This window comes from Nicotiana tabacum, chromosome 4, assembly GCF_000715075.1.
Source record: "Nicotiana tabacum cultivar K326 chromosome 4, ASM71507v2, whole genome shotgun sequence".
NCBI lineage: Eukaryota > Viridiplantae > Streptophyta > Magnoliopsida > Solanales > Solanaceae > Nicotiana > Nicotiana tabacum.
Genome location: NC_134083.1, coordinates 87,637,013 through 87,709,101, shown reverse-complemented (window position 1 = coordinate 87,709,101; position 72,089 = coordinate 87,637,013). Strand labels below are relative to the sequence as shown.

Below are 72,089 nucleotides of genomic sequence, written 5' to 3'. Positions count from 1 at the left end.
ATGCCCATAATCAAAACCAGCACCGGCAATTAGCCTCATATCCGTTAGAACTCTGTTTCAAACCTCTATAACACTGAAAACGATGCAAGAAACATGACGACCTCTTAACTATACACTTGAATCAACGAGTCACAACTAACACCACCGGGCATACACCCCGTAAGCTAAAACTCAAGAAGCATAGAACAAAATATTACTGAATATGTAAAGAGAAACACATAAGAGAAATATCAAATAAGCCCGACAGGCACAACTCTCTAGGATTACCATCCTAAAAATCAGTTTAAAAGGAAAAATTAAAGTATATGAACAAATCACAAGGATCTCATCCTGATATGACTTCCACCACGGCACGCAGCCCTGCTCAAACATATCAAATCACATGGAATCGTGAGGGTCTCATCCTCAACTCTGAATCACAAGTCGATTACACATCATACCAATGGAAATCTTCCACTAACTCAATTCTGCCAATAAAATCACAACACTTACTAAACTCTCACCCCGGTAGAGTATCAAATCCCAAATCGTAACCAAATTACTCAAGAATCACATCAAACCTACCATAATGGACAACCAGAATTCAATTCTAGCCTCGTACTCTCAATAATGAATAAAAACAAATGATAGACGCGGGCTACCACTTATAGAATCTCCCAACATGGGTAAACACATAAGCAGAGTACTAATAATGAAACTCACCCATAAATGAAGCAACAAATAAGGGAGCTCGCCCCGATAAGAAGAGCCAAAACAAAATACGAATGGTGCTCCTCTGTAATAAATCAAAAACATACATGTATGACATCATCTGGCGCAGCGGCCTCAAGCCTACTATATGAAACACATCAACGGGACGGGTCTCCCCCCTAGGGCACCCTCTACTCGCCTGAATATCCCGATGTGACACATCTGTCCGGAGTTTGGGACAATCTCTCACCATGTGGCTGGTATCGCCACACTCAAAGTAACCCCTATACTGACATGGTTGTGGGAACTGTGTGGTACACGTACTTTGAGACACATGAGTACCTGAAACACCGTGCGAAGCTTGAAGTGCAAACTGAATTAGTTGACCTACAAAACCTCTACTATGCCGTACTCTACCTCCAAAATAAGGACCAGTAGATCTCTCCGGTCTACGAGGCCTCCTAGATTCCCTGTCCTCTCTATCCTGACCTCGCCTGTCCTCTCTCTCATGGCCCCACCTGACCTCTTTCTCCTGATCCCACATGCCCTCCACTCGGCGAGTGATCCCTACCACCTGCTAAAACGAAATATCCGACTTTAACTCCCGAGCCATGCTGAATCGAATATCATGCACGAGCCCCTCAATGAATCTACGGACACGCTCTCTAACTGTAGCGACCAAAGCAGGTGCATGTCTGGCCAAATCACTGAATCTAACGGCATACTCTAACACTGACATAGTGCCCTGGCACAGCTCCTCAAACTCCGCGCGCTATGCATCTCGAAGGGACTGAGGTACAAACTCTCTCAGGAACATCTCTGAAAAATGAACCCATGTAAGTAAAGCTGACTCAGCCGGGCTATCCAACTCATACACCCGGCACTACTGATAAGCCGCTCCCCTGAGCTGGAACGTAACAAAAGCAACCCCACTCGTCTCCACAATACCCATAGTACGAAGAATGCGGTAACACTCTTCCAAGAAACCCTGGGCATCGCCTGTCGTCAATCCACTGAAGGTAGGAGGGTGGTACTTCTTGTACCTCTCAAGTCTAAGTTGTTCTTCCTCAGATACTGCTGCCTTAACCACGTGCTGAACTCTGACCATAGGTTGTGTCGCCATGACACCTGAAACCCGACCAACATGAACTCGCTGCTCTGGAGTGTGGGCGGTGGGAGTCTGAGCTCCTTCCACGGTCTGTGAAGTAGCTGATGCAACCGGAATCAACCCCGCTTGGGCCAATGTACCAAATTTTCTCAGGACCTGTGCTAAGGTCTCCTTAAATCTGGGGGTAACAGCAGGCACCTCCGGTGCCTGTCCCCCAATCGGAGCTACTGACGGCTACTCAACTGCTACTCTGGTAGATGCTCTAGCTGCAGCGCGTGCTCTTCTTCGGCCTCTGCCTCTGCCCCTAGCGACATCTACTCCGGTGGCAGCGTCATCAGTAACTATAGCTCGTGTCCTAACCATCTGTGAGAGAATGGAATAATAATAGATTCAAACTTCGAGATTAATAAACTCGCATGATAGGAGTGAAGGAAGTGAAATTGTCCTAATAGTTCTGTAGCCTCTCAAAGATAAGTACAGACGTCTCCGTACCGATCCACAAGACTCTACTAAACTCGCTTATGATTCGTAGTACCTATGAACCTAGAGCTCTGATACCAACTTGTCATGACTCAAATTTCCCTCTGTTGGGTATCGTGATGGCACCTAGTCTTAGGGACTAGGTAAGTCTAACATTTACTTAATAACAACAATGATTAAATAGCATCTAACCATTTTTGAAATACAAATCTCTACAAAATTTACAATTTCCAAAACCGGTAGTACAAGTTATAAACTCTATAGAGTTTGTTACAATTTTCTAAATACGACTGTTTCAAATAAAGTAAACAGTGTGAATATAAATCAGAAGGTGACTCTGAAGCCTACGAGCACAGCAGCAGGTTTACCTTGAGTCTCCATAGTAATAATCTGCACATCTAGATAATGATCAACTGACTTCAAAAAATACCTAGATCTGCACAAAAATGTGCAGAAGTGTAGTATGAGTACACCACGGCAGTACCCAGCAAGTATCAAGACTAGCCTCAGTGGAGTAGTGATGAGGTATAGTCAAGACACCTACCGGACTAAACAACCTGAACAAGTATAAGTATAGGAACAACAGAGTATAATATCTACATAAGGACCACGCGAAATGGCAAATAATACGGTAATTTCAGTAAGAAAGGAACACAACAACTATCACGGGAATACCATAATAATGACACAGTAGATGTAAGGAAACACGCACTAACTCCGGTGATCACAAATAAACGAAAGGCAAATAACAACTCAACAAAACGACCGCTTTCACACCGTGTTTTATCCAATAACCTCCACGAGGTACCGAACCTCAGAATATTCATAACTCACGGGTCCCAATTCCTGAACCCTAACACTTAACATCTTGTGCTCTCATTACAATTTAAAACCGCACTAACCACTCACGTGCCAAATAGAGCCATTCTCACATAGAAGGCAATTAAACAAGGATGTACATCTATACTCAAAAATATCAAGAATCCTCTTTAACCGATAAGAGTGCTTAACTACGTGTATGCTTGTGCAAGTGTTCTAACATAGTTTATGCCAGCTAGTAAGTATAGAAAAAAGGAATGGACAGCACGTAGAATATTTTTCCAAAATTTTCCAGAAGATAGAACTCACACAGATAAGTGCACCACTACACAAATATCAACAACAAGAATGCCCCCAGGCTATCACAAGTCATCACAATTCAATCCCTAACACAACCCACATTATCTCGCCACGTGTGCAATAGTAAAGCGAATGCCTGCTTTGTCTCGACACACGTGCATAATAATATTCTCACCTTGTCTCGCCACACGTGCAACCCACATATATATAGCCCACCTTGTCACGTCGCATGTGCAAATATCAATATTAATAATAGCACGGCAGAAACTTCCTGCAACCCAATAACACTTGCACGGCAGAAATGTCATGCATCATAATAACAATAACTGCACGGCAAAAACCTCGTGCATCACAACAACTAGTACAACAGCAACAATGACAATAATACAAAGGTACGACAAATAAGTCAACTCAGTGATTCCAGAACTCAAAGAAACGGAGGAACTAATTCACTAGGAGTAGCCACAATCGGGAATGCTAGTCATAATAATAACAACTCAACAAGAAAGAAAATACTATGTAACAACGGTCCACAATATACAGTTCGACAACGAGGGAGCTAACACAAGTCGAATAATTCTAAATAAGGACAAGTCAACTAAATTATAGGATATCTAACTTCTTTTAAGGTTGGGCAATTAGGAAAGAGATACAACAAATTCAGCTAGGAAGAAGCAGTGGAAAGATAACCATAACCTTAATTAAGCGTGGACAATTACAGAAGAGATAATTATACTTCAAATAAAGATAAGCAGTTAGGAAAGGAAAACATGGCAATAGAAGAGATAACAATTTCAGTTAAGGCACTGATAGATCAAATAAGCAACAAGAGTGGATCATGAAAAGATTAATTCTAATTAAAGCAGGTAGAAGTGGACTAGTAATTAAGATACGTGATCATAATGAGAACAACTACATATTCAGAGAATACAAGGACCTAAGAACCCTAAAAGGCCAATTTTCCACAAATAAGTCTAAGCACGTAATCGTCACCTCGCGTACACGAACTACAATTAGCATAGAAAACTCAAATCCTAAGGGGTAGTTCCCCCACACGAAGTTAGGCAAGATACTTACCTCAAAGAAGACAGACCGATACTCAAAAATGAACTTCTTGGGTTAAATAGCCTCCAGACGGCTCAAATCTAACCAAAATAACTTCAAGCACAAATAAAACTCATAAGAAACTATTTTGGATCATAAACCCTCAATCTTTATCAAAATCTAAAAATCGACCCAAAAGTCGACCCTCGAGCCCGCACGTCGGAATCCAGCAAATTTCATAAAACCCGAACACCCATTCCGATACGAGTTCAACCATACTAAAATTATCAAATTCCGATACCAATTCATCCCTCAAATCATGATTTTTCATTTTGAAAATTTTCTTCAAAAACCTCCATTTTCCTTAACTCAAAACACAAATTAAATGATAAAAATAAAGATAAAATCATGGAATATTATAAATTCTAGGTGAAGAACACTTACCCAATCGATTTGCTTGAAAAACCCACAAAGAATCGCTCAAAACTGAGCTCTAGAACTCCAAAAAATGTTTAAAATGGCTAACCCTCGGAATAGAGAACTTTATATTTTGCCCAGGTATTTTGTACATCGCGATCGCGGAAGAGGAGGTGCGATCGCGAAGTGGGAATGGCTACTTCCCGGAATTGGTGTTGTGCGATAGCGAACAAGCTTGTGCGATCGCGAAGAAGGAAAGTAATGGCACATGAACTGGGCTACGTGAACGCGTGAAGCGGCACGCGAACGCGAAGGAGGGGAAAGCACACTTATGTGTTCGCGGATAGAACAGTGTGAACGCGTAGAGGAAATGGTCACCATCTCCCAGCTCCTAGTTTCTACTACGCGAACGCGATGGAGCGGATGCGAACGCAAAGAAGGGGAAGGCAGGCTTCCGCAATCGCGGAAGGAGTTATGCGAATGCAGAGAACAAATAATTCATCCTCCAAAATTACACTACGTGAACGCGGAGGAAGTGACGCGGACGCGATTAAGGAAACCAGATGACAGAAAACAACAGTCCAAAAATAGGACGAAATGGCCCGTAGCCCATCCGAAATTCACCTTAGGCCCCCGAGACCCCATCTAAACATACCAACAGGTTACATAACCTAACACGAACTCACTCGAGGTATAAAATCACATCAAACAATGCCGAAACTACAAATCGCGCCAATAATCGAACTTATGAACTTTCAAATCTTCCAACTTCAAAAACTCGTGCTGAAAACCTATCAAATCAACCCGTAATGACGTCGAATTTTGCAGGCAAGTCCCAAATGACATAACGGGGTTGTTCCAACTCTCGGAATCGCATTCCGACCCAGATATCACCAAAGTCAACTATTAGTCAAACCTCTCCACCTTCCAAACTTTAATTTTTCCAACTTTTGCCGAAATGCTTCAAATCACCCTACGAACCTCCAAATCCAAATCCGGATGCACGCCTAAGTCCAAACTCACCATACGAAGCTGTTGAAATCATCCAAAACCCATTCCGGAGTCGTTTGCACAAAAGTCAAATTCCGGTCAACTCTTGCCGCTTAAGCTTCCAAAACTAGAATCCTTCTTCTGATTTGACTCTGAATCATCCGGTAACTGAACTTGACCATGCACTCAAGTAAATACACATAATACGAAGCTGGTCAAGACCTTATGCCGCCGAACGGGACTTAAATTCTCAAAATGACCGGTCGGGTCGTTACAAACAATAATAATACAAAATCTGTCTAAGATGTAAATGATATAAGAAAATAAATAATATGATGGAGACTCTGTGGACTGCGATGCGTAGCCTGTAATGCAGCTCACCAAAAGTCTCCTCAATAGCTGCGCCTACGCACCAAGATGATCTCCAAATGAACCTGTCAGATCCTGTATATTTAGTGCATAAATGCAGCATGAGTACGTAAATCAATGCGTACACACTAAGTATCTAGCCTAACCCCGGAGAAGTAGTGACGAGGGGTCGACATTGACACTTACTAGATGGGTAAATCTGTAAGTTACCTAATCTTCCAAATATTTCTTTTAAAGTATGAATTTCTTAGTCTTGTATCCTACCTCATCAACTCAGGTGTATCAAGTACTAGTAACAAATGGATAAGAAATACCATATAAAATGCCGGGCATCAGTGGAAAGATAACCTCGTGAATGTTCGGACTACCAGCGATATAATGTACGATTATGCTTTGGTCGTTTGGCCAGATCCAGAATAATGTGTACACTGTCGAGGGTCGAGCGGCACAAACCATAGATGCATCTATTATACTGTTAAGGCGTTCGGCCCGCTCCACAAGAAAGGAATGAAGTTATCGAATTACGAGACACGTGCTTATAATACAGTACATGGGCACAATAATAAATATATCCCTTTACATTTATCAAATATCTTGGCAACAACTCAAGGTGATAAAGCTCGGCCTAATATATTTATATGTTTCTAAATCAATTTCAGTTAAAATTTCAATTAATTAAGCTAGCAAAATGAGTCCAAACAATTCAAATATTACATGATAAAGTCCTAAGTCTCCCTGGACATAAACATACTTTAGCTACGTATGGACTCTCGTCACCTCGTGCGTACGTAGTACCCACAACTAATAGAACATAACAATTACATCACCTAGGGAGTAGCTTCCCCCTCACAAGGTTAGACAGGAGACTTACCTCGCTCCAAAGTTCCATAACCGGCTCAAACGCCTCTCTAACTCTTCAATTCAAAGCCAAACAATCCGAAACTAGTCAAACAATGCGCAATTCAATCGAAATATACTCCAATGCTTATAATTAATCAATTTATAACAATTCCCAACTCCGCTCGAAAAGTCAATAAAGTCAACCCTCGGGCCCACGTGCCCGAATTCTAAATATTTTTTAAGATAAACTTTACCCATAGCATTACGAACTCAAATATATGATTTATTCCAAATTCCATGTCCCATTTCGTGGTAAAAATTCAAAAATACCAAATTCTAGGTTTTCTTTAAAATCTCAAAGTTTTCCAAAATTTTCCACAAATTTCCATGTTAAATCCTTATATAATCCGTGTAATTAACTTACAATATGTGGGAATTACTTACCTTGCAATAGGTGATGAAAATCTTCCCTCATAGAGCTCCAAGAATCGCCCAACCAAATGAAAAATTGAGATAAATGGGCCAAGTCCCGAAATAAAAAGTCACTGCCCAAGTCCTTCCTCTTCTTCGCGGACGTGACGCCCAGAACGCGATCGCGTTGCCCGGCCACTTCCTCTTTTGCAATTGCGAGCCCCACTACGTGATCGCATAGAACAACTCTTCCCAAACAGGCCAGCCTCGTTAACTCAACGCGTTAGCGGTAGCTCCCATGCGAACGCGAAGAACCTCCAGCTCGACCTCCCCGAATGCGACACCTTTTACGGAATCGCGTAGAACAAAATTTCCACCAGTCCACTTAACCCTTCGTGATCGCGGACCTATTCTCACGATTGTGGAAGAGTAAACCAGATGTCCGGAAACCAGCAATTCCATAATGTCCAATATTAGTCTGAACTCAATCCGAGACACACCCGAGGCCCTCGGGGCCCCGTCCAATCACACCAACAAGTCCCAAAACATAACACGAACTTAGTCAAAACCTCCAATCATGCCAAACAACATCAAAACTACTAACTGACGATAGAAACCTTTCTTTAAACTTTCAAACATTCAAACTTCGACGAACGTGTCCGGATCATACCAAAACATTCCAAAACGACGCCAAACTTTATGCACAAGTCACAAATCATGATACGAACCTATTCTAAGACTCGAAACTCCAAACGGACATCGATAACACCAAAGTCCACCTCAAACCAAACTTAGAAAATCCTAAAACCTTCAAAATGCCAATTTGTTACAATATGCTCCGAAATGCTCCCGGGCGACCCGATACTCAACCCGAACATACGTCCAAGTCCAGAATCATCATACGAACCTATTGGAACCTTCGAATCCCGATTCTGAGGCCGTCTTCTCTAAAGTCAAATCCTAGTCAACTCTTCCAACTTAAAGCTTTCGGATTTAGAATTTTCCATCCGAATCAACTCCGAACTTCCGAAAATTCAATTCCGACCACACGTATAAGTCATAAAACATAAAGTGAAGCTACCCAAGGCCTCAAACCTCCGAACGACATGCCAGATCTCAAAACGACCAGTCGGGTTGTTACATTCTCCCCCACTTAAACATACGTTCATCCTCGAACATGCCAAGAACTGTTCAGGAGTTGTCCAAAATCACTATTTAACACCTTGTGCACCTACCCGTGCCACCACAACCCATATGAACACACTTGCTTGAGCCAAACTGAAAATCCTTCTTTTTATTTAGTTAATAATCCTTAAAACCAAATTCCAACCTCCGAATTTCTCTACAAGACCTGATTCTAACATACGAACACCGCATCAATCACCAAACACTGCACCCAACATCACCATGCTCCTCCACTGAAATCACACCATGCACCACATAAGTTGCTTGACCATAATAACATCCTCCGACCAAAATAATTGAAATTTCACAAGCCCGGTGCCCGCAATACACCTCATAACACATATAAGTCCTGTTCCAACTCTCGCAATACTGTCACGATAGAAGAGATATGTAGAAACTCATAACCTCTTGACGAATCGACAAATCATGGAGTCTCTCCTCCTGACAAGGACCGTCACCTCATTCTGAACTGAATAGCGATATTTGCTCCTTAATACACCTTATATAGATCTGATTACACTGATTTCAGGTCCAATAATCTCGTCTCACCCAGTACAAGCTGCTCAGGACATAAGCCATCTCAAACACTGACCAAGATCTCATATGACTCCATCAGTGCGCCGGCAAGCCACAACTTGAATAGGCCACATAAAAAGGAACAAACTCTGGAAAAGAACTACCCAGCCCGCGTAATGAATAAAACGGTCGAACAGATGCTTTGAACCCTTCTCAGAGAATGAGAAACAAAATACACATGAATAGATATAGGAAACCATACTCAATATCTCACTATTGTGGCATGCAACCTGATCCACATGTGGTACTGTTACGGCGTGCAACCCGATCCAAACATGATTCTGTTGCGGCGTGCAACCCAATCCAAACAACATACCCGTGGCGGCGTGCCACCCGATCCACACATAGAATAAATAAAAAAATACCCATCAAGCAGATTATGATCATACCATACTAGGATTAATTTTTTTCAAGGATCCACAATAACCCTATCCATGACACAGAAGAATAGATTTCAAATCCGGAACAAACTCACACAATCCACAACCTAAGGAATAGAACGCTTATCAGGCATAAACTCTCACATTACCGCTAGTACCAAAATCTCCATACTTGGTTCCAATTATAACCATAGAGTGACTAACATGCCATGCTTATACAATTCCCCCGTGAGGTACGCTCCCACGACCTTCTGCACCAGGTAGCAAAGTCTGTACCTCCATACCACCAACCGTACTAATTCTGTAAGGCAAACCACAATATGTAAATAAATACACAATGCCTCTTTCATAGAACACCACTCTCATGCGACACTATGATAGTGTCAGCTTCCTCTAAACATCTGAAATGTTCCCTGCTCATCTGATCTAGTGACACTCTCATCAACACCGAGCCACAACCTTAATCCTTAACTCCTAACTCTTATGTCGCTCACTGCACCTATCATGCCGCTATGCGAGAGTACAATAATTTCATCATAACTCCTGCACCACCAATAAAATAAATACTTCATCGTCTAGAACCCCTTTCACTCAACACATTTCAGAGGAACGATGGCAACACGCAACCGAATTCCCATAACCGCAGAACATACAAACCTCAAGTTGTGGTCTAACCTACCACAACCCTTTCGGGATCCATCTACACATAACAGACCATTATAATTAAATACCTCCAAATCAATCAAATTACGGCGGCTGTCAAGCCCATACATACAACCACAAACCACCTGTATAACTTAACACACCGAAATAAATGATCATTGCTACAATCATGTTGATTCAAACCATTACTAACCGACCCCACTTCCTTTAATTTACTCTTAACATGCTTTAGAAATAATAACAGCTCCATTCAAGAATATAACGAAGCTCAACAACACTCCTCCCGAGTGACCCAATGCACGAGACAACATCGTCTCAATACCCATGAACCATCTCCTACCCTCCTCATACGCACAATAGCATCTCCAATTGGTACACCCATTCTGAAATACCTTCCGCGAATCCAAAACTGTTTCTCTTATTTTTCCAATACTGCCCACAGACCTAATGATAACATAGAAAATTCCCCGAGTATTCTTCACACTCTACTACAAAATCCCAGTCTTCAGTCATATAACGAACCCAAAAGTCCTTAGACACCATTCTTACATTCTCGAACCCATTAGAACCACTGTTGAGAGTCACCCACTCTGACTTGGTCCGAATATATAACTAAATCCTAGTGCGCTGATAGCACATGAACACTCCCAAAGAAGCAGCCGGATGAATTCCTTTCCTCGCACATCACATCCATAATAAGCACAAACTTTGAGTCTTCCCAAAAACCTGCACATGAATCAATAAGGCAAAATATAGCACACACTCTTCAAGTTCTTTGCTCGAATTACCCCCGATGTTTTCTTTTCTTAGTCATAAACAATCCACCAATGCACCGATAACAAGAAACTGCACAAACCGATAACCACGTGATCCAATCGCAGACGGTGGACTTCCTCACTTAGCTTTAAGCTACTATCTCATAATTCTAGAACGATTCCTCCTTCTCAATCACCATGATCTCGTATCGTCAACTCGCCAAATTTCTTGTAGTCTCTTGTTAAACTTTTCTTGAAAATTCCGAAGCATCGTCCACAATTGCAAATTTGACCTTCTGTTGGGTAGTAAGTAGAACTATTCATATAAACTTCATCAAAATCACGCAACTGCAAACCTGCTCACAGGAGATAACCCACCTGTGGAATTCCATTTTGAAACTTCACTGGGTACAACTACCACGAAATCAGTAAACCCTACTGAGCCCATGCTCGTCCACCAACTGTACAAGTCTGTTCATTCCCCATTGACCTCAACTGAAAGTCCAACAATACATTCCAAACTCGGAGTCACGTCGTATTCCAATACAATAATCAAGCTCTTACACCCCTAAACACTCCAAGCCAACTTCCTTCCGTCATATTCAATCTACCCCAGCACAGTGGACACCATTCCAAATAAAATCCATAGACCTAGTCACTGTCCACCATGATCCCAAAATCGCCCTAAACGTTTCTCAAGGCATGTGACTATCCTACCACAGAATCCATATGCTACTCTTCCACTCCCACTTCGGTTAAACCCTCTCTTTTAAGCAACTTCTCGGCATCTGCTTTTCATATTTGACATGCTAGAAATTCAACCACCGCAAGACACCTCCCACCGTGTCCTTCCTCATCCTTTGCTGCCTCAAATCAAAACCCATCTCTGTAGCACCTGAACTAATAAATTGCTACCAACTCTAAGCCTCCTCGAAGATCATCTTTCTCGAGCCATCAGCATTAGAAACACCGATTCGATTCTGAAACCGCTACATACCGCCATCTCTGATAACCGCTTCTTGGGCACCATTTCACAACACCCTGCCCTGAAGGCAAATCAAAGAAAACCATAACATCGGCGAACCTTAATGCGTTCAAACAAGGACGACGACACCCCATCACAAATGAGAATTCCACCATGCTCGAAAATATCAAGTCTCGTTACTTAATTAACCAAAGCTTGAACATTTATAGTCTGATTGCCTATCCTCTGCTAGAATTAAATGTTTTACCTCTAAACTATGCACTGAGAAATCCTCCTTTCGAGTCATTCACTGCCTCGACATATAAACAAGCACCCTACCATTACATCAATACTGAGGGATAACAACGCATGAACATTATGATAGTTTGTGCATAGCCTCGAAACCATAGGAAATATAGATAATGGGCTGAAACGATAGAACACCCTTTCTCAAGGCGATGATAATAGCCTGCTCGAATACGCAGGGAGAAACATCCTACACCACGCCTGCAGTACCACTACGAATCCTCGATGCCCAATTGATAACAAGCACTCCACGTCGCATAAGATTGACTAGGAAGGAAATAAAGGCATAAGCTCCAATGGAATCAAGCCGCGTGAAAAGGAATCAAGAAGAAAAGTGCTCCTAACAGCCATGTAGCCTCTCGAAGATAAGTACAGATGTCTCTGTACCGATCCGCAAGACTCTACTAGACTTTTCCATGACTCGTGAGACCCAAGTGAACCTAGAGCTTTGATACGAAGTTGTCACGACCCAAAATCCACTATGGGTCGCGATGGCGCCTAACGCCGCCGTCAGGCAAGCCAATGATGAGTGATCTATTTAGTTACTCATTTTACTACTTTCAAAATCATAATTTTAATAAGAAGGAAATTTACACTTTTAAATCCACGGGAATGTAAAAAATTGGTAGTTTGTAAGAGAAATGAAAGGCGATGATAATATACGGAACAGTAAGCATCAACTAGTATACCCCAAAATCCAGTGTCACAAGTGCATGAGCATTTTTCTAGGGAGAAAAATAATAATACAATATATGTCTAGGATGTAAATGAGACAAAATAAAATAAATAGTACGATGGAGACTCCGTGGACTGCGATGCGGAACCTGGAATGCAGCTCACCTAAATTCTCCTTAACAGGTGCACCTATGCGCCAAGATGATCACCAAATAAACCTGTCAGATCCTGCACATTTAGTACATAAGTGCAGCATGAGTTCGTAAATCAACACGTACCCAGTAAGTATCTAGCCTAACCCCGGAAAAGTAGTGACGAGGAGTCGACATTGACACTTACTAGAGGTCCAAGAAAGCAATATAAAAAAATAATAAGCAGATGTGAAACCCATAGCCATAATGGGGTAAATCTATAAGTTACCAAATCTTCCAAATATTTCTTTTAAAGTAAGAATTTCTCAGTCATGTGTTCTACCTCATCAGCTCAGGTGTATCAAGTACCAGTAACAAACGGATAGGAAGTACCATATAAAATTTCAGGAATCAGTGGAAAGATAACCTCGTGAATGTTTGGACTACCAGCGATATAACGCACGATTATGCCGAGATCGTTCGGCCCGATCCAGAATAATGTCTACACTGTTGAGGGTCGAGCGACACGAACCATAGATGCATCTATTATACTGCCGAGGCATTCGGCCCGCTCCACAAAAAAAGGAAGAAAGTTATCGAATTACGAGACACATGCTTACAATACAGTACATGGGCACAATAATAAATATACCCCTTTACATTTATCAAATATCTTGGCAACAACTCAAGGTGATAAAGCTCGGACTAATATATCTATATGTTTCTACATCAATCTCACTTAAAATTTCAATTAATTAAGCTACCAAAATGAGTCCAAACAATTCAAATATTACATTATAAAGTCCTAAGTCTACCTGGACATAAACATGCTTTAGCTACGTATGGACTTTCGTCACCTCGTGCGTACGTAGCACCCACAACTAATAGCACATAATAATTACATCACCTAGGGGGTAGCTTCCCCCTCACAAGATTAGATAGGAGACTTACCTTGCTCCGAAGTTCCACAACCGGCTCCAACACCTCTCTAACTCTTCAATTCAAAGCCAAACGATCCGAAACTAGTCAAACAATGTGGAATTCAATCAAAATATACTCCAATGCTTATAATTAATCAATTTATAACAATTCTCAACTCCGCCCGAAAAGTTAATAAAGTCAACCCTCGGGCCCACGTGCCCGGATTTCGAACATTTTTAAAGATAAACTTTTCCCATAGCATTACGGACTCAAATATATGATTTATTCCAAATGTCCAATTTCGTGGTAAAAATTTAAAAATACCAAATTTTAGGTTTTCTTCAAAATCCCACAATTTTCCACAAATTTCCATGTTAAATCCTTAGCGAATCCGTGTAATTAACTTACAATAAGTGAGAATTACTTACTATGCAATAGGTGAAGAAATTCTTCCCTCCTAGAGCTTCAGGAATTGCCAACCAAATGAAAAAGTGAGAGAAATGGGCTATGTCCCGAAATAAAAACTCATTGCCTAGGTCCTTCCTCTTCGCGATCGCGGAATAATCCTCGCGATCGCGAAGGCCAAACAGCCTTGCCCCCAAAATTTCGTCTTCGCAGACGCGACGCCCAGAACGCGATCGCATTGCCCAGCCACTTCCTATTTCGCGATCGCGAGCACCACTATGCGATCTCATAGAACAACTCTTCCCAAACATGCCAGCCCCGTTAACTCAGCGCGTTCGCGATAGCTCCCATGCGAACGCAAAGGACCTCCAGCCCGACCTCCGCGAACGCGACACCATTTACGCGATCGCGTAGAATAAACATTCCACCAGTCCACTTAACCCTTCGCGATTGCAGCCCTCTTCTCGCGATCGCAGAAGAGGAAACCAGATGCCCAGAAGCCAGCAATTCCACAAAGTCCAATATTAGTCTGAACTCGATCCGAGATACACCCGAGGCCCTCGGGGCCCCGTCCAATCACACCAACAAGTCCCAAAACATAACACGAACTTAGTCGAAGTCTCCAATCATGCCAAATAACATCAAAACTACGAATCGACGATCAGAACCTTTCTTTAAACTTTCAAACATTCAAACTTCGACGAACTTGTCCGAATCATATCTAAACATTCTGGAACGAGACCAAACTTTACGCACAAGTCACAAATCACGATACGAACCTATTCTATGACTCAGAACTCCAAACGGACATCGATAACACCAAAGTCCAACTCAAAACAAACTTAGGAAATTCTAAAACCTTTAAAATTCCAGCTTACTACAATATGCGCTGAAATGCTCCCGGGCGACCCTATAACATACGCCCAATTTGAGAATCATCATACGAACCTATTGGAATCTTCGAATCCTGATTCTGAGGTTGTCTGCTCAAAAGTCATACCTTAGTCATCTCTTCCAACTTAAAGCTTCCGAATTTAGAATTTTCCGTCAGAATCAACTTCGAACTTCCCGAAATTCAATTCCGACCACACGTACAACTCATAAAACATGAAGTGAAGCTACTCAAAGCCTCAAACCGCCGAACGACGTGCTAGAGATCAAAATGATCGGTCGGGTCGTTACACTCGTCACCTTGCATATACATCGCTACACGTGTAACTCACACAGCACATAGCTAAAGGGTTTCTAATTCCCTCAAATCAAGGTTAGACCCAACATTTACCTCGCTCCGAAAGCAAATCAAAGCTAAATTGGGGCCTTTCCTCTAAAATACGCCTCCAAACCAATCGAATCTAACCAAAATCGACTCAATAACATAAAATAATGCTAGGAAAATCAATTACAATACATAAAGTTAAGATATTTACACTTTTTCCAAAAAGTCAACAAAAGTCAATTCCGGACCCGCTTGGTCAAAACCTGAGGTTCGGACCAAAACCCGATTACCCATTCACCCTCGAGCATGGTTATGTAATTTTTTTAGAAATCCAACATTAATTCGAGGTCTAAATCCCAAATTTACAAAAATTCCTAATTATACCCAAATCTCTAATTTCTACCATGAAAATCCTAGATTTGATGTTGAAAACACTTGAAAAGTAATGGGTAACTAAAAAGAAATAGATTAAAGTTTCTTACTCGATCCCATTAGAGTAAGAAGCTTCAATGGGTCTTTGACCCCACTCATGAATATACGCATGAGTTATGAAATTTAAGGAAAACTTTGCAATGAATACGCATAATGCGGGATAAATTCGTAAGGGAAGAACAAATTATGTAGCTAGTCACATCTCTACAATAATGAGTCTATCACCCTATTCAATTCTAGTCTCAAGTCGTAACGCAAAATAAAGCAATAAGGCGAGCAAGGACAACTCAAATTGTACAATTATAGAATGGCGTAAACCTAAGTCTACCGAGACATAATCACGAATTCTATCATACGCACGGACACCCATCACCCCATGCTCATCCACCAGCTGTACAAGTCTGCTCATTCCCCATTGACATCAACTAAAAGTCTGATAATATATTCCAAGATCGAAGTCATGTCGCATCCCATAACGATAATCAAGCTTTTATACCCCTCTTCATTCCAAGAAAACTTCTTTCTGTCATATTCAACCTTTCTTAGCACATTAGCCACCATTGTAAATAAAATCTGTAGACCTAGTCACTGTCCACCATGATCCCTAAATCGCTCTAAACTTTTCTCAAGGCATGTGGCCATCCTACCATATAATCCATATGCTACTCCGCCACTCCTACTTCAGTTAAACCATCTTCTTTAAGCAACTTCTCGACTTCTGCTTTTCATACTTGACCTGCTAGCAATTCAATCACCGCGAGACACCTCCCACCATGTCCTTCCTCATCCTTCGCTGCCCAACTACTGCCTCAAAGCAAAATCCATCTCTGTAGCACCTGATCTAAAACTTTCTGTCAACTCTAAGCCTCCTCGAAGATCATCTTTCTCGATCCATCAACATCAGAAACATCGATTCGATTATGAAACCACTACACACCGCCATCTCTGACAATCGCTTCTCAGGCTCCATTCCACAACATCCTACCCCGAAGGCAAATCAAAGGGGACTCTAACACCCATATGCCTTAATGCGTTCCAACAAGGACGACGACACCACACCACAAATGAAAATTCCACCATGCTTGAAAATATCAATTCTCGTTACTCCATCAACCAAAGCCTGAACATACATAGTCCAATTGCATTTTCTCTGCTGGAATTAAATGTCGAACCTCTAAACCATGAACTGGAAAATCCTCCTTTCAAGTCATTCACTGCCTCGACACATAAACAAGCGCCCTACTATTACACTATCACTATGCGATACAATGCATGAATGTCATAATAATCTGTGCATAGCCTCGAAACCATAGGAAATACTGACACAGGGCCGAAACGACAAAACCCCTTCCACAAGATGACGATAATAACTCGCTCGAATACACGGGGAGAAACATCCTGCACCACATCTGCAGTACCACTACGACTCCTGATACCCAATTGATAACAAGCGTTCCACTCGCATAAGATTGAGTAGGAAGGAAATGAAGGCATAAGCTTTAATGGAACCAAATCGCACGATGAGGAATCAAGAAGGGAAGTGTCTTAAAAGCCCTGTAGCCTCTCGAAGATAAGTACAGACGTCTCTGTACCGATCTACAAGACTCTACTAGACTTGCTCATGACTCGTGAGGCCCAAGTGAACTTGGCTCTGATACCAAAATATCACGACCCAAAATCCCCTATAGGACGTGATGGTGCCTAACGTCGCCATCAGGCAAGCCAACGGTGGATTTTCAACTTAATTGCTCATTTTAATATTTTTGAATTCATAAATACCATTAAATTAATGAAGTAAAAATCTAGTCCTCGGTCAAACCCATGAACCTCTTTACCAATTTCTGTATAAGGTATAAATTACAAGATAAAGTGATAATAATTCCGTGAGTAGGATACTGAACATCCACTAGGAACCCCCATAATCTGGTGGCTCAAGTGAATGAACATCTACAAAGAAATATAAATAAATACAATATCTGTTTGGAATACAAATTAGACTGGAGAATGTAAGTAACTATGATTGACATTGTGTATGCTGCGGATTGTAACATGGAATGCAGCTCACCATAAAGTCCCCTCAATAGTCGTGCCTCTGTGCCCAAAAGACCACTAGAAATATATATATATATATATATACATACAAAAAGTGCAGCAAGTATAGCATGAGTACGTAAATCAACTCGTACCTAGTAAGTATCTAGCCTAACCCCGGAGAAGTAGTGACGAGGGGGTCGACATCGACACTTACTAGTAGTCCAATAAATCAAGTACCACAGAAAGTAAGCAACTATGAGGCATGGTAAAAATAGTGTAAACAAATTTAAGCAGGTGATACGATCCTCCTCTGAACAGTAAATGCAAGCCCTCAATTATCGGTCACCTCCTCAACCAGAGTATATATGGAAAATGGTCCCCACCGGATAGAGCGTCACAACCCAAATCAGGAAAACTCATGAATACGATGGCTTCTTGCCAAATATTACGCACGATGCGGCCGGGGCAAACGACTCTATCCCATAAGAGTATTTATAGAAAAGCCGAGGCGTATGACCCGATCACATAATAATGTGTGCACTGCCAAGGGTCGAACGGCACGAACCATAGATGCATCTATTATACTGATGAGACGAATAACCCGCTCCCATAAGAGTGAGGTACATAATCCTGCCGAGGCGAACGGCCCGATCCCATTAGAGTAAGAATATTCAACGGGTCCTTGACCCCACTCACAAATAAACGTGTGAGTTATGAAATTTAAGGAAAACTTTGTAATGAATACGCATAACGAGGGAGAAATTCATAAGGGAAGCACAAATTATTCCCCGGATTATTAAGTAGCTCATCACATCTCTGCAATAGTGAGTCTATCACCCTATTTAAGTCTAGTCTCAAGTCGTAACGCGAAATAAAGGAATTAGGCGAGCAAGGATAACTCAAATTGTACAATTATAGCATGGCGTAAACCTAAGTCTACCCGGACATAATCAGGAATTCGAGCATAAGCATAGACACCCGTCACCTCATACGTGCGTAGCTCCCACAACATGTAGCACATAAGAATATAACACCTACGTGGTAAATTCTCCCTCACAAGGTTAGACAGGAGACTTACCTCGCTCTGAAGTTCCATAACCAGCTCCAACGCCTCTCTAATACCTCAAACCAAATGCCCATCGATTCGATCTAGTCAAACAATCATGAAAACCAATAAATATATACTCCAACATCATAATTAATTAATTTATAACAATTTCCAACTCCGCTCGAAAAGTCAATAAAGTCAACCCTCGGACCCACGAGCCCGGATTCTGAAAGTTTTTGAAGATAAACTTTACCCATAATATTACGAACTCAAATACATATTTTATTCCTAGTTTTACTTCCAAAATCATGGTCAAATCCGAAATACCAATTTCTAGGTTTTCTCTTAAAATCCCAAATTTCCCATAATTTTCCATGTATTTACAAGCCCAAATTCGTATATTTAACTCACAACTTATAGAAATTACTTACCTCATGATAGATGATGAAAATGACGCTCCAAAATTGCTCCAAGGTCGGCTCCCATGGAAGAAATGAAATGAAAATGAGCCAAACCCACATACTTATCAAGGCCCCCTGCCCAGCGGACCGCAGGTGCTGCCAAAATTCTGCTTTTGCGGTTCCCTTAAGGCCTCCCCTCCTTCGCATATGCGGGAAAGATTTCGCACCTGCGAAGGCGCACCTACGAAGGCGCACATGCGCCTGTTCCTCTGCTTCTGCGAAAATACCTCCCCTTTCCCTATTTCGCTTCTGCGACCAACAGCCCGTACCTGCGAGCTCGCAGGTACGGTGGATTCCTCGCACCTGCGGCCCTTTCTACACATGTGCGATTGCACCAGATCTCAGTTGCCTCAGCAAGTCTTCCAAGTCCATACTCGATTCATTTCCAATCTGATTCGCACCCGAGGTCCCCGGGACCTCATCCAAACATTCAAACACATCCCAAAACACGATGCAGACTTAGTCAAAGCCTCAAACAACTTCAAACAACATCAAAATTACGAAATGATGATCAAAACCTTTCTTTAAACTTTCAAACATTCAAACTTCGCCAAACACATCCGAATTATAATTAAACATTCCTGAATGAGGCCAAACTTTATGTGCAAGTCACAAATCATGATACGAGCCTATTCCAAGGCTCGGAACCCCAAATGGACATCGATAACACCAAAATTCACTTCAAATCAAACTTAAGAAATTCTAAAACCTTCAAAATTCTAATTTTCTACAATAAGCGACGAAATGCTTCTGTACCACCCGATAGTCAACCCGAACATACGCCCAAGTCCGAAATCATCATACGAACCTATTGGAACCTTCAAATCGCAATTCTAAGGTCGTTTACTCATAAGTCAAATCTTAGTCAACTCTTCCAACTTAAAGCTTCCGGATAGAGAACTTTCCTTCTGAGATAACTCTGAACTTCCCAAAATTCAATTCCGACCACACGTACAAGTCATAATACATAAAGTGAAGCTACTCAAGGCCTCAAACCGCCAAACGACGCGCTAGAACCCAAAATAACCGGTCGGGTCGTTACATTCTCCCCTACTTAAACATACGTTCGTCCTCGAACGTGCTAAGAACTGCTCCGTAGTTGCCCCAAAATCACTGCTCAACACCTTGTGCACCTACCCGTGACACCACCCAAGTGAATACATTAGCTCGAGCTAGATTGAAGATCCTCCCTTTTTTATTTAGCAAATAAGCCTTAGGACCAAATTCCAACCTCCGAATTTCTTGACAAGACCTGATTCTAACATACGAACATCGTATCAATCTCCACACGCTGAACTCGCATATGATCATGCACCCATGCTGACATCACACAATGCACCTCATAACTCATTTGCCCAAGGAAACCTCCACCAAGCACAACATCTGCAAATTCACTGACCCGACGCCCGTAGTATACCTCATAACACATATAAGCCTAGTTTCAATCCTCACAATACTGCAACGATGAAAAAGATGCGCAGTAACTCATAACCACCCATTAAATCAATAACTCATAGAGTTTCTCCACTCGACAACAACCATTACCTTATTCTGAACTGAATATTGACATTTTCCCTTTAATAGACCTTACATAAATCTGATCACATCGATTTCAGGTGCAATAACCTCATCTCATCCAGTACAAGTTGCTCAGGCAATAAGCCACCTCAAACACTGACCAAGATCTCATATGACGCCATCAGTGCGCCAACAAGACACAACTTGAATATGACATATAAGGAAGAACGAACTCTGGAAAAGAACTACTCAGCCGCGTAATGAATAAAACAGCCGAAACGATGCTATGAACCCTTCCCAGCAAATGAGAAACAAGATACACATAAATAAGTATAGGGAACCTTACTCAACGTCTCACTGTTGTGGCGTGCAACCCGATCCACACATGATACCGTTGCGGCATGCAACCAGATCCAAACAACATACCCGTGGCGGCGTGCCACCTGACCCACTCATAACAATCAATAAGGAAATACTCATAGAGCCATAGTGCTCATACCTATGGAATGACTGAATATCGACCACAAGCACGTCAAATGCATAAATACGACTGTTGGGGAGACGGATAGCGCCATGCGCCACAAAACTCGAGCTCTACTAAGGTGCAATAACGGCAAGCTACACAGGACCACAACACCCGTGCCAATGATCAAGCCATCTCACAACAACGTTGTATAATATAGTATTACATAGGATAGCTGACGACATGAATAAAATCCAACACCTGAAGACTCCTCCATAAACAATGTTATGCTAAATGAACACATTCGACCTGACGTAGAACATAAATTTACATTAAATCTACTAGCGGACCTCAAACCGATTCCAATCATCCTGTACTGGTCCAATAACCTTCCGAGAATCCACAATGACCCTATTCATGACATATAAGAACAACCGTCAAATCGGGAACAACTCACACAGTTCACAACCAAAGGAATAGAGTGCCTTTCAGGCATAAACTCTCACATTAGCGATAGTGCCAAAATCTTCATACTTGGTTTCAATCCCTAACATTTAAGTGACTAACATGTTACAATTTTCTCATGGGATATGCTCCCATGACCTTCCGTACCAGGTAGCAAACTCTCCACCTCCATACCAATAAACCACGCTAATTCTGTAAAGCAAGTCACAAATCCGCAAATCAATACCCGATGCCATTTTCGCATAACACCATTCTCAGGCGACACTAAGATAATGTTAGCTTACTCTAAGCATCTGAATTCTTCCTTGCCCATCCGATCTCGTGACATTCTTATCAATACTGATCTGCAATCTTGAACCTCAACTTCCAAATTCCCATGCCGCTCACCATACCTATCATGCCGCTACCCGAGAGTACAAGAATTCATCATAACCCCTAAACTACTAGTAGAATAAACACTTGATTGGCTAGAAACCTTTCACTTAACTCATTTTAGAAAGACCATTATAACACATAACTAAATTCCCACGACCGCAGAAAATACAAACCTTAAGTCGTGGCCTAAACTGCCATAACTCTTCTGGGATCCATTTACACAACAAGGCCATAGGAATCGAAAACCTCCCAAATCAAGCAAATTATGGTGGTTGTCAAGCCCGTATGTACAACCACAAACCACATGTATAACTTAACACGCCGAAGGAACTGATCATTGCCACAATCATGTTGATTCAAACAATTACTAACTGACCCCACTTCTTTCAATTTACTCTTGATTTGCCTTAGAAATAATAATAGCTCCATTTAAAACATAACAAAACCCAACAACACTCATCCCAGGTGACCCAATTCACGAGACCACATCGTCTTAATACCCATGAACCATCCCATACCCTCCTTATGTGCACAATAGCACCTCCAACTGCTACACCCATTTTGAAAGACCTTCCGCAAATCCGAAATTATTTCTCCAATACTGCCCCGCAGACCCGATGATAACATAGAAAATTATCCAAGTATTCTTCACACTCTGCTGCAAAATCCCGATCTTTAGCCACATAATGAACCCAAAATCCTTAGACACTGCACTTTAATTCTTAAACCTACTAGAACCATTGTTGAGAGTCACCCACTCCGACCTGGTCCCGAATGTAATCAAACTCCAACACTCCGCTAGCACATGAACACTCTCAAAGAAGCAACCAGATGAATTCCTTTCCTTGTACAACACATCCTCAAGAAGCATAAACTCTGAGTCTTTCTAAAACCTATACCTGAATCGATAAGGCAAAATATAACACACATTCATCAAGTTCTTTGCTCGAATTATTTTTTTCCTTAGTCATAAATAATCCATCAATGCACCGATAACAAAAATTCGCACAAGGAGATAACCACGTGATCCGGTGGTAGACGGTGGGCTCCCCCACTTAGATTTAAGCTGCAATCACATAAATTTAGAACCCACAAAGTTTCCTCCTTCTCAATTATCATGATCTCGCACCGTCAACCCTCCAAATTTCTCGTAGTCCCTTGTTAAACGTTTCATGAACAGTCGGAATTGTCAGTCCCAATCGCTCATTCGACCTCCTGCTGGGCAGTAAGTAGAACTCTTTATAGAAACTTCATCAAAATCGTGCAACCACTAACTTGCTCACAGGAGATAGCCCACCTGTGGAATTCCATACCGACATCTTCCAACGACGTTGCACTGGGTACAACTACCACGAAATCAGTAAACCCTCCTGAGCCCATGCTCGTCCACCAGCTGTACAAGTCTGCTCATTCCCCATTGACATCAACTGAAAGTCTGATAATATATTCCAAGCTCGAAGTCACGTCGCATCCCATAACGATAATCAAGCTTTTATACCCATCTTCATTCCAAGCAAAAATTTTTCCGTCATATTCAACCTCCCTTATCACAGTAGCCACCATTGCAAATAAAATCTGTAGACCTAGTCACTGTCCGCCATGATCCCCAAATCGCTCTAAACGTTTCTCAAGGCATGTAGCTATCCTACCGTAGAATCCATATGCTACTCCGCCACTCCCACTTTGGTTAAACCATCTCCTTTAAGCAACTTCTCGACCTTTGCTTTTCATACTTGACCTGCTAGCAGTTCAATCACCGCGAGACACCTCCTACCATGTCCTTCCTCATCCTTCGCTACCCAAATACTACCTCAAAGCAAAATCCATCTCTGTAGCACCTGATCTAATAAATTTTTATCAACTCTAAGCCTCCTCGAAGATCATCTTTCTCGAGCCATCAACATCAGAAACATCGATTCGATTATGAAACCGCTACACACTGCCATCTCTGACAACCGCTTCTCAGGCTCCATTTCACAACATCCTGCCTCGAAGGCAAATCAAAGGGGACTCTAACACCCATATGCCTTAATGCATTCCAACAAGGACGACGACACCTCGCCACAAATGAAAATTCCACCATGCTTGAAAATATCAATTCTCGTTACTCCATCAACCAAAGCCTGAACATACATAGTCCAATTGCATTTTCTCCGCTGGAATTAAATGTCGAACCTCTAAACCATGAACTGGGAAATCCTCCTTTCAAGTCATTCACTGCCTCGACACATAAACAAATGCCCTACTATTACACTATCACTGTGCGATACAACCATGAATGTCATAATAATCTGTGCATAGCCTCGAAACCATAGGAAATACTGACACAGGGCCGAAATGATAAAACCCCTTCCACAAGATAACGATAATAACTCGCTCGAATACACGGGGAGAAACATCATGCACCACATCTGCAGTACCACTACGACTACTGATACCCAATTGATAACAAGCGTTCCACTCGCTTAAGATTTAGTAGGAAGGAAATGAAGGCATAAGCTTTAATGGAACCAAATCGCACGATGAGGAATCAAGAAGGGAAGTGCTCTTAAAAGCCCTGTAGCCTCTCGAAGATAAGTACAGACGTCTTTGTACCGATCCACAAGACTCTACTAGACTTGCTCATGACTCGTGAGACCCAAGTAAACTTGTCGCTAATACCAAACTGTCACGACCCAAAATTCCATATAGGCTGTGATGGCGCCTAACGTCGCCATCAGGTAAGCCAACGATGGATTTTCAACTTAATTGCTCATTTTAATATTTTTGAAATCATAAATCCCATTAAATTAATAAAGTAAAAATCTGGTACTCGGTCAAACCCGTGAACCTCTTTACCGATTTCTGTATAAGGAATAAATTACAAGATAAAGTGATAATAATTACGTGAGTACAATAATGAACATCCACTAGGAACCCCCAAAACCCGGTGTCACAAGTGCATGAGCATCAACTAGGAAATATGATAAAATACAATATCTGTCTGGAATACAAATTAGACAGGAGAATGTAAATAACTCTGATGGAGACTCTGTATATTGCGGACTCATAACATGGGATGCAGCTCACCTAATGTCCCCGCAATAGCCGCGCCTCTGTGACCAAATATAGAAATATATATATATATATATATATATATATATATATATATATATATATATATATATATATATATATATATATATATATATTCCCCGCAATAGTCATGCCTCTGTGCCCAAAAGACAACTAGAAATATATATATATATACACACACACACACACACACACATACAAAAAGTGCAGCAAGTATAGCATGAGTACGTAAATCAACACGTACCCAGTAAGTTTCTAGCCTAACCCCGGAGAAGTAGTGACGGGGGATCAACATCGATACTTACTAGTGGTCCAATAAATCAAGTACAACAGAAAGTAAACAAGTACGAGGCATGGTAAAAACAATGTAAACAAATTTAAGCACGTAGTACGATCTTCCTCTGAACAGTAAACGCAAGCCCTCAATTATCGGTCACCTCCTCAACCGGAGTATATATGGAAAATGGTCCCTACTGGATAGATCGTCATAACTCAAATCAAGAAAACTCATGGATACGATGGCTTTTTACCAAATATTATGCATGATACTGCCGGAGCGAACGACTCGATCCCATAAGAGTGTTTATAGAAATGCCGAGGCATACGACCCGATCCCATAATAATGTGAGAACTGCCGAGGGTCGAATGACACAAACCATAGATGCATCTATTATACTGCTGAGGAGAACAACCCGCTCCCGTAAGAGTGAGGTACATAATCCTGCTGAGGCAAATGACTCGATCCCATTAGAGTAAGAAGCTTCAACGGGTCCTTGACCCCACTCACGAATATACGTGTGAGTTATGAAATTTAAGGAAAACTTTGTAATGAATATGCATAACGAGGGAGAAATTCATAAGGGAAGCACAAATTATTCCTCGGATTATCAAGTAGCTCGTCACATCTATGCAATAGTGAGTCTATCACCCTATTCAAGTCTAGTATCAAGTCATAATGTGAAATAAAGGAATTAGGCGAGCAAGGATAACTCAAATTGTACAATTATAGCATGGCGTGAACCTAAGTCTACCCGGACATAATCAAGAATTCTAGCATATGCACGGACACCCATCACCTCATATGTGCGTAGCTCCCACAACATGTGGCACATAAGAATATAACACTTACGGGATAAATTTTCCCTCATGGGGTTAGACAGGAGACTTACCTCGCTCCGAAGTTCTATAACCGACTACAACGCCTCTCTAATACCTCAAACCAAATGCCCATCGATCCGAACTAGTCAAACAATCATGAAAACCAATAAATATATACTCTAACATCATAATTAATTAATTTATAACAATTCCCTACTCCGCTCGAAAAGTCAATAAAGTCAACCCACGTGCCCGGATTCCAAAAATGTCTGAAGATAAACTTTACCCATAACATTACGAACTACAACAACAACAACAACAACAACAACAACAACAACAACAACAACAAGATCAACCCAGTATAATCCCACTAGTGGGGTCTGGGGAGGGTAGTGTGTACGCAGACCTTACCCCTACTCTGGGGTAGAGAGGTGGTTTCTGATAGACCCTCGCCTCCCTCTCTCAAAGAACTCCCCACCTTGCTCTTGGGGTGATTCGAACTCACAACCTCTTGGTTGGAAGTGGAGGGTGCTTACCACTAGAGAAACCTCTTGGTTACGAACTCAAATACATATTTTATTCCTAACATTACTTCCAAAATCATGGTCAAATTCGAAATACCAATTTCTAGGTTTTCTCTTAAAATCCCAAAATTCCAACAATTTTCCATGTATTTACAAGACCAAATTCATATATTTAACTCACAACTTGTTGAAATTACTTACCTCATGATAGACGATGAAAATGACGCTCCAAAATATCTCCAAGGCCGGCTCCTATGGAAGAAATGAAATGAAAATGAGCCAAACCCGCGTACTTATCAAGGCCCTCTGCCCAGCGATCATTGCACTTGCGGTCACTTGACCGCATCTGCGGTCCCGCAGGAGCGGCCAAAATTCCGCTTCTGCGGTTCCCTTAAGGCCTCCCCTCCTCTGCATCTGCGGGCAAGCTTTCTCACCTGCGAAGGTGCACCTGCGCCCGTTCCTCTGCTTCTGCGGAAATACCTCCCCTTCCCCTATTTCGCTTTTGCGACCAACAGCCCGCACCTCCAGGCTCGCAGGTGTGGTGGATTCATCGCACCTGCGAATCCAGCCAACCTCACTCCTCTCCGCTTCTATGACCCCTTTGGCCGCTTCTGCGACCCCTTCAGCTGCTTCTGCGAGCTCGCACATGCGGCCCTTTCCACGCATGTGCGATTGCACCAGATCTCAGTTGCCTCAGCAATTCTTCCAAGTCCAAACTCGATCCATTTCCAATCTGATTCGCACCTGAAGCCCCTGGGACCCCATCCAAACATACCAACACATCCCAAAATATGATGCGGACTTAGTCGAAGCCTTAAACCACGTCAAATAATATCAAAATTATGAATTGACGATCAAAACCTTTCTTTAAACTTTCAAACATTCAAACTTCGCCGAACGCATTCGAATTATACTTAAACATTCCGGAATGATGCCAAACTTTATATGCAAGTCACAAATCATGATACAAGCCTATTCCAAGGCTCGGAACCCCAAACGGACATCGATAACACCAAAATTCACTTCAAATTAAACTTAAGAAATTCTAAAACCTTCAAAAAGCCAATTTACTACAATAAGCGCCTAAATGCTTCCGGACCACCCGATACTCAATCCGAACATACGCCCAAGTTGAAATCATCATACGAACCTATTGGAACCTTCGAATACCGATTCCGAGGTCATTTACTCAAACCACCGAACAAATCGCTAGAGCTCAAAACCACTAATTGGGTCGTTATACCCGCATAGCTACCTGGATCGGATGACCTCTTCACTACACTCGAACCGAAGGATAACTCTTAGATCTCAACTGCCAGACCTGCCGGGCTAGAATAGCCATTGGCTCCTCCTCATAAGGCAAATCCTTGTCCAATTGGACTGAATTGAAATCTAACACATGGGACGGATCACCGTGATACTTCCGGAGCATGGACACATGGAACACCGAATGGACTGTTGATAAACTAGGTGGCAATGTGAGCTTGTAGGCCACCTCACCCATTCTCTTAAGAATCTCAAAGGGTCTGATATACTTAGGGCTCAACTTGCCCTTCTTTCCGAACCTCATCACACCCTTCATGAGTGAAACCTGGAGCAATACCCTCTCTCCAACCATGAATATAACATCACGAACTCTACGGTCGGCATAACTCTTCTATCTAGACTGAGTTATGCGAAGTCGATCATGAATGATCTTAACTTTATCCAAGGCATCCTATACCAAATTTGTACCCAACAACCAAGCCTCCCTAGGCTCGAACCATCTAACTAGCGAACGACACTGCCTCCCGTATAATGCCTCATAGGTAGCCATCTAAATGCTCGACTGGTAGTTGTTGTTGTAGGCAAACTCCGCAAGTAGCAAGAACTGGTCCCGAAATCCATAACGCAAGCGCGAAACATATCATTCAGTATCTGAATAGTGCGCTCGGACTGCCCGCCCATCTAGGGATGAAATGTTATACTCAACTCCACCCGCGTGCCTAACTCACGTTGTATGGCCCTCCAGAAGTGCGAGGTGAACTACGTACCTCGATCAGAAATGATAGACATGGGCATAATGTGAAGACGGACGATCTCGTGGATGTAGATCTCAGCTAACCGCTCTGAAGAATAGTTAACTGCCACTGGAATGACATGTGCCGACTTGGTCAACCTGTCCACAATGACCCATACCGTGTCGAACTTCTTCTGAGTCTGTGGGAGTACAACAACAAAATCCATAGTGATGCGCTCCCACTTCAACTCAGGAATCTCTAACCTCTGAAGCAAACCACCAGGCCTCTGATACTCGTACTTTACTTGCTGACAATTTAGACACCGAGATACATATGCAACTATATCCTTCTTCATCATCCTCCACCAATAATGCTGCCGCAAATCCTGATACATCTTGGCGGTACCCAGATTAATAGAATATTAGGAACTATGGGCCTCCTCAAGAATCAACTCACGAAGCTCATCCACATTGGGCTCATAAATATGGCCCTACATCCGCTAAACCCCCATCATCTCCAATAGTACACTACTTGGCACCACCGTGCCATACCGTGTCCTTAAGGAGAAGCAAATGGGGATCATCATAGTGACGCTATCTGATGTGCTTATACAAGGAAGACCGAGCGACTGTGCAAGCTAACACACGACTAGGCTCTAAAACATCTAACCTCACGAACTGATTGGCCAACACTTGAACATCTGTTGTAAGCAGTCTCTCACCAACTGGGATATATACAAGGATACCCATACTCACTGCCTTTCTACTCAATGCATCAGCCACCACATTGGCCTTCCTGGGATGATACAAAATGGTGATATCATAGTCTTTCAACATCTCCAACCACCTCCTCTGCCTCAAGTTGAGATCCTTTTGCTTGAAAAAATACTGTAAACTCCGATGATCCATGAATACCTCACACCACACGGCATAAAGATAGTGCCTCCAAATCTTCAGCGCATGGACAATGGCTGCCAAATCTAGGTCATGAATATAGTAATTCTTCTAGTGAACTGTCAATTGCCGCGACGCGTATGCAATCACCCTGCCATACTGCATCAATACTACACCAACCCCGATACGAGATGTATCACAATACACTGTGTAGGATCATGAACCTGTGAACAATACAAACATTGGCGCTGTAGTCAAAGCAGTCTTGAGCTTCTAAAAGATCAACTCACACTTATCCGACCATCTGAACGGGGCACCCTTCTGGGTCAATCTAGTCAATAGGGCTGCTATGGATCAAAACCCCTCCATGAACCGGCAATAATAAACCGTCAAACCCAGGAAAATCCGGATCTCTGTAGCTGAAGTAGGTCCAGGCCAGTTCTGAACTGCCTCAATCTTCTTAGGATCCACCTTTATGCCCTCTACCGATACAACATGCCCCAAAAAGGGGACTAAGTCTAACCAAAACTCGCACTTTGAAATCTTGGCATATAACTGGCTATCTATCAGAGTCTAAAGTATAATTTGAAGATGCTGCTCATGCTCCTCTCGACTACAAGAGTAGATCAAGATATCACCAATGAATACAATCACAAAAGAATCCAAGTAGGGCTTCAACATATGGTTCATCAAATCCATAAATTCTGCTGGGGCATTTGTCAGTCCAAATGACATCACTAGGAACTCATAATGCCTATACCGAGTTCGAAAAGCCGTCTTAGAGACATCGGATGCCCTAATCTTCAACTGATGGTAGCCAGACCTCAAATCAATCTTCGAAAACACCTTGGCACCCTGAAGCTGATCAAATAAGTCATTAATCCTCGGCAACGGATACTTATTCTTGATAGTGACTTTGTTCAACTGCCGATAGTCTATGTACTTCCTCATCGACCCATCTTTCTTCTTCACAAACAATATGGGCGCACCCCAGGGCGAGACACTAGGTCTAATGAATCCTTTATCTAGAAAACATTGCAACTGCTCCTTCAATTCCTTTAACTCTGGAGGGTCCATACGGTATGGCAGATTAGAAATGGGTTGAGTGACCGGAGCCAAATCATTACAGAAGTCAATATCTCTGTCGGGTGGCATCCCCGGTAGATCTGCAGGAAACACCTCTGGAAACTCATGCACAACAAGTAGTGAAACCATGGAAGGAACCTCTGCAGTCGAATCACGAACATAGGCCAAATATGCTAGACATCCCTTCTCAATCATATGTCGAGCCTTCGCATAGGAAATAACCCTGCTAGTAGAATGGCCATGAGGCCCTCTCCACTTTAATCGAGGCAACCCCGGCATGGCTAAGGTCACCGACTTGGCGTGACATTCCAATATAGCATGATAAGGTGACAACCAATCAATACCCAAGATAACATCAAAATCTACCATATCAAGAAGTAGAAGATCTATGCTAGTCTCAAGGCTCCCAATAGTAATCACACACCAGCGATAGACGCGATCTACAATAACAGAATCTCTCACAGGTGTGGACACACACACAGGAGCACTCAAAGAATCATGAGGCACAATCAGATATGAAGCAAAATAGGATGACACGTAGGAATAAGTAGATCCCGGATCAAATAGAACTGAAGCATCTCTATGGCAAACTGGAACAATACTTGTGATAACAGTGTCAGATGACTCGGCCTCAGGCCTAGCTAGGAAATCATAACATCGGGGATGGGCCCCACTACTCTAAACTATGTCTCTGGTTCCTCCAGGTAAGTGCAGGCAAACCAGCATTTTAGATGACTAGACCAGCTGGTTTGCCTGCACTTACCTGGCGGAACCAGTCATCTGAAATGCTGCAAAATCGACCACGTTGATCTCAACTATGCCCATGTTGTGCAACATCTCGTGGCAACGGTCCAGGAAATCCTGTAGGTCCTCAGAAGATGCACCACTAAAATGAATTGGAAAAAGCTTGGTGAACTTATCCAACCTCAACATAGCCTCAGAAAACAAAGAGGGCCTATCACCGGCCTGTGCCGCAACAACCGGCTGAACTACCCCAACTGGTAGGGCTGCTGGAGTCTGATACTGGGGAGCCACCTGCTCTGGGGTGTGAGTAGAGGGAGTCTGTGCTCCTCCCCCAGCCCGAGAGACGGCCGGTGCCACCGAAATTGTTCCGGTCTGGGCCACACTCTCCATAAGGTCCACCAAACGGACTAGAGCGTCCTGAAGCATTGGAGTGGTTATGAACCCCTCCGGCACCTGAGATGGTCCTGCAGGAACACTCTAAGTTAGAAACTCCTCCTCAAAATCCGCTTGAGGCTCCACTACGGGTGATGCTACTCGAGCTCTAGGCTGAGCTCCCTCAGCCTCAGCCTCTGGCGCGACCTCGGCCTCGACCTCTGCCCCTAGTCGTAGCTGCCACAGGGGGCTCCAGCTTCTGTCCGACTGTAGATGCAGTGCGTGTTCTATCCATCTGTGAGAGAACAAATATAGAAGGGTTCAATCATAAAAAATAGAATAAAAATCGCACGACAAAGTAAGAAAGAAGTGATATTTTTCCTAAATTCCATAGCCTCTGGAAGATAAGTACAGACGTTTCCGTAACGATCCTCCAGAGTCTACTAAGCTTGCTCGTGACTCGTGAGACCTAAGCAACCTAATGCTCTGATACCAGCCGTGATGGAGCCTAACATTTTATTCGCTAGGCAAGCCAATATTAGAGTAGTTTTTAGCCATTTTCAATAAATCAAATTAATTAATGCCAAATAAACTGAAATAACTAAATGTGAAAAGTCATAACAACTGCAATATCTAGTTACAACCCCAGATCTGGTGTCACAAGTGCACGAGCTACTAGAGTAATACAGATAATGGTCTGAATAAAAGTAAAACTGTCTGAAAAGAAATAAACAGTTAGGATAAGGTAGAAGGGGACTTTAGGGCTACGAACGCCAAGCAACTGTACCTCAAGTCTCCGTCCGATGGTCAAATCGAGCAATCTACTGACCGCCACTAGGACCGACTTTAAAATCTGCACAAGAAGTGTAGAGTGTAGTATGAGTACAACCGACCCCATATACTTTTTAAGTGTCGAGCCTAACCTCGACGAAGTAGTGACGAGGCTAAGGCAGGTCATTTACAATAACTTGTACGCAATATAGTAATCATAAAAGGAAAGGAATACGGAATATAAGGCAGTTAACTTATGAAAATAAACTCAATCCTCGAAAAGCAATAAAACCAGAAATACCAATCCTTAGAATCTCGTATGAAAACACCAAAGCCAACACAATACAACAAGAAATACAAAATATACAATCTGTTACGGCGCGCAACCCGATCCTACTGTACAAACACGATCCTCCCTTATTTCACCATATCAATAACAATAATAACAAGTAAAATTCGTTGCGACGCGCAACCTGATCCCACCATATAATCAGAATCAATATCATAATCCTCCCCCTATTTCACCATATATATCATCTCTTATTCCATCTGTTGCGGCGTGCAACCCGATCCCACGATATCAATATCAATCATCCCGTATTCCACTTGTTGCGGCATGCAACCCGATCCATAAATAAAATCAATAATTATAATCAACTCAGTAACTCAAATCACAAGAATCTCTACGATTAACGAATATTAAAGCAAAACCATAAAGGAATCTCGTACCAAATCAAGAAATTCCACAATTAATATTAAGCATCCAGACAAGCCAAATATATGACAGTTAATGTATACAATTAATACAATTAAGGCATATAGTAATTAATCATGGAAACATGGGAGGATCGAACATTTTAATATGAGAGAAATAAGTGACAAATAGCAAGTTAAGACATATGAAGCAATTAAAGCATGTTACAGTTAATACACGCAATAAAATAATTAATAAAATGTGGGAAAGCATGGAAACAAGTATTTTGACGGCGTAGATACACTCGTCACCTCACATATACGCCGCTACACATATAACTCACATAGCACATAGCTTAAGGGTTCCTAATTCATTCAAATCAAGGTTAGACCCAACACTTACCTCGCTCCGCAAGCAAATCAAAGCTCAATCGGGGCCTTTCCTCTAAAATCCGCCTCCAAACTAATCGAATCCACCAAAATCGACTCAATAACATCAAATAATGCTAAGAAAATCAATTACAATACATAAAGTTAAGATCTTTACACTTTTTCCAAAAGTCAATAAAAATCAATCCCGGGCCCGCTTGGTCAAAACCCGAGGTTTGGACCAAATCCCTAATTTCTACCATGAAAATTCTCGATTTAATGTTAAAAACACTTGAAAAGTAATGGGTAATTAAAAAGAAATAGATTAAAGTTGCTTACCAATGAATTTAGAAAGAAAATTCCTTGGAAAAATCGCCTATAAGGTGTTTAGTAGGGTAGGCATAAAATCCGAAAAATTAAATTCCGAACCGGACCGAATTAATTCGATATTTCTGTTTTGATTTTTTTGGTATTTCGGTATAATTCGATATTAAATTTTTGGTATTTCGATATAACGGTACGGTCCTCGGTATTAAGATTTTGATATTTCGGTATACCGAAATAACGAATTTATAAAGTATTCCATGTGCTTCCTAATTCCTATCCTAGTCCTAAACTGCCATAGCACAGCCCAAAATTTTAAGTTTATTTCTAGCCCAATAACTCAAGACTAAGTCCAAGTCCATTACTCCCTTAGTCTCTTTCCCTTGTTTCTAAGGATTGAAATTAGAATTAGGTTTCTCATAATATTCAAGAAAGAAGTGAAGAATAGATCGGTTGTGAGCTTGTGGCTGCGACTGCGATAGAGACGGCGACACGGTGACTTCACGACCTCGGCATCGACGACTCTCAAGTGTGACTGTTTGTTTCCTTATTTTTTTACCTTCAATCTTCAACTCTTCAACTCTCAAGTGCTTCAATCACAAATGCGAACCCCGCAAATGCAAGAAATTCTTCGTAAATGCAAAGAAGCCCACACCTTTACTATCATTGCATTTGCGATGATTTGTTCGCAAATACGAACACTGGAGCTTCGCAAAAGCGATCAATTGATCGCAATTACGATCCCTGTTGTCCAAGTCCCTCTTCACAATTGCGAAGAAGTTGCAAATGCGAACCTAACAGAGGCCTTGCATTATCGCAAATGCGAACCAGACATCGCAATTGCGAGGTCCGACGCCTGTGCATCAGAACCAACAAAGTCCTAACTCTTTCAACACTCCGACACGCGTCTGAAACTCACCCGAGCCGTCGGGGCTCTAAACCAAACATGCACATAAGTGTAATAACATCATACGAACTCGTTCGCATGATCAAAATACCAAAATAATATCTAGAACTATGAATCGGACACCAAGATAAATGAAATCTTCAAAGAAACTTAAGAACATGCAATTTTTCAACCGGACGTTCGAATCACGTCAAATCAACTTTTTTTTGCACCAAATTTTGCAAACAAGTCATAAATATTGTAACGAACTTATACCAAGTTTCGGAAATAAAATTCGAACCCGATAGCAATAAAGTCAAGTCACGGTCATACTAAAAATTTCTTTAAACCTTTAAATTACTAGTTTTCAACAAATTATGTTAAATCAAATTAGGTACTTTCGAATTTGATTCCGGGCATACGCCAAGTTCCAAATCACAATACGGACCCACAAAGTCACCGGAACCATCAAAACACTGATTCGAATCCGTTTACACAAAACGTTGACCGTAATCAACTAAAATGAGTTTAAAGGCAGAATTTCACATTTTCGTCAATTTTCTCATAAAATCCTTTCGAAAAAAAGACGCAAATTGCTCACGCAAATCGAAAAAAAGTAAATAGAGCTATTCGAAGTCTCTAAACACATAAATAAAGGGTAAAACTATAAATGACATATTGGGTATCACAAATCACCGTATTGATCGTAAGCTGTTTGGCATCGTAAAAATATATAAAAATGATAAAGGCTCACTGCCTAGTTCTCGTTTGACAGGTGTTTCTTACTTTTATTATCCTTATAAACGGGGAAAAGGACTGAAAACAATAGAATATGCTTACGTTTCAAATTAACTTTTAATTCCTAGAGAGTAAATATTTATCTGGAAATATCCAAAAGCACATACAACTCCGTATAAAAAAAGTATTCAAAAGCATTTGGAAGATGGCTGACTGAAGATTTTTGGAGGACCTCATAACTCTTCTTTCTTTAGATGAAAATTTCAAAAGTTTGGCTTTAACCAAGGGAATTTTTCTCTAGATTGTAGAGGTTTTTTCCCCTTTTTTACTTCAGCAAATTGCACATTAGCACAGGATTTTTATTCTTATTTCATATTCGACCTCCAATTATTTAGTCAGATTCAATTTATCAATTTCATCTGTATATTAGTCTTTAACATTTTTGAAAGAATTAGTGATGTTTGCCAAAGAACTAAAACCAAATTTATATAAAAAATTTAATTTCAAGATAAGCTTACAAGCCATCCTTAAAAGGAGGACATGCAGTTGTGAAAAGATTACGAAGGATTTGACCAAAAGGGATAAACTTGTAGATTTGTTCTATTTTTACACAAAAAAGGGACAATAGCAACATTTCTTAGCAAAGTGCTTAGCCTATTTTCCTACCTGATTTTGTTGTTCAACAAATCAGGTAGAACATAAGTTAGGTTACGTTTAACCAGATTCAAACGATCACAAGTAAAAAATAAATAAAAGCAAAAGCAATTTCTCAAAATCAAAAGAAAAGTTCAGCCGTTGTCAAATCTTTATGTCAATTCACTAGACAAAAGACCAGGAAAAAAAAACGAAAGAACCTCTATGTACCAAGAGGAGCTAAGATATTAGATCACAAAATGCAAAGGGAAGAACCTCTGTCTACCAAGAGAATATCAAGATCGAAGATATTAGATTACAAAATGCATATAAATGTGAAATGTAAAAAAGAACAAAAGTGGAATTTGAAATATGCTCAGCCAACCCAAAGCTGTAATGTAAATAGCATAACAAAATAGAATAAGGGTTAAGCTGATTGTATATTCTATTTTGCTTCATGGTTACGAATTGATCGGGAACTTTAACCTATCCCGTCAACAAGACAGTGAAGCCTTCAATATTATTTCGTATAAACTGAATTTCTTTTTTTCTAATTATGGTTGCTAAAAAAAAAATAGTTCTCCTGTAGCTTGAAACAAACACCATCAGTACTATTGATAATAGTAGATTAGATATGCAGATAAAAATATAAATTTAAAAGAAAAAAAAGGAATGTTCTCAACCACCCAAAAGTATAATGCTAAGTGAAGATTGCATTACAAAAGAGAACAAGGAGTAAGCTGAGTGTAATTTCTATTTCGCTTCGTGGTTACGAATTGAACGAGAACCTTAATCAATCCCGTCAACAAGACAGTGAAGCGTTTAATATTTTTTTAAAAAAAAATAACAACAGAAAGATCAATTTTCTAATTAACAAAAACAAAAGAAACTAAAAGACCAGACTAAATTTAACCATTTTTAGAGGGCCAGATCTGTAGAGCTCTTCTTCTAGGCCAGAAGACCCCTACCGATCTGAAACCTCAAAGAATTCTAAGATGAATTTATGTGTTTGTAGTAAAGTGAAGTACAAAGTCTTTATATATAGAGGTTATAGTCGAACATTTCGGCATACTTTTGTGACATGTGTCACCATATTGATCGTAAATTATTTGACATCGTAAATAAAAATAATTAAAGGCTCATTGGCTAATTGTCGTTTGACAGGTGTTTCTTTTTTGCTTTTATCTTCTTTGTTTACTTTTTCACCTTTGCCTTCCCCTTTTTTGTTCCTCAACGTGATGGGGAAAAGTTCAAATAAAGAACCGAATTCAATTCTAAAGCAGAATGAAAAAGAATTATTTATTGAAAATTATTAGGGCATTTTCCTTTGACACGGGATCTGTTAGATAAAGGGAAATAGCAAAATAAAACGCAAGATGAAGCATCTCAGTTGAATTAATTTAAGCATGGTGAAAGAATTGGTAGTGTATTATTTCCTACTTCTTTTATGTATCATATTTTTTTTAGTTTGTTTCGAAAAAATCAATACTTTCTTATTCAGAAATATTTTAATTATAAATTTTTTGTTAACTTTAATAAGATATTTATAGTCATACAAATATCTATGATTTATTTTAAACCAAATTTCAAAAATTATTTTTTTTAAACGTAGCTTTTAGCCAAATATCGTCATCTAAATTGAGATATAGAGAGTATTTTTCTTTTGGTTGTGTACTACTATCTCTGTTCCAGTTTATGTGAACATATTTTCTTTTTGGTCCGTTCCAAAAAGAATGATCCATTTCTAAATTTGGTAACAATTTAGCGTAAACTTACAATTCTACCTTAATAAGAAACTTTTATAACCACACAAATACTCTGGGCCCCTTTTTGACTTGTTTAGGACCACAAATTCCAAAAATCTTCATTTTTTATTAAACTCCATGCCTAATCAAATAGGTTCACATAAATTGGAACGGAGGGAGTACGTAGAAATAAACTTTGACCCATAAACTAACACTCGATTTATTGCTATTGGTGTACTAGAACAAAGGGGATATCCAGAATTGTAACAACTATAGGGGTATTAAGTTACTAAGTCATACCACGAAAGTTTGGAAGAGGGTGGTGGAAGGGAGGGTAAGGAGGGCGGTGTCAATATCAGAAAACCAGTTCGGGTTTATGCCGGGTCGTTCTACTACGGAAGCTATCCACCTTATCAGGAGGTTGATTGAACAGTACAGAGATAAGAAGAGGGATTTGCACATGGTATTTATTGATCTAGAGAAGGTATATGACAAGGTCCCTAGGGACGTTCTTTGGAGATGCCTAGAGGTGAAAGGTGTGTCGGTAGCTTATATTAGGGCGATAAAGAATTTGTATAATTGAGCTAAGACTCGGGTTAGGACTGTGGGAGGGGACTCAGAGCCTTTTCCGGTGGTTATGGGGTTACACCAAGGATTTGCGCTCAGCCCGTTCCTATTTGCTCTGGTGATGGACGCGCTGACACACCATATTCAAGGGGAGGTGCCATGGTATATGTTAAGGGTGGCATGTGGGCCGGTTAGGACCGGGCCCGGCCCAGGACCGCAAGCCCAAATAGGCAGTGGGCCTAAACGGCTCTAAACGGATAGGACCGGGACCATGGGGAGGTGGGCTAGGTAGTGGGCCGGTCCCATAGGCGAGGCCCGCGAGACCGGGACCGAGACCGGTTGGGAAGTAGGCCGGTTCAAGCGGTCCTAAACGGGCCTATCCGGGCCCAAGGGCTAAATTTTTTTTTAAAAATAAATCTGTCACATTATAGTCTTTATGGCATTTAAAATATGGCCGTTTCACCTGCCAAAATAGCCGTTGACTATTTATAAATAGGCATTTAACCCCTAATAGCCATTTAACCCCCCAACTTTGTTTTAACCCCAATTTTTTTATAATTACACTTTTTCTTATATATATATATATATATATATATATATATATATATATATATATATATACTAAGTGTATAGCATATATCTTAAGATGTATATATTTTCTGGAATTATCTATTCCCTGAATTCATAAATGGACTCCAGAAGTCGGATTCACCGAAGAACAAGTCCCATGCTTATACAGGACCTTTTACAACAACTTTTGGGATAAACTAATGAAAAAGGATCCCAAAACGAAGACATTATATGGTCAAGAACTCTTGGATTCAATAAAAAAAAATCCAAGAATATTCCAACAAACCTCAGAAATAGGTGATTGATGACAGCTCAGTACGGCATATTGCCAGAAAGATCTCCTTTCAGGAAGGAGATAAAGAAGAAATGATTAACAACTACTTGGAAGAAGTCAAAAGAAATTTACTTCGTTCCATTAATCAATATGAGAAATCAGACACTTCTATGCAGAGTGAAACCAGCAACGATGATATCGCTGAAGATTCTCAGCCCTTTGAATCAGAGAAAATACTAACTGATGAAGATTTGTAGAATGCGGAAGAATTCCTCCGCAAAATAAAAGAATCAGACAAGAGACCAGCACCGTGAAACAGCTGAACCTCACAGCACAGTGAAGCCGCCGGACCCCACTCAAACAGTAGATACAGTGTTCATCAACAGTAGAAATACTGTTTTGTATAATAAAAATACTGTAACAGGGACCCAAGGGACCCACTTTTACTGTTCATAGATTCTTTTTCTTTTCTATTTATACGTTTCATTTATTCAGAAGAAAGGGAAGCGAAGCGAGACCCTCTCTCTCTAAAACTCTCTCTCTCTCTCTCTCTCTCTCTCTCTCTCTCTCTCTCTCTCTCTCTCTCTCTCTCTCTAAGTTGTAAGTAAGAGTTAGCTTGTAATAGAAGAATAAAGTAAATAAAGTCTTCAGTTTTTCATCTTCAGGCCTTGCATCCCGGCCAAAAGGTACTGATTTCTTTCTTAGTTAGTTTTCCTTCTAGTCTCTCCTCTCTGGCCGTGATGATGTCCGGCTAAGAGACTCCATATCTATATTGAGTATCTAACTTCTCTCCTATATAAACCATGAAAGAGACGGCATCTATTTAAATATAAATGAATATTATATATAGAGTTTTGACTACAGTCTAATATAACACTGCTCTTATTGGCTTTGCCTTAGTGGCTTCGTCTAGCCAGCCGTGAACCTCAGCCCGATAAAGGAGTTAAAAAGGGTAACTCCTTTCACCGTTAGAACTGCTAGACACATGGGCTCAATAAAAGTATGTATTATATTAAGACAAACCCCTTGCTTGAGTAAAGGTTTTAACCTTCCATACAATCATTAAACTATATATAAAATTCAAGTATATTTCAATTCTTATATCCTTATTGATTGTGCAGATTACTGCCAGTCTTTAAATATAAGGGTACTGAATTAGCTAGATTAAGAATTCTCAAGTATGTTAAAATAGAAATCTTTAACTGGTGGAAACCTCGGTGGACATATAAATGTCAGCAGATAGCGGTTGATGAACAGTGTATCTACTGTTGATGAACAGTGTATCTACTGTTTGAGTGGGGTCCGGCGGCTTCACTGTGCTGTGGGTCCGGCGGCTTCACTATGTTTGTGGGGTTCAGCTGTTTCACGGTGCTGGTCTCTTGTCTGATTCTTTCATTTTGCGGAGGAATTCTTCCGCATTCTGCAAATCTTCATCAGATAGTATTTTCTCTGATTCAAAGGGCTGAGAATCTTCAGCGATATCATCGTTGCTGGTTTCACTCTGCATAGAAGTGTCTGATTTCTCATATTGATTAATGGAACGAAGTAAATTTCTTTTGACTTCTTCCAAGTAGTTGTTAATCATTTCTTCTTTATCTCCTTCCTGAAAGGAGATCTTTCTGGCAATATGCCGTACTGAGCTGTCATCAATCACCTATTTCTGAGGTTTGTTGGAATATTCTTGGATTTTTTTTTATTGAATCCAAGAGTTCTTGACCATATAATGTCTTCGTTTTGGGATCCTTTTTCATTAGTTTATCCCAAAAGTTGTTGTAAAAGGTCCTGTATAAGCATGGGACTTGTTCTTCGGTGAATCCAACTTCTGGAGTCCATTTATGAATCCAGGGAATAGAGAATTCCAGGAAGAAATAAATCTGGTCAATTTTTTCTGGGTAATAGATATGATCTGTGTGATATAAATTATTTATAAAAGGGAAAAATTTTATCCATTCTTTTTATAACATGATAAATCGATCAGGTAAAATTTTTACTGTCGGACCGTGGTATGACCACCAGTTTAGAAACCAATTAGGAATAGCCTCTACAAATATCTTTGCACATACTTTAATAAACCAAGTATTTTTATGTCGATCATTATTGTAGTATAACACTTTATCAAATGCCTAGATATAATCCCAATAGGTAAAATTCATTTGAGATTTGTTAAGGCTTATCTGCCTTTCTTTCATTGTGGATATACCCCAGTCTTCAATAGATATAATCTGTTTAATTATAATTTTCGAGAAGTTATAAACGTTCTCGTCTGTGCTATAACCAGAAAAGTGCTGAAACTCTGCACTGCCAGTACTGGTGAGTATTGTTTCATAATAAGAGCGGATTTTGTATGACTCACCCGAATAATATAATTCATTTATCAAATATCTTTGGAATATCTTCTATGGTTCTTCCTTTCTCTGAATATCAGAATTTTCTAAAAGAAATATCATTTCTTTTTTAGACACTTTCTCATATGACTTGATATCATCATTGTCATCTTTTGTAATGGAAGCAAAAGTATCACTTTGCTTAGCAGAAGTATCTTTCTGTTTTTGAGCAGTCAAATATGCCTGCAAATGTACGTATAACGGACTATCTTCTGGAATATCTTCCAGATGAACGGATGGTCCGATCGATGATTCTTCTCTGAGAGATATCCTCTCATTGGTTAAACTCTTTCTTCCCATTTGTATAACTGGGGAGTTTGATGTGGATTTGTATGACAATCCTGAAGGTAATGATCTTCCTCTGGACTGTGGGGATGATCTTCCCTAACCTCTACCTCTTCCCCTACCCCAGGGGGGTTCCATCCTGTAAATATTCACGAGATAAGAAATTTGGCAGAGAATTATCAATTCCCTTTTTGTATTGTATCTCAAAATCAAAAGGGGCTAATTGAGCCTGCCATCTTGCAAATATCATTTTTGAGGCATCATGTTAAAGTCTTTGTTAAACATATATTTAACAGATTGTGCGTCAGTTTTTATCAAAAACTTTTGATTGTATAAATCATCTTGAAATTTTAAAACACATTTTACTATGGTTAACATTTCATGTGCCACAGTAGCGTATTTTTTCTGGGCTTCAGACCATTTACCAAAGTAGAATCTAATTAGATATTCATGCTTATTATTGGGATTTATTTGTTTCAAAATCCCTCTGTAACCAATATTAGACGCATCAGTCTCGATAATCTTTTGCCATGCAGGATTAGCAAGGGTCAAGCAAGGTAAAGATTTAACACGTTGCTTAATATTTTTAACCAAAGTAGTATGACTATCAGTCCAAGGGTTTTTATAATCCTTTTTTAGCCTATCATATAAGGGGGCTAAATCCCGTGACAAATCTTTATAAAAAGGTGATATATAATTTAAACTTCCCAAAAATCTTTGTAACTGAGTTCTATCGGTAATAACATCGGGAAATTTTGAAGCAAAATCGATTGATCTTTGAATAGGAGTAATCTTTCCTTGACAAATATAATGTCCTAAGAATCGAATGTTAGTTTGGAATAAACTCATTTTTTATTTTGAGATAACCAAACCATTTTGTATAACAATTCTTTTGAAAATATCTAAATGCTTAATATGCATTTCAAGTGTTTTGGAAAATACCAAAATGTCATCGATATAAACAATGATGAAGTCTAGATAGGGGTTGAAAATATCATTCATAATTTTTTGGAATTCATAAGGGGCATTCTTCAAACCAAAAGGCATAACATTCCATTCATATTGCCCAAATGGAACATTAAAAGCAGTTTTATAAGTATGTTCTTTAAATATTTGAATCTGCCAATATCCAGATTTTAAATCGAATTTTGCAAATATATTGGCATCATATAATCTTGACAATAAATCTCTTTTATTGGGAATAGGATACCTAACCCACTTTAAATATTTATTCAAGGGTTTATAATTAATGACTAATCTAGGAATATCACGTTCCTTTTCAGCTGCGTTATTAACATAAAAAGCTGTGCAAGACCAAGGAGAATTTGAGGGTTTTATCAAACCCTTTTGTAACAAGTTATCAATCTCCTTTTTGCAGAATTTCACTAATTCTGCATTCATCTGACAAGGTCTAGATTTAGTAGGAATATCATCCTCAGAGAAATTATCTTCATAAGGCAGAGTTACAATATGCTTTTTTCTATTCCAAAAAGCACTGGGATGTTCTGCACAAATATCAATAGCAATACTTTCGGAGATCAATTTGATCTTTTTCTGTACTTTAGTAGAATTCAAAGTATCAAATATATTCATACTAAACAATTCTAACTGCAAAGAATCAATATGTTTCTGCTTCATATTAATTAAAGCATTAATATCTCTAGTTACTGGATGTGTAACAAAAGTATAACTTATCTCTTTATCTTTATAAGTAGCAGTAAAACCTTTCGAGTCTATGCTAGTAAAAGGATAAATGGCATTAATAAACGGTGTCCCAAGTATAATAGGAGGGTATAACTGATTTTTAACCAAGAAAAAGAAGTGAGGAATACAGACTTTATTCTCACAAATGCCCACATTAGGAAGTTTATACTTTATATCTAAAGCATGTCCGGATGCAGATCTAACCATATGAGTAGTTTTTTAAAAATATTTCGTAGGTATTAAACCTTCTTGAATGCAGCTAACATCTGCTCCACTATCAATCATGACAATGTTTGTAATAGAAATACTATTATCAATGAGAATAGTACATTTGATATACCATTTATGAGCAGTAATAAACTGCATCATTCCCAAAAACATATCATGTTTAGGATCAAAATTAATAGGTTTTTCTTCAATATCATTTTCAAAAATACCTTTGTTTTTATCATTAGATTTCTCAGCTGGAGAATTGATTTTCTCAATCTGAGTAATCCTATGATCACAAATCATCTGATTTTGTTTAAAAGATTTGAACTCTCGTTTCAAGTTTTCAACTTCAACTTTTAAATCATCGAAAGAAGAATCTCTTGCTGGAGTTGTATTTTTATTTAAAAGACGGTTATTAACCTCTAGTAAAGAATAAGGCGGGGAATATTCAAATTCTTTTTCAAAAGGTTTTGCAAAACTAGAACTTGAACTAGCAGCCAAATTAATAATTTTTTCACGAAGTCCTTCATCAGTAACTTCTTTTAAAAGTTCTATTACATTATCAGATGTAATAGTTTTCATGTTCAAATCTTGAAACTGTGATTGCAATTTATAAAATTCATCATCATCACAAGTACATGTAGTACCTTTGCAAGTTGTACAAGTATTATAAATATTTTTATCACTATCAGATAAATCAAGTAAATCTATTTCAGCTTCGGATTCTGATTCAGAATAATAATCAGATTCTGATTCAGAAGTGTATAACAACCCATAAACCTTATCACGTAACTCATCGTCTAGTCCTAAGGTTTTTAGCTTTTGAAGCTTACAATTCGGGGCTATATGGCCAAATTTACCACACCTGTAACACTTAATGTCAGCTAGATCTCACTTAGACCTATTTTTGGTAAATCTAGTAGCCTTACGATGGGCTTTCTTAGCTTCTCGTTCATCTTTGAATCTATATCTAGATCTCTTTCTCCTATAAGGACTGTCTTGGCTGGGGTATTTATGATACTTATGTTTCTTCTTCTTATGAGTAGAAGTCTCGGGTAGACCGAACTGAGTACAAAAATCTCCTAACTCGGATTTTTCTTTAAGCTTATCCATCTTAAGTTGTCTGGATAATTTTAACTCATTGCACAAGTTTAATCCTTCTTGTGTGCATATTCCTATCAACTTACCATAGGTATAATTATTATATGGGATTTCACCATAGCTACCTCTTAAAACCTTTTTAACTCTTTCAGCAAATAAAGAGGGAAGGCCATCTATAAACCTAGCTTTCCAATGGTCAAATTTGTTTCGGGTAATTCCATAACCCTGCTCATAAAGGTAACTTTATACCATCTAAATTCACCTAATGTCTTACATCTAAGACCATTAAGGAGAGTACGAACTGTCTCATGTTGGTTGGTAAATCTACCGTTGAAGTATTCTAATATAGTAAGAATAAGAGTATAAACAGCATCTTCTCTATTTGCCACTAGGGCCATGCCTAAGTTATCAACTCCTTCGTCAGGGGCTTGAGCATTAATAACCATTGCTCTTTCTTCGACAGTCAAATAATTATCCCACCAACCGCGAAGTTGGCCAGTAAAACCTGCAACAATCATTTTGCAAATAGTTCTATCTGTATTTTTCACACTTTTACAGATAGTTGCATACATAAGCATTCTATACACAAGAATAGTCAATTGTCTATCAGTCAATACATCAAGATTCCATTCGTAAATTTCGGAATCACTGTAAGACGTATTAGTCTGATTCCAATCACGTTCCTCTATTAAAACATCTTGAGGAGTAGGACGATTGTAATAATAAGTTTGCATTCTGGGTTTATTAGCATATCTGCTATCAGCAAACTTACTATTCTTTTTGGGATAACCTCTGAGTTTATTAAACTCTGATAAAACATCCTTTTTATAGTCAAAAGTAGTATCTAATTTATCAGCAAAATCTTTTGATAAATCAATGGGTTTGATATTCAAACCGGATAAATTTTTATCAAGAAGTTCTTCTAAATTATTGAAAGATTTAAATTTAAAATCCTGAATCTCAGGAGGTCTTTGAACATTGAAAGAATCCTGAATCATTGAAAGATTTAAATTTGAGGTTGTGATTTGCTTCTTGAAGTAGAGGCAATATCAGTTATTTTCTTGCTAGTACTCATCTCTTTTATCAAAGCTGTCAAATCAATAAGTTTTTTATCAAGAGAACTTATGTGTTCACCCAAAACTTTAACGTATAAACTCAAATAATTATTTTGAGAAATTAATTTATTAATTTCTGCGATGCTGACTGCAGCAACATCTTCATCAATAAATTTTTGAAATGCAGTAAAAGTAATACCTATATTATTAGGTAAAACAAAAGGTGCTTAAGGAGGGTAGGTGGCTTTAGTAATATTGTCACTCCCGTCTTTATAAGATATTTCCAAAACTTTTATAAAAAGTGGTAAATATGTGGTTATAAACCAAGGAACAAAATACATAATTTGATTATGTAAAGCACAAGTTTCATAGAATTCTTGAGAAATATTGTTTAAATCCTCTTTATTATAAGTATCAAAAAACCAAGTTTTAAACCGGTTCCATTTATCACTGAAAAATTCCTTTTGAATATAACCTCTAGCTTGTGACCCTGGACTAAAATCAATTTGGTGTGGAATCATTTAAACTTCATTTGGGTCAAAATCCATCTCGAACGCAGAAGGAATATCCTTATCAGAAATATTATCATTATCCTGAACAATATTTTTTCTTGGGGTTAATTTTAACCCTTTCAACAGGTTTATCACCTACTTTAGTAGAAATTATGTGTAGAGATGCAACACGATTTCTAGCTGGTCCATAGACTGGTTCAACAGGAGAAATGTGTTGAATATCAGGCAACGGTCTACGATTGGTAAAGGAATGTCTATTATAATTAGAACTAATAGCAGGCAACAGTCTATTATTGGAAAATGACTTCCTACCATAAGTGGAACTATTATCATCAAACTGAATGCAAATCCTTCCATCCGGATTTTGAGTAATATGAGAATACTCAGTATTACTGACAGTATTAGTTATCTGATTGGGGGATATAACCGAATCCAAAGTCCATGTAGTTGGAAAATTAATTTCTTCCCACTTAATAGGTCTCCTCGTGGTGACCTTAGACTTTGCAAAATTCGTTTCTACTAATATAGTCTGATCAGATGTATCATATAATTTACATTTAGGGTTTAACGTAGATAGCAATTTAAAGTAAATCCTATATGATAAACATATAAGTTTAGAACCAGGCGCATAATTATAACCATGCGTTTTCACATTTAATGTTAATGCATCAAGTATATTAACATCAGATAGAGATAATTGCAGATTGGGTTGAGTATTAAAATATACTGGGCCGTAGGCAACAGTAGATTCAATAGAATCCATCAGAGACTGTCTAAAATTCAGATTTCTAGCATCTCTGAGAGCAGCCAAAAACGTCTCTGGTAACCCTTTAAGGGTTAATAGCTTAAAAGCAATTTGAACCATACCAATATGCAGATAATTATACTGATTTTTATAAATATCTACATTCATGTTTGTCTAACAAACGAATAGTCTAATCAGACGAATTTAAAGCTAAAGATTGCTCTGTTGTTTTAACAAGTTGTTTAGAAGAAAGTTTATCAAACCATTCATAATCATAGATTGTTCTAATAGGGACTTTAGGAATCGTCCATTTGTTTAACAAATCAAGATTTTGAGGTATATCTACCTCTTCCAACCTAGTATTTTTCATACTAGTTTCTCCTAAATCCATATTTCAGAAACATATCTATGTCAAATATTTCATATCTATCTCATATATACCATGAAAGTACCTAAGCTCTGATACCATTTTAACAGGATCAAGTGGCGGGCGGTAATCCGCACGGCCTTCTCAACTAAGCTAAAACAGAAATCACCGTTTGACCGGGAACTGGAATTGTTTCGCACCTCGGTGGACATATAAATGTCAGCAGAGGTGCAAAACAATTCCAGTTTTTGGTCAAACGGTGATTTCTGTTTTAGCTTAGTTGAGAAGGCCATGCGGAAATCGAATATAGCTTATATATCTTAAGATGTATATATATATATAGTAAGATGTATATATAGTATATAAATCGAATATAGCTTATATATCTTAAGATGTATATATAGTATAGTATAGTATATATATAAGCTTATATATATATGTATATCGAGTATATCGAATATACTATGTATATATCTTAAGATGTATACTATCGAATATGGCTTATATACTATTTAATAAACCAAGTATGTTTGTGTCGATTATTATTGTAGTATAACACTTTATCAAATGCCTGGATATAATCCCAATAGGTAAAATTCATTCTAGATTTGTTAAAGCTTATCTGCCTTTCTTTTATTGTGGATATACCCCAGTCTTCAATAGATATAATCTGTTTAATTATAATCTTCGAGAAGTTATAAACGTTCTCGTCTGTGCTATACCCAGAAAAGTGCTAAAAATCTGCACTTCATAGAGTTTAATAAACTCAAAAGTTACCCCAAAAAGAATAGTAAGTTTGCAGATAGCAGATATGCTGATAAACCTAGAATGCAGACTTATTATTACAATCGTCCTACTCCTCAAGATATTTTAATAGAGGAACGTGATTGGAATCAGACTAATACGTCTTACAGTGGTTCCGAAATTTACGAATGGAACCTTGATGGTTTGACTGATAGGCAGTTAACTATTCTAGTACATAAAATGCTTATGTATGCAACTATCTGTAAAAGTGTGAAGAATACAGATAGGAATATTTGCAGAATGATTGTTGCAGGTTTTACTGGCCAACTTCGTGGCTGGTGGGAAAATTATTTGAGTGTCGATGAAAGGGCAATGGTTATTAATGCCAAAGCCACTGAGGATGGAATTGATAACTTAGGCATGGCTCTAGTAGCAAATAGAGAAGATGATGTTTACACTCTTATTCTTACTATATTAGAACACTTCAATGGTAGATTTACCAACCAAAATGAGACTGTCCGTACCCTCCTTAATAGCCTTAGATGTAAGACTTTAAGTGAGTTTAGGTGGTATAAAGACACGTTTATGAGTAGAGTGATGGAACTACCAGAAAATAAGTTTGAACATTGGAAAGCTAAGTTCATAGATGGCCTTCCCTCTTTATTTGCCGAAAGAGTTAGAAAGGTTTTAAGAGGTAGTTATGGAGAAATTCCTTACGCAGACTATACCTATGGTAAATTAATAGGAATTTGCACACAGGAAGGGTTAAACCTGTGCAATGAATTAAGATTGTCCAGACAGCTTAAGATGGATAAGCTTAAAGAAAGAAACCAGTTAGGGGACTTTTGCACCCAGTTCGGTTTACCCGAGACTTCTACTCATAGGAAGAAGAAACATAAGTATCATAGATACCCCAACCAAGACAGTCCTTATAGGAAAAAGAGATCTAGATATAGATCCAAAGAAGAAAGAGAAGCCAAGAAAGCACATCGCAAGTCTACTAGATTTACCAAAAATAGGTCTAAGCGAGATCTTGCTGACATTAAGTGTTATAAGTGTGGTAAATTTGGCCATATAGCTCCAAATTGTAAGCTTCAAAAGCTGAAAACCTTAGGACTAGACGATGAACTACGTGATAAGGTTTATAGTTTGTTATACACTTCTGGATCGGAATCTGATTATTATTCTAAATCAGAATCCGAAGCTGAAATTGATTTGCTTGATTTATCTGATAGTGATAAATATATTGATAATACTTGTACAACTTGCAAAAGTGATACATGTACTTGTGATGATGAATTTTTTAAATTACAATCACAGTTTCAAGATCTAAACATGAAAACTATTACATCTGATAATGTAATAGAACTTTTAAAAGAAGTTACTGATGAAAAACTTCGTAAAAAAATTATTAATTTGGCTGCTAGTTCAAGTTCTAATTTAAGTTCTGATTTTGCAAAACCTTTTGAAAAAGAATTTGAATATTCCCCACCTTATTCTTTACTAGAGGTTAATAACTGTTTGTTAAACAAAAATGCAACTCCAGCAAGAGATTCTTCTTTCGATGATTTAAAAATTGAAGTTGAAAACTTAAAACGAGAGATCAAATCTCTTAAACAAAATCAAATGATTTGTGATCATAGGATTACTCAGATTGAGAAAATCAATTCTCCAGCTGAGAAATCTAATGATAAAAACAAAGGTATTTTTGAAAATGATATTGAAGAAAAACCTATTAGTTTTAATCCTAAACATGATATGTTTTTAGGAATGATGCAAATTATTACTGCTCATAAATGGTACATCAAATGTACTATTCTCATTGATAATAGTTTCTCAATTACAAACATTGCCATGATTGATAGTGGAGCAGATGTTAGCTGCATTCAAGAAGGTTTAGTACCTACGAAATATTTTCAAAAAACTACTCATATGGTTAGATCTGCATCCGGACATGCTTTAGATATAAAGTATAAACTTCCTAATACAGGTATTTGTCAGAATAAAGTCTGTATTCCTCACTTCTTTTTCTTGGTAAAAAACCAGTTATACCCTCCAATTATACTTGGAACACCGTTTATTAACGCCGTTTATCCTTTTACTAGCATAGACTCGAAAGGTTTTACTGCTACTTATAAGGATAAAGAGATAAGTTATACTTTTGTTACAGATCCAGTAACTAGAGATATTAATGCTTTAATTGATATGAAGCAAAAATATGTTGATTCTTTACAATTAGAATTGTTTAGTATGAATATATTTGATACTTTAAATTCTACTAAAATACAAGAAAAAATCAAATTGATTTCTGAGCAGATTGCTGTTGATCTCTGTGCCGAACATCCTAGTGCTTTTTGGAATCGAAAAAAGCATATTGTCACTCTTCCATATGAAGATAATTTCACTGAGGATGATATTCCTACCAAATCTCGACCTTGTCAGATGAATGCAGAATTGGTAGAATTTTGCAAAAAAGAGATTGATAGTCTGCTATCAAAGGGTTTGATAAAACCCTCAAAATCTCCTTGGTCTTGTACAGCTTTTTATGTTAATAACGCGGCTGAAAAGGAACGTGGTGTTCCTAGATTAGTCATTAATTATAAGCCCTTGAATAAATATTTGAAATGGGTTAGGTATCCTATTCCTAATAAAAGAGATTTATTGTCTAGATTATATGACGCCAATATATTTTTAAAATTTGATTTAAAATCTGGTTATTGGCAGATTCAAATATTTAAAGAGCATACTTATAGAACTGCTTTTAATGTTCCATTTGGGCAATATGAATGGAATGTTATGCCTTTTGGTTTAAAAAATGCCCCTTCAGATTTCCAAAAAATTATGAATGATATTTTCAACCCTTATCTAGACTTCGTCATTGTATATATCGATGACATTTTGGTATTTTCCAAAACACTTGAAATGCATATTAAGCATTTAGATATTTTCAAAAGAATTATTATACAAAATGGTTTGGTAATCTCAAAACAAAAAATGAGCTTATTTCAAACTAACATTCGATTCCTAGGACATTATATTTGTTAGGGAAAGATTACTCCTATTCAATGATCGATTGATTTTGCCTCAAAATTTCCCGATGTTATTACTGATAGAACTCAGTTACAAAATTTTTTGGGAAGTTTAAATTATATTTCACCTTTTTATAAAGATCTGTCACGTGATTTAGCCCCCTTATATGATAGGTTAAAAAAGAATTATAAAAACCCTTGGACTGATAGTCACACTACTTTGGTAAAAAATATTAAGCAACATGTTAAATCTTTACCTTGCTTAACCCTTGCTAATCCTACATGGCAAAAGATTATAGAGACTGATGCGTCTAATATTGGTTATGGAGGGATATTAAAACAGATAAATCCCAATGATAAACATGAATATCTGATTAGATTTTACTCTGGTAAATGGTCTGAAGCCCAGAGAAAATACGCTACTGTGGCACATGAAATGTTAACCATAGTAAAATGTGTTTTAAAATTTCAGGACGACTTATACAATCAAAAGTTTTTGATAAAAACTGGCGCACAATCTGTTAAATATATGTTTAATAAAGATTTTAAACATGATGCCTCAAAAATGATATTTGCAAGATGGCAAGCTCAATTAGCCCCTTTTGATTTTGAAATACAATATAAAAAGGGAATTGATAATTCTCTGCCAGATTTCTTATCTCGTGAATATTTATAGGATGGAACCCCCCTGGGGTAGGGGAAGAGGTAGAGGTTGGGGAAGATCATCCCCATAGTCCAAAGGAAGGTCATCACCTTCGGGATCGTCATACGGATCCTCATCAAACTCCCCAGTTATACAAATGGGAAGAAGGAGTTTAGTCAATGAGAGGATATCTCTCAGAGAAGAATCATCGATTGGACCATCCGTCCATCTGGAAGATATTCCAGAAGATAGTCCGTTATACGCACATTTGCAGGCATATTTGACTGCTAAAAAACAGAAAGATACTTCTGTTAAGCAAAGTAATACTTTTGCTTCCATTACTAAAGATGACAATGATGATATCAAGTCATACGAGAAAGTGACAAAAAGAGAAATGATATTTCTCTTAGAAAACTCTGACATTCAGAGAAAAGAAGAACCGTGGAAGATATTCCAAAGGTATTTGATAAATGGGTTATATTATCCGGGTGAGTCATACAAAACCCGTTCCTACTATGAAACGATACTAACCAGTACTGGAAGTGCAGATTTTCAGCACTTTTCTGGGTATAGCACAGACGAGAACGTTTATAACTTCTCGAAGATTATAATTAAACAGATTATATCTGTTGAAGATTGGGGTATATCCACAATGAAGGAAAGGCAGATAAGCCTTAACAAAAATAAAATGAATTTTACTTATTGGGATTATATCCAAGCTTTTGATAAAGTATTATACTACAATAATGATAGACACAAACATACTTGGTTTATAAAAGTATGTGCAAAGATATTTGCAACAACTGTTCCTAATTGGTTTCTAAACTGGTGGTCATACCACGGTCCAACAATAAAGATTTTACCAGATCCATTTCTCATGTTATACAAAGAATGGATAAAAATTTCTCCTTTTATTAACGATTTATATCACGCAGATCATATCTGCTACCCAGAAAAAATTAACCAAATATATTTCTTTCTGGAATTTTCTATCCCTTGGATACACAAATGGAATCCGGAAGTCGGATTCACTGAAGAACAAGTCCCCTGCTTATATAGGACTTTTTACAATAATTTTTGGGACAAGTTAATGAAGAAGGATCCCAAAACAAAGACCTTATATGGTCAAGAGCTCTTGGATTCAATCGAGATGAAGATCCAAGAATATTCCAGTAAACCTCAGAAAGAGGTAATTGATGACAGTTCAGTGAGGCATATTGCCAGAAGGATCTCCTTTCAAGAAGGAGATAAAACAGAGATGATTAACAGTTACTTGGAAGAGGTTAAAAGAAATTTACTGTCTTCCATTAATCAATATGAAAAGTCAGATACGTCAATGCAAAGTGAAACAAGCAACGATGATATTGCTGAAGATTCTCAGCCCATTGAAGCAGAAAGGATATTATCTGAAGAAGACTTACATGATGCAGAAGAATTCATCCGCAAAATGATAAAAGCGGAAAAGAAACCAGCACAGTAAAACAGTTGGACCCCACTCAAACAGTGAAGCCGCCGGACCTACAGCATAGTGAAGCCGCCGAACCCACTCGAACAGTAGATACACTGTTCATCAACAGTAAATACACTGTTTCAACAGTAGAAACACTGTTACAGGGACCCACGGGGACCCACTTTTACTGTTCACAGATTCCTTTTCTTTTTCTATTTATAGAAGTCATTCGTTCATTTTTAAGAGGCAGACGTTAAGACTCCCGCTCTCTAGAACTCTCTCTCTCTCTCTAAGTGTAAGTAAAGAGTTAGTTTGAAGTTTGTAGATTGTAATAGAAGAACAAGTAAATAAAAGTTTTCAGTTCTTCATCTTCAGGGCCTTGCTTCTTGGCCACAAGGTACATACTTCTGTCTTTCTTAGTTTAGCATTTCTTCTAGTCTCTCCTCTCTGGCCGTGACGATGTCCGGCTAAGAGACTTCATATCTATGTTGAGTATCTAACTTCTCTCCTATATACACCATGAAAGCGACGGTATCTATTAAAATATAAATGAGTTTTATATATAGAGTTTTGACTTGGTGACAAGATGGTTGGTACAGTCTGATACAACACTGCTCTTATTGGCTTTGCCTTAGTGGCTCCGTCTAGCCAGCCGTGAACCTCAGCCCGATAAAGGAGTTAAAAGGGCATCTTCTTTCACGGTTAGAACTGCTAGACACATGGGCTCAATAAAAGTATGTATTATATTATGACAGACCTCTTGCTTGAGTAAAGGTTTTTAACCTTCCATACAGTCATTAAACTATATATAAAATTCAAGTATATTTCAATTCTTATCCTTACTGATTGTGCGGATTACCGCCAGTCTTTAAATATAAGGGTACTGAATTAGCTAGATTAAGAATTCTCAAATATGTTAAAATAGAAATCTTTAACTGGTGGAAACCTTCCAGGCATATAAAAGCCAGATGTGAGGTGTGAAACAAATCCAGTTCCCGGTCAAATGGTGATTTCTATTTTAATTTAATTGAGAAGGCATGGCAGATTACCGCCCGCCACTTGATCCTGTTAACACATGGTATCTTCACAAGTCCAGTTCCCGGTCAAACGGTGATTTCTATTTTAATTTAATTGAGAAGGCATGGCGGATTACTGCCCGCCACTTGATCCTGTTAACACATGGTATCAGAGCCTAGGTACTTTCATGGTATATATAAGATAGATATGAAATATTCGACATAGATATGTTTCTGAAATATGGATTTAGGAGAAACTAGTATGAAAAATACTAGATTGGAAGAGGTAGATATACCTCAAAACCTTGATTTGTTAAACAAATGGACTATTCCTAAAGTCCCTATTAGAACAATCTATGATTATGGATGGTTTGATAAACTCTCTTCTAAACAACTTGTTAAAATAACTGAGCAATCTTTAGCTTTAAATTCGTCTGAACAGACTATTCGTTTGTTAAACAAGCATGATGTAGATGTTTATAAACACCAGTATAATTATTTGCATATTGGTATAGTTCAAATTGCTTTTAAGCCTTTAACCCTTAAAGGGTTACCAGAAATATTTTTTGCTGCTCTCAGAGATGCCAGAAATTTGAATTTTAGACAGTTTCTGATGGGTTCTATTGAATCTACTGTCGCCTATGGCCTAGTATGTTTTAATACTCAACCCAATTTGCAATTATCTTTATCTGATGTTAATATACTTGATGCATTAACATTAAATGTGAAAACGCATGGTTATAATTATGCGCCTGGTTCTGAACTGATATGTTTATCGTATAGAATTTATTTTAAATTACTATCTACGTTAAACCCCAGATGTAAATTATATGATACATCTGATCAGACTATTCTAGTGGAAACAAATTTTGCAAAGTCTAAGGTCACCACGAGGAGACCTATTAAGTGGGAAGAAATTAATTTTCCAACCACATGGACTTAGGATTCGGTTATATCCCCCAGTCAGATAACTGATGCTGTTAGTAATACTGAGTATTCTCATATTACTCAAAATCCGGATGGTAGGATTTGCATTCAGTTTGACGATAATAGTTTCACTTATAGTAGACAGTCATTTTCTAATAATAGACTGTTGCCTACTATTAGTTCTAGTTATAACAGACATTCCTTTACTAGTCGTAGACTGTTGCCTGATATTCAACACATTTCTCCTGTTGAACCGGTCTATGGACCAGCTAGAAATCGTGCTGCATCTCTACACACAATTTCTACCAAAGTAGGTGATAAACCTGTTGAAAGGGTTAAGATTAACCCCAAGACAAATATTGTTCAGGATAATGATAATATTTCTGATAAGGATATTCCTTCTGCGTCCGAGATGGATTTTGACCCCAATGATACTTAATGATTCCACACCAAATTGATTTTAGTCCAGGGTCACAAGCTAGAGATTATATTCAAAAAGAATTTTTCACTGATAAATGGAACCAGTTTAAAACTTGGTTTTTTGATACTTATAGTAAAGAGGATTTAAATAATATTTCCCAAGAGTTTTATGAAACTTGTGCTTTACATAATCAAATTATGTATTTTGTTCCTTGGTTTATAACCACATATTTACCACTTTTTATAAAAGTTTTGGAAAGATCTTATAAAGACGGGAATGGCAATATTACTAAAGCCATTTACCCTCCTCAATCATCTTTTGTTTTACCTAATAATACAGGTATTACTTTTACTGCATTTTAAAAATTTATTGATGAAGATGTTGCCGCAGTCAGCATCACAGAAATTAATAAACTAATTTCTCAAAATAATTATTTGAGTTTATATGTTAAAGTTTTGGGTGAAAACATAAGTTTTCTTAATAAAAAACTTGATGATTTAACAGTCTTGATTAAGGATATGAATACTAAAAATACTTTGACTGATATTGCCTCTTCTTCAGGAAGCAAATCAGAACCTCAAATTGTTCTTACTCATATTCAAAGACCCCCTGATATTCAGGATTTTAAATTTAAATCTTTTGGTGACTTAGAAGAACTTCTTGATAAAAAGTTATCCGGTTTGAATATCAAACCCATTGATTTATCAAATGATTTTGCTGATAAATTAGATTCTACTTTTGACTATAAAAAGGATGTTTTGTCAGAGTTTAATAAACTCAGAACTTACCCCAAAAAGAATAGTAAGTTTGCAGATAGCAGTTATGCTGATAAACCTAGAATGCAGACTTATTATTACAATCGTCCTACTCCTCAAGATGTTTTAATAGAGGAACGTGATTGGAATCAGACTAATACGTCTTACAGTGGTTCCGAAATTTACGAATGGAACCTTGATGGTTTGACTGATAGGCAGTTAACTATTCTAGTACATAGAATGCTTATGTATGCAACTATCTGTAAAAGTGTGAAGAATACAGATAGGAATATTTGCAGAATGATTGTTGCAGGTTTTACTGGCCAACTTCGTGGCTGGTGGGACAATTATTTGAGTGTCGATGAAAGGGCAATGGTTATTAATGCCAAAGCCACTGAGGATGGAATTGATAACTTAGGCATGGCTCTAGTAGCAAATAGAGAATATGCTATTTACACTCTTATTCTTACTATATTAGAACACTTCAATGGTAGATTTACCAACCAAAATGAGACTGTCCGTACCCTCCTTAATAGCCTTAGATGTAAGACTTTAAGTGAGTTTAGGTGGTATAAAGACACGTTTATGAGTAGAGTGATGGAACTACCAGAAAATAAGTTTGAACATTGGAAAGCTAAGTTCATAGATGGCCTTCCCTCTTTATTTGCCGAAAGAGTTAGAAAGGTTTTAAGAGGTAGTTATGGAGAAATTCCTTAAGCAGACTATACCTATGGTAAATTAATAGGAATTTGCACACAGGAAGGGTTAAACCCGTGCAATGAATTAAGATTGTCCAGACAGCTTAAGATGGATAAGCTTAAAGAAAGAAACCAGTTAGGGGACTTTTGCACCCAGTTCGGTTTACCCGAGACTTCTACTCATAGGAAGAAGAAACATAAGTATCATAGATACCCCAACCAAGACAGTCCTTATAGGAAAAAGATATCTAGATATAGATCCAAAGAAGAAAGAGAAGCCAAGAAAGCACATCGCAAGTCTACTAGATTTACCAAAAATAGGTCTAAGCGAGATCTTGCTGACATTAAGTGTTATAAGTGTGGTAAATTTGGCCATATAGCTCCAAATTGTAAGCTTCAAAAGCTGAAAACCTTAGGACTAGACGATGAACTACGTGATAAGGTTTATAGTTTGTTATACACTTCTGGATCGGAATCTGATTATTATTCTAAATCAGAATCCGAAGCTGAAATTGATTTGCTTGATTTATCTGATAGTGATAAAAATATTGATAATACTTGTACAACTTGCAAAGGTGATACATGTACTTGTGATGATGAATTTTATAAATTACAATCACAGTTTCAAGATCTAAACATGAAAACTATTACATCTGATAATGTAATAGAACTTTTAAAAGAAGTTACTGATGAAAAACTTCGTGAAAAAATTATTAATTTGGCTGCTAGTTCAAGTTCTAATTCAAGTTCTGGCTTTGCAAAACCTTTTGAAAAAGAATTTGAATATTCCCCGCCTTATTCTTTACTAGAGGTTAATAACCGTTTGTTAAACAAAAATGCAACTCCAGCAAGAGATTCTTCTTTCGATGATTTAAAAATTGAAGTTGAAAACTTAAAACGAGAGATCAAATCTCTTAAACAAAATCAAATGATTTGTGATCATAGGATTACTCAGATTGAGAAAATCAATTCTCCAGCTGAGAAATCTAATGATAAAAACAAAGGTATTTTTGAAAATGATATTGAAGAAAAACCTATTAGTTTTAATCCTAAACATGATATGTTTTTAGGAATGATGCAAATTATTACTGCTCATAAATGGTACATCAAATGTACTATTCTCATTGATAATAGTTTCTCAATTACAAACATTGCCATGATTGATAGTGGAGCAGATGTTAGCTGCATTCAAGAAGGTTTAGTACCTACAAAATATTTTCAAAAAACTACTCATATGGTTAGATCTGCATCCGGACATGCTTTAGATATAAAGTATAAACTTCCTAATACGGGTATTTGTCAGAATAAAGTCTGTATTCCTCACTTCTTTTTCTTGGTAAAAAACCAGTTATACCCTCCAATTATACTTGGAACACCGTTTATTAAAGCCGTTTATCCTTTTACTAGCATAAACTCGAAAGGTTTTACTGCTACTTATAAGGATAAAGAGATAAGTTATACTTTTGTTACAGATCCAGTAACTAGAGATATTAATGCTTTAATTGATATGAAGCAAAAACATGTTGATTCTTTACAATTAGAATTGTTTAGTATGAATATATTTGATACTTTAAATTTTACTAAAATACAAGAAAAAATCAAATTGATTTCTGAGCAGATTGCTGTTGATATCTGTGCCGAACATCCTAGTGCTTTTTGGAATCGAAAAAAGCATATTGTCACTCTTCCATATGAAGATAATTTCACTGAGGATGATATTCCTACTAAATCTCGACCTTGTCAGATGAATGCAGAATTGGTAGAATTTTGCAAAAAAGAGATTGATAGTCTGCTATCAAAGGGTTTGATAAAACCCTCAAAATCTCCTTGGTCTTGTACAGCTTTTTATGTTAATAACGCGGCTGAAAAGGAACGTGGTGTTCCTAGATTAGTCATTAATTATAAGCCCTTGAATAAATATTTGAAATGGGTTAGGTATCCTATTCCTAATAAAAGAGATTTATTGTCTAGATTATATGACGCCAATATATTTTCAAAATTTGATTTAAAATCTGGTTATTGGCAGATTCAAATATTTAAAGAGCATACTTATAGAACTGCTTTTAATGTTCCATTTGGGCAATATGAATGGAATGTTATGCCTTTTGGTTTAAAAAATGCCCCTTCAGAATTCCAAAAAATTATGAATGATATTTTCAACCCTTATCTAGACTTCGTCATTGTATATATCGATGACATTTTGGTATTTTTCAAAACACTTGAAATGCATATTAAGCATTTAGATATTTTCAAAAGAATTATTATACAAAATGGTTTGGTAATCTCAAAATAAAAAATGAGCTTATTTCAAACTAACATTCGATTCCTAGGACATTATATTTGTCAGGGTAAGATTACTCCTATTCAACGATCGATTGATTTTGCCTCAAAATTTCCCGATATTATTACTGATAGAACTCAGTTACAAAGATTTTTGGGAAGTTTAAATTATATTTCACCTTTTTATAAAGATCTGTCACGTGATTTAGCCCCCTTATATGATAGGTTAAAAAAGAATTATAAAAACCCTTGGACTGATAGTCACACTACTTTGGTAAAAAATATTAAGCAACGTGTTAAATCTTTACCTTGCTTAACCCTTGCTAATCCTACATGGCAAAAGATTATAGAGACTGATGCGTCTAATATTGGTTATGGAGGGATATTAAAACAGATAAATCCCAATGATAAACATGAATATCTGATTAGATTTTACTCTGGTAAATGGTCTGAAGCCCAGAGAAAATACGCTACTGTGGCACATGAAATGTTAACCATAGTAAAATGTGTTTTAAAATTTCAGGACGACTTATACAATCAAAAGTTTTTGATAAAAACTGACGCACAATCTGTTAAATATATGTTTAATAAAGATTTTAAATATGATGCCTCAAAAATGATATTTGCAAGATGGCAAGCTCAATTAGCCCCTTTTGATTTTGAAATACAATATAAAAAGGGAATTGATAATTCTCTGCCAGATTTCTTATCTCGTGAATATTTACAGGATGGAACCCCCCTGGGGTAGGGGAAGAGGTAGAGGTTGGGAAAGATCATCCCCACAGTCCAAAGGAAGGTCATCACCTTCGGGATCGTCATACGGATCCTCATCAAACTCCCCAGTTATACAAATGGGAAGAAGGAGTTTAGTCAATGAGAGGATATCTCTCAGAGAAGAATCATCGATTGGACCATCCGTCCATCTGGAAGATATTCCAGAAGATAGTCCGTTATACGCACATTTGCAGGCATATTTGACTGCTAAAAAACAGAAAGATACTTCTGTTAAGCAAAGTAATACTTTTGCTTCCATTACTAAAGATGACAATGATGATATCAAGTCATACGAGAAAGTGCCAAAAAGAGAAATGATATTTCTCTTAGAAAACTCTGACATTCAGAGAAAAGAAGAACCGTGGAAGATATTCCAAAGGTATTTGATAAATGGGTTATATTATCCGGGTGAGTCATACAAAACCCGTTCCTACTATGAAACGATACTAACCAGTACTGGAAGTGCAGATTTTCAGCACTTTTCTGGGTATAGCACAGACGAGAACGTTTATAACTTCTCGAAGATTATAATTAAACAGATTATATCTGTTGAAGATTGGGGTATATCCACAATGAAGGAAAGGCAGATAAGCCTTAACAAAAATAAAATGAATTTTACTTATTGGGATTATATCCAAGCTTTTGATAAAGTATTATACTACAATAATGATAGACACAAACATACTTGGTTTATAAAAGTATGTGCAAAGATATTTGCAACAACTGTTCCTAATTGGTTTCTAAACTGGTGGTCATACCACGGTCCAACAATAAAGATTTTACCAGATCCATTTCTCATGTTATACAAAGAATGGATAAAAATTTCTCCTTTTATTAATGATTTATATCACGCAGATCATATCTGCTACCCAGAAAAAATTAACCAAATATATTTCTTTCTGGAATTTTCTATCCCTTGGATACACAAATGGAATCCGGAAGTCGGATTCACTGAAGAACAAGTCCCCTGCTTATATAGGACTTTTTACAACAATTTTTGGGACAAGTTAATGAAGAAGGATCCCAAAACAAAGACCTTATATGGTCAAGAGCTCTTGGATTCAATCGAGATGAAGATCCAAGAATATTCCAGTAAACCTCAGAAAGAGGTAATTGATGACAGTTCAGTGAGGCATATTGCCAGAAGGATCTCCTTTCAAGAAGGAGATAAAACAGAGATGATTAACAGTTACTTGGAAGAGGTTAAAAGAAATTTACTGTCTTCCATTAATCAATATGAAAAGTCAGATACGTCAATGCAAAGTGAAACAAGCAACGATGATATTGCTGAAGATTCTCAGCCCATTGAAGCAGAAAGGATATTATCTGAAGAAGACTTACATGATGCAGAAGAATTCATCCGCAAAATGAAAAAAGCGAAAAAGAAACCAGCACAGTAAAACAGTTGGACCCCACTCAAACAGTGAAGCCGCCGGACCTACAGCATAGTGAAGCCGCCGAACCCACTCGAACAGTAGATACACTGTTCATCAACAGTAAATACACTGTTTCAACAGTAGAAACACTGTTACAGGGACCCACGGGGACCCACTTTTACTGTTCACAGATTCCTTTTCTTTTTCTATTTATAGAAGTCATTCGTTCATTTTTAAGAGGCAGACGTTAAGACTCCCGCTCTCTAGAACTCTCTCTCTCTCTCTCTAAGTGTAAGTAAAGAGTTAGTTTGAAGTTTGTAGATTGTAATAGAAGAACAAGTAAATAAAAGTTTTCAGTTCTTCATCTTCAGGGCCTTGCTTCTTGGCCACAAGGTACATACTTCTGTCTTTCTTAGTTTAGCATTTCTTCTAGTCTCTCCTCTCTGGCCGTGACGATGTCCGGCTAAGAGACTTCATATCTATGTTGAGTATCTAACTTCTCTCCTATATACACCATGAAAGCGACGGCATCTATTAAAATATAAATGAGTTTTATATATAGAGTTTTGACTTGGTGTCAAGATGGTTGGTACAGTCTGATATAACACTGCTCTTATTGGCTTTGCCTTAGTGGCTCCGTCTAGCCAGCCGTGAACCTCAGCCCGATAAAGGAGTTAAAAGGGCATCTTCTTTCACGGTTAGAACTGCTAGACACATGGGCTCAATAAAAGTATGTATTATATTGTGACAGACCCCTTGCTTGAGTAAAGATTTTTAACCTTCCATACAGTCATTAAACTATATATAAAATTCAAGTATATTTCAATTCTCATCCTTACTGATTGTGCGGATTACCGCCAGTCTTTAAATATAAGGGTACTGAATTAGCTAGATTAAGAATTCTCAAATATGTTAAAATAGAAATCTTTACATAACTGAGTTCCATTATCTTATATATACCATGTTAAAGTTTTGGGTGAAAACGTTAGTTTTCTTAATAAAAAACTTGATGATTTAACAGTCTTGATTAAGGATATGAATACTAAAAAGACTTTGACTGATATTGCCTCTTCTTCAGGAAGCAAATCAGAACCTCAAATTGTTCTTACTCATATTCAAAGACCCCCTGATATTCAGGATTTTAAATTTAAATCTTTTGGTGACTTAGAAGAACTTCTTGATAAAAAGTTATCCGGTTTGAATATCAAACCCATTGATTTATCAAATGATTTTGCTGATAAATTAGATTCTACTTTTGACTATAAAAAGGATGTTTTGTCAGAGTTTAATAAACTTAGAACTTACCCCAAAAAGAATAGTAAGTTTGCAGATAGCAGTTATGCTGATAAACCTAGAATGCAGACTTATTATTACAATCGTCCTACTCCTCAAGATGTTTTAATAGAGGAACGTGATTGGAATCAGACTAATACGTCTTACAGTGGTTCCGAAATTTACGAATGGAACCTTGATGGTTTGACTGATAGGCAGTTAACTATTCTAGTACATAGAATGCTTATGTATGCAACTATCTGTAAAAGTGTGAAGAATACAGATAGGAATATTTGCAGAATGATTGTTGCAGGTTTTACTGGCCAACTTCGTGGCTGGTGGGATAATTATTTGTCTGTCGACGAAAGAGCAATGGTTATTAACGCTAAAGCCGTTGACGAAGGACTTGATAACTTAGGCATGGCTCTAGTAGCAAATAGAGAAGATGCTATTTACACTCTTATTCTTACTATATTAGAACACTTCAATGGTAGATTTACCAACCAAAATGAGACTGTCCGTACCCTCCTTAATAGCCTTAGATGTAAGACTTTAAGTGAGTTTAGGTGGTATAAAGACACGTTTATGAGTAGAGTGATGGAACTACCAGAAAATAAGTTTGAACATTGGAAAGCTAAGTTCATAGATGGCCTTCCCTCTTTATTTGCCGAAAGAGTTAGAAAGGTTTTAAGAGGTAGTTATGGAGAAATTCCTTAAGCAGACTATACCTATGGTAAATTAATAGGAATTTGCACACAGGAAGGGTTAAACCCGTGCAATGAATTAAGATTGTCCAGACAGCTTAAGATGGATAAGCTTAAAGAAAGAAACCAGTTAGGGGACTTTTGCACCCAGTTCGGTTTACCCGAGACTTCTACTCATAGGAAGAAGAAACATAAGTATCATAGATACCCCAACCAAGACAGTCCTTATAGGAAAAAGAGATCTAGATATAGATCCAAAGAAGAAAGAGAAGCCAAGAAAGCACATCGCAAGTCTACTAGATTTACCAAAAATAGGTCTAAGCGAGATCTTGCTGACATTAAGTGTTATAAGTGTGGTAAATTTGGCCATATAGCTCCAAATTGTAAGCTTCAAAAGCTGAAAACCTTAGGACTAGACGATGAACTACGTGATAAGGTTTATAGTTTGTTATACACTTCTGGATCGGAATCTGATTATTATTCTAAATCAGAATCCGAAGCTGAAATTGATTTGCTTGATTTATCTGATAGTGATAAAAATATTGATAATACTTGTACAACTTGCAAAGGTGATACATGTACTTGTGATGATGAATTTTATAAATTACAATCACAGTTTCAAGATCTAAACATGAAAACTATTACATCTGATAATGTAATAGAACTTTTAAAAGAAGTTACTGATGAAAAACTTCGTGAAAAAATTATTAATTTGGCTGCTAGTTCAAGTTCTAATTCAAGTTCTGGCTTTGCAAAACCTTTTGAAAAAGAATTTGAATATTCCCCGCCTTATTCTTTACTAGAGGTTAATAACCGTTTGTTAAACAAAAATGCAACTCCAGCAAGAGATTCTTCTTTCGATGATTTAAAAATTGAAGTTGAAAACTTAAAACGAGAGATCAAATCTCTTAAACAAAATCAAATGATTTGTGATCATAGGATTACTCAGATTGAGAAAATCAATTCTCCAGCTGAGAAATCTAATGATAAAAACAAAGGTATTTTTGAAAATGATATTGAATAAAAACCTATTAGTTTTAATCCTAAACATGATATGTTTTTAGGAATGATGCAAATTATTACTGCTCATAAATGGTACATCAAATGTACTATTCTCATTGATAATAGTTTCTCAATTACAAACATTGCCATGATTGATAGTGGAGCAGATGTTAGCTGCATTCAAGAAGGTTTAGTACCTACAAAATATTTTCAAAAAACTACTCATATGGTTAGATCTGCATCCGGACATGCTTTAGATATAAAGTATAAACTTCCTAATACGGGTATTTGTCAGAATAAAGTCTGTATTCCTCACTTCTTTTTCTTGGTAAAAAACCAGTTATACCCTCCAATTATACTTGGAACACCGTTTATTAACGCCGTTTATCCTTTTACTAGCATAAACTCGAAAGGTTTTACTGCTACTTATAAGGATAAAGAGATAAGTTATACTTTTGTTACAGATCCAGTAACTAGAGATATTAATGCTTTAATTGATATGAAGCAAAAACATGTTGATTCTTTACAATTAGAATTGTTTAGTATGAATATATTTGATACTTTAAATTTTACTAAAATACAAGAAAAAATCAAATTGATTTCTGAGCAGATTGCTGTTGATATCTGTGCCGAACATCCTAGTGCTTTTTGGAATCGAAAAAAGCATATTGTCACTCTTCCATATGAAGATAATTTCACTGAGGATGATATTCCTACTAAATCTCGACCTTGTCAGATGAATGCAGAATTGGTAGAATTTTGCAAAAAAGAGATTGATAGTCTGCTATCAAAGGGTTTGATAAAACCCTCAAAATCTCCTTGGTCTTGTACAGCTTTTTATGTTAATAACGCGGCTGAAAAGGAACGTGGTGTTCCTAGATTAGTCATTAATTATAAGCCCTTGAATAAATATTTGAAATGGGTTAGGTATCCTATTCCTAATAAAAGAGATTTATTGTCTAGATTATATGACGCCAATATATTTTCAAAATTTGATTTAAAATCTGGTTATTGGCAGATTCAAATATTTAAAGAGCATACTTATAGAACTGCTTTTAATGTTCCATTTGGGCAATATGAATGGAATGTTATGCCTTTTGGTTTAAAAAATGCCCCTTCAGAATTCCAAAAAATTATGAATGATATTTTCAACCCTTATCTAGACTTCGTCATTGTATATATCGATGACATTTTGGTATTTTTCAAAACACTTGAAATGCATATTAAGCATTTAGATATTTTCAAAAGAATTATTATACAAAATGGTTTGGTAATCTCAAAATAAAAAATGAGCTTATTTCAAACTAACATTCGATTCCTAGGACATTATATTTGTCAGGGTAAGATTACTCCTATTCAACGATCGATTGATTTTGCCTCAAAATTTCCCGATGTTATTACTGATAGAACTCAGTTACAAAGATTTTTGGGAAGTTTAAATTATATTTCACCTTTTTATAAAGATCTGTCACGTGATTTAGCCCCCTTATATGATAGGTTAAAAAAGAATTATAAAAACCCTTGGACTGATAGTCACACTACTTTGGTAAAAAATATTAAGCAACGTGTTAAATCTTTACCTTGCTTAACCCTTGCTAATCCTACATGGCAAAAGATTATAGAGACTGATGCGTCTAATATTGGTTATGGAGGGATATTAAAACAGATAAATCCCAATGATAAACATGAATATCTGATTAGATTTTACTCTGGTAAATGGTCTGAAGCCCAGAGAAAATACGCTACTGTGGCACATGAAATGTTAACCATAGTAAAATGTATTTTAAAATTTCAGGACGACTTATACAATCAAAAGTTTTTGATAAAAACTGACGCACAATCTGTTAAATATATGTTTAATAAAGATTTTAAACATGATGCCTCAAAAATGATATTTGCAAGATGGCAAGCTCAATTAGCCCCTTTTGATTTTGAAATACAATATAAAAAGGGAATTGATAATTCTCTGCCAGATTTCTTATCTCGTGAATATTTACAGGATGGAACCCCCTGGGGTAGGGGAAGAGGTAGAGGTTGGGGAAGATCATCCCCACAGTCCAAAGGAAGGTCATCACCTTCGGGATCGTCATACGGATCCTCATCAAACTCCCCAGTTATACAAATGGGAAGAAGGAGTTTAGTCAATGAGAGGATATCTCTCAGAGAAGAATCATCGATTGGACCATCCGTCCATCTGGAAGATATTCCAGAAGATAGTCCGTTATACGCACATTTGCAGGCATATTTGACTGCTAAAAAACAGAAAGATACTTCTGTTAAGCAAAGTAATACTTTTGCTTCCATTACTAAAGATGACAATGATGATATCAAGTCATACGAGAAAGTGCCAAAAAGAGAAATGATATTTCTCTTAGAAAACTCTGACATTCAGAGAAAAGAAGAACCGTGGAAGATATTCCAAAGGTATTTGATAAATGGGTTATATTATCCGGGTGAGTCATACAAAACCCGTTCCTAATATGAAACGATACTAACCAGTACTGGAAGTGCAGATTTTCAGCACTTTTCTGGGTATAGCACAGACGAGAACGTTTATAACTTCTCGAAGATTATAATTAAACAGATTATATCTATTGAAGATTGGGGTATATCCACAATGAAGGAAAGGCAGATAAGCCTTAACAAAAATAAAATGAATTTTACTTATTGGGATTATATCCAAGCTTTTGATAAAGTATTATACTACAATAATGATAGACACAAACATACTTGGTTTATAAAAGTATGTGCAAAGATATTTGCAACAACTGTTCCTAATTGGTTTCTAAACTGGTGGTCATACCACGGTCCAACAATAAAGATTTTACCAGATCCATTTCTCATGTTATACAAAGAATGGATAAAAATTTCTCCTTTTATTAACGATTTATATCACGCAGATCATATCTGCTACCCAGAAAAAATTAACCAAATATATTTTTTTCTGGAATTTTCTATCCCTTGGATACACAAATGGAATCCGGAAATCGGATTCACTGAAGAACAAGTCCCCTGCTTATATAGGACTTTTTACAACAATTTTTGGGACAAGTTAATGAAGAAGGATCCCAAAACAAAGACCTTATATGGTCAAGAGCTCTTGGATTCAATCGAGATGAAGATCCAAGAATATTCCAGTAAACCTCAGAAAGAGGTAATTGATGACAGTTCAGTGAGGCATATTACCAGAAGGATCTCCTTTCAAGAAGGAGATAAAACAGAGATGGTTAACAGTTACTTGGAAGAGGTTAAAAGAAATTTACTGTCTTCCATTAATCAATATGAAAAGTTAGATACGTCAATGCAAAGTGAAACAAGCAACGATGATATTGCTGAAGATTCTCAGCCCATTGAAGCAGAAAGGATATTATTTGAAGAAGACTTACATGATGCAGAAGAATTCATCCGCAAAATGAAAAAAGCGGAAAAGAAACCAGCACAGTAAAACAGCTGGACCCCACTCAAACAGTGAAGCCGCCAGACCTACAGCATAGTGAAGCCGCCGGACCCACTCGAACAAAAATGTGTATATATATATATATATATATATATTATAACGCATTGCTTTGAATATCTCTTTACAATATTTTTGTCTTTAAATTTGAATTAAAAATTTTAGGTGACAGTTCTATAATATAATTTACAAGGAATTGCCTTAGATATTTTTATTACTATTTTTTTTCTCTAACTTCTATAAAAAAAAAAATTTAAAAATAGAAAGCATCTGTTGGACCCACTTAGGTCCGGGATCGGCCCACTTAATCCGGGACCGTTAGTTCGTGGTCCCGGTCCCGCACCGGTTCCAACAAGAAGCCCGCGAAGCCCGGAACCGCTTAGGACCGGCCCGTCTAGGACTGGCCCACTTAGGATCGGATCCACGAAGCCCACTTAGGACCGGGCCTGACCCACATGTTACCCTTAATGTATGTTGTTCGCTCATGATATAGTTATGATTGATGAGACGAGAGGCGGCGTGAATGAGAGACTGGAGGTATAGAGGCAAGCCGTGGAGTCTAAAGGTTTCAAGTTGAGTAGGACCTAGACGGAATATTTGGAGAGTAAGTTCGGCGAGGTGTCGGGGGAAGCGGACATGGAGGTGACGCTTGACACGCAAGTCATCCCTAAGAGAGAGAGTTTCAAGTACCTAGGGTCAATTATCCAGGGAGACGGGGAGATCGACGGGGATGTCACGCACCGTATCGAGGTGGGGTGGATGAAATGGAGGTTAGCGTCTGCAGTCCTGTGCGACAAGAAGGTGCCACTGAAACTTAAATGTAAATCCTATAAAGTGGTGGTTAGACCGGCCATGTTGTATGGAGCTGAGTGTTGGCCAGTCAAAAATTCTCATATCCAGAAGATGAAAGTAGCAGAAATGAGGATGTTGAGATAGATGTGTAGGCACACTAGGCTTGATAAGATTAGGAATGAAAATATTCGAGAGAGGGTGGGCGTGGCTCCCATGGATGCCAAGATGCGGGAAGCGAGGCTTAGATGGTTCATATGCTTGGCAAAAAGATATTTTACTTGTTAGGAGGTGTGAGTGGTTGGCTTTGGCAAGTACGAGAAGAGGTAGAGGGCGGCCTAAGAAGTATTGGGGCGAGGTGATTAGGTAGGACATGATGCGGCTTCAGATTTTTGAGGACATGGCCCTAGATAAGGAAGTGTGGAGGTCGAGCATTAGGGTTATTTTTATAGCTCGTTATGTATTTTCTAAACTACAGTATCATTTAGTTGTAAGAATGCCTCATTAAATTATTTAACATGGTTTTTATATTTGGCAATGTGAAGATTGATTTTATGAAGGGAAAAGAAAGTTGAAAACGTTGAATCAATCTTCAACTGATGATTGGACAAGAAATTAAAAAATTATTGTACAATGGTCTCCCTACGAAAGTGAAGAGGATCTCTTCCAGCAGATATCTCCTATTGGCTCTTTATGCAGTCGTAAAGGATGAACATAGTTCGTAGCAGCTGAGCACTATCTTTTTTTCTATGCTCCTGCTTTCAGGCTTGCTACTATTTTTCTTTTTGCCTTATCATGTTTATGAACAGTTTCACGATGAGATTTAGTGGTTGAATTCTTAATTTAATGGATTGCAAATTGAAAGATACTTGAAGCGTCTTTTTAACTTTAGTTAGTGAATGATGGACTTGTTTACTTAATTCTGAATCTACTTTTTTGGATGTAAAAATATTTGCAGCGGAAGCAAGCGTTATTGTTTAGCAATGGGTACTACTTCATTGGACTTGTTCACAATTGAAGCAAGGGTTATTGTTGAGTGAGTTGAAGCAGCTGTAAATGTTAAAGACCAAGTTGAATTGCGAGAGGAACCTACTTTGTTTTGCAAGGGGTTGAGTTGCCCTATTTAGATGTTACAATTCTATTCTTTTCTTTTTGTACTTTGAAAAGAATAATGTCATACAATTTGAATATTTATATATTTTAGTCTATGTGATGCATTAGTTCTTTGTCATTAACATTGATGTTTTATGAGTATTAAATGTTTATATTTTTGGTGATGTGATCCATTAGTTCCATCTAATTATATTTATTAAAATTACCATTAGCGAATAGAATTTTGGTCATTAAATGTAATGTTAGAGAGAGCAATTCACAATTAGCGAGAGTAATTTTGGTCGTTAAAAGTAGAATTAGTTGTCATTATAGAGGCTCTTAATGACGGTGAAATAGTAATTAACGAAGAAAAATCCTGTCATTGAAAGGTGCTATAACGACCGGATTTATTGTTGTCGTTAAAAAAGTTTTAACGTCCGGATTGGAATTCGGTCGTGAACTTTTAACGTCAAGACCTTTAACGACCGGTCACGACCGGATTTGTACCGGTCGTTATTGGTCGATAACGACCGTATTTAGACCTATAGCGACCAGATTTCCCTTCGCTAAAGACCCTTTTTCTTGTAGTGGTAGTTGAGCGTTTTTCGAGTTAATCTGATAGAGTTTTGTCTAGTTATACTAGCGGTTGTTGTTCATCACACGATTTTTATTTCCAATATTTGTTATTTTTCAATTTTATTATTATTAGCATACTTATTGTCCTTTCATTTATTTGTTGTCTTTTACGGTGCTGATGTTATTTATCTGATTTTTGTTGTTATAGATCTTTTATTTCTGGGTTGAGGGTCTCCCGGAAACAAGCTCCTTAGGCACGAGGTAGGGGTAAGGTCTGCGTACACCCTACTCTCCCCAAACCCCAAACCTCACTAGTGGTATTACTAATGGGTTGATGATGATGTGATGGTGTACTATGTCCAAACAAATTATGACACGTAAACTGTTCCGTACTATATAATTTATTGCTAAGCGGTGTACTATGTCGATAAAAACATTCTGACACATAAACTATTTATTACAGTACTATGATTTTATCACTAGCGCTTTTCCTTCATGTGGCTTCCAAGGATTGGCTTGGTTGGCTTCCGAGGGGCATGCATGCTCTTTGGCCATGAAATGTTTTTTACTTTTTTTTCTAAATTTGATCAGCGGTAGGAAGTAAACAATTCCTCCTTGGTGGCGAGGGATTGGTACTTCGTACAACATCTTTTGAACTGTTAGGTTTGTTGCATCACATATTCAATATTTCAGTCATTCTATCATTATATACATATATTATGTTCTCTTTATTTATCTTTCTTTAGTTTTGTTTACTTTTGACTTTTTTTGTATTATGCATTGATAAAAAGGGGTGTAAAATTCCAATTAATTATGAATTGGATTGACTTTTATTTTGTAGGAAGATTGTTCTAATTTTGTGAATCTAGATGTATATTAGTAATTGGCAGAATACATAAGTGGACCCTTAAATTTGATCTT

At 37.9% G+C, this 72,089-nt stretch overlaps 2 pseudogenes; both read left to right on the top strand.

Annotated features, from left to right (window-relative positions):
* Positions 1-49,282: 49,282 nt before the first annotated feature.
* Positions 49,283-60,615, top strand: LOC142180025 (uncharacterized; annotated as a pseudogene).
* A 1,466-nt stretch (positions 60,616-62,081) lies between these two features.
* LOC142180024 (uncharacterized) lies at positions 62,082-68,702 on the top strand (annotated as a pseudogene).
* Positions 68,703-72,089: the final 3,387 nt, after the last annotated feature.